Here is a 60,948-nt window from a genome sequence, read left to right on the forward strand (position 1 = left end):
GGAGGCTTTAGCATTTCGGTCAGACCATCACCTAGCCCTGCGACCTGAACATCACCTGGCTCAGCTGTTCCGGCATCAGCGCCTTTTTGAGGCAGAAAGGGCCGCTGTAGCCGCAGCAGTGGTGCCCCACCCACAGCCTTCTACCTCTAATGCCTCCTCCTCTGCTGTTCGCCCCGACTTCAGCCTCATGGCGCATCCCTTTGATCGCCATCCTCAGCTCGGACCCCCAGGAGGTGGGCTGATGGATGAGGAGCAGCGGATCCAGATCTTTAGGGAAGACTATCGTAATTTAATGCACCTGCACCTCCCTCCTGGCTCTCACCTGTCCAGCCCCTCTCATGCTGCTACTGCCCCTCACCTGGATCAGCTTCACCCTCTCGCCCACTCTCTCCCTCCGGGAGCTTCTGGTGCTCACCAGCACCACCCGGGCTTCTACTCCCGCCTCACCCCGCTCATCCCACCCCACATGGCCAACGGTATCCTGGCAAAGACCACGGCGGGCTTGGTGGGACCTCTTCAGGTGGGGGCGCCGCCTCCGCTCATTCCGTCCGTCACCAATCGGTCGGCCACACCCCCCCGCAGCTCTAGACTCGCAGGTCCAGGTGAGCTGGCACTGTACAGCGCCCACAAAGACGCAGAATCCAGATAGTACAGGGACAACACTGGAGGAGATTAAGGGAAATGTCAGGATCACTGTGCTGCTCTCAACCTGCCCCTTTTCCTCTTGCAGACTACTAAACCCCGACCTTCCAATTACACAACCAAACCACCCCCGCACCCCTCCAAACAATGTTTAAAAACAAAAAAGGAAGGAGGTGATGGCAGGAAGGGGAAAAAGCAAGGCATGGAATAAGCCCAATGGTTCTATCATTGCAATTTAAAGGTACATGGTTTCTGTGCATCCTTGGTGTATTTTTATTTTATACTGAAAGTTTTCAGAAGAGGCAGAGGACAGCTTTTTCATTTGTCAGGTGAATTATTTTCCATACTTTTTTTTTTTTTCTTAAGCAAGCCTTTTCCACGTGGATTTGGAAACGACTTCCAGAGGGGATAAATGCCCAGGGGTTTGTTTGTCCACGGCTTGGTTAATTTATGGGATACTTCAAAGCCCTCCGCTACATGTATCAACCCTGCTTTTAGGTGTTGTGGGTGAGGGTTTATTTTGGAAATACAGTGGTAAAGTGGTCCTCTCTTCTGTTTTTGTTGGTGTGTCACTGCGCAAAGACAGATTACCGATGAGACCATTTCACGAAGATCATTCAGCATCGTACCTCAGTTTCCTGCTTTACCCCCCAAAATCCAACTTCAGACCCCTCAGCTTCAATTTTGACATTGTTTTGAAAAAACTTTTTTGTTTTTCTTTGTTGGTTTTCAAAGGATGAATGGCGAAATGAACTGTGCTACACTGTGAACACAGTGTCTTTAGAGCTTCCTGTAAGTGTTTCCCAGTCTCCTCTTGAATATACGAGCAGGACCAGATTATAGTAGTCTAGAGAAATTGCCTTTGTAATTATTATTCTTAACATTAATTATCTTCTATAATAATAAATATATTCACTGTTATGTTATTTGTCATTGTTTTGGGTATCAACCAGTACTCTGTCCCCGGGTAGTAATGTTTCAAATCATCCAGAAAGGCCTGCTTCACAAAAAATTCTTCAGTGCTTGTGAACATTAAAGCCGCATCCATCGCAACCTCTGGCCTCTTCAAGAATCTCATCTGTGACTATAATGCTAAGAGAGAGAGAGGTTTGCCTGTGCGTCTCACTGGTTGTGTGTGTTATATCCATTTGGGAGTATGGGAGCCTTGTACATTGAACTGTCGAGTTGTTTCTTCAACAAAAGTAAGTTATATACACGGATAAGTGGGACGTGTGCTGAAGAACTGAAAAGGAAAAAAAACATATAAGGACTGTCAAAAGACAACTAGCAGTGGGTATCCTGAGAGGGAAAAGACTGGGTCGATTATTTTAATATGACCGTTTTATACCTTTCGAACCCCTCCCCTAGAGACCACAAAGAATAATTATTAAATGAATTGTTGTTTACACTGTTGTGTGCGTCTTTTGTCCTGAATCTTTAAATACACCTGGCTCTACACTTCGTTAGGTAGGAACCACCTCGCCCCCTTTTACCTTCAGAACTGCTTCTTTGTGGCAGAGGTTAATCAAGATAACTATCCCCCTCACCATTACACCCCCACCAGCAGGTGAACAGCGAGACAGCACGGCTCCGTGCTTTTGCTTTTATGCCAAATTCTGATCCTACCACCTGAATGTTGCAGCAGGAGTTGAGATATTTTTCTGTTGTCAGATTTTGGTGAGCCTAAATGTACTGTAACCTGTTTCCTGTTGATGTTACCGTTGCCTTTCTATCAGTTTGAAGCAGTCTGCTGTCAATAAGGCATTTTGACCCAGAGAACTGCTGCTCAGTGCAGCTCTTTATGGTTTACAGTGAATGGTCTAAAGGGATGGTTGTGTGGGGGGAAAACTTCAAGGAGATCACCGGTTTCTGAAATGCTCAGACCAGTCCATCATCACAGTCAAATAATCCTTCATTCTGATGGTTGGTTTGAACTTCAGCAGGCTGTCTCCACAATATCTACATGCCCAAATGCATCGAGCTGCTGCCATGTGATTGGTTGATTAGATATTTGCATTATCGAGCAGTCGGGACAGGTGTATGTAACAAAAAAAAGAAAAAAAAATAGCCAGTGATTGTTATTTAAAAGGATACAGGCTACATACTTTTTTCAATAGGAAAATATAATTAGTGACTTACAGTAATCACATTTAAAATATGACTATATAAAAAAAATAACCACTGTTCATCTTTATATACTTTTTGTCAAAACCACAGGGAGCCACTGGAGATGGTCCAGGTTCACACCCCCCGAACTAAACAATTCATTATTAATGGAGCAATCGTGGAAACAATCAGCATATTATCTTAATCTCTCTGAACCTCAGTTGGAGTGGCGAGCATGGACATATGTGCAAAAACGTTTAGTCCTGAATCCCTTGAGCTATGAATTTAAAGGCCCAGAAATGAAGTCATGGAGGAAAATTAAGAATTTCAGACAGAGGACAGATTTGTTTATTTTCACTACTTAAAAGTGTAGCTGGACCTTAGGAAAAAATTAAATTAAAAGGTTTTGATATTTATAATCAAAACAGGCTCTTTTTAATTTAGGTTATTTGCAGAAACACTGGTACCCATCAGTGACCAGTGTAGCATTACACTTCAAATCAGGCTTAATAGACTTTTTTTTTCTCCTTTGCTTCACAATTCTGTTGTACATTTGCAATGATAGTTTTTTGTATTTTTGTTCTATAATTTTACATATGTAACAAAAAATATAGTGTTATTGTAATTAAAATGCAAATAGTCATAAATGCTCCTCTCTGAAACACGTGGATGTAACAATAGTATTTATTTACACCTGTTGATAATATTCAAAGGATAATCTGTCCTTAAAAGGCTGTGCTATTGTTATTATAAGGATTACATTGGTTTTGTGGCTCCATCAGATTTCTTTTGTTTAAAAATGGCTCACTGTTGTTCCAACTCAAATTTGGCAAATAATAGGGCAGCATTCTTTAAACCAAAGAAAACCACCTAATATTTACATAAAGCTTTTAATAGTAACATTGAATAATTTTAGTCCATTCAACAAGTTTCAGGTACATCAAATATAACATGTTATGCATAACATCACTTACAATCATACAGATAATCATTTAAACTTAGAGTGCATTAAAAATATATGTGTATTAAAAATAGCTGCGATTATATTTTATAAATAATCCAACATTTAAATCACCAGGAAAATGGCGAAATAGCGTTTACTTAGTGTAAACAAACCCCGACAGGGAAATTAAAATAGTTTTGCTGTCACGTTGATATAATTTTCTTTAATATAATGAATAATCCCGAAAAAAAAAACGATTCAACATGCACTATTTCTTCCAAGCGCACCGCAGTAAATCAATTAAATTAACTCGTCTTTATATTAATCGCTCACCAACGCCGGTAAATAAACTATCACAAATGTCAGCATTTCAAGTGGCGCGCTTGACGACTTCTCGCGAGATTTTCGTGCGTTCTGTACTTTGTCAGCAGCGGTCCTCCACCATTTCGCTGCGTAAAGTCTCCTCCCCGCGACCGCTACATTCTGCGCCGAAACCCAGTCTCTCCCGGTCCGTAATTTAACTTCTTCCCACAGACCTAGGGGTACCTCGTTGGGTACCGGGAGACAGTTCGGATTACTGGCATTACGGATTGAGTGCGATTTTTCGCGGATGACGACTCCTTCAACGAGAATTTAGTAAAAGAAAATTGGTCGGAAATTTCAGGTAGGTGGGAACTTAAGATGGCGGCCTTGAGAGGGAGGGGGGCGAAGGAGGAAGTAAAGGGGGATTCAAGGGGGGTTTTAGACAACTGGAAGGCCACAATCAGACTGCGTTTCATTTGTTCACGCTGCTTCTGCGGCGTGCGATGAAATATGTACCTACCTACAACACTGACCTAAACCAAGATGACAAAACAGTAGACAGTGACATGGGATATCTTCGGATGTTAACTACTCTAAAAGAAAAAAGGAGTGATAAACCGTCACTTCCGTGCGGTCGTTTCTAAAGTGCGGTCCGTGGGGACGTAGTTAGCCCCCTTGAGTCCCCCGTGTAATCGTTGCAAAATTTATATGGAACTTTCTAACACTGTTTTTTTTAGACATTTCGTATATTTAACTAAAAAGTAATCACTATCTATTTTTAAAACTGAATAATTTAAACCCATTTATTTTCGCAAAAGAGGATTTGACCCCACGCAATGACGTCACGAGTGATTGTCTCCCCCCCCTCCCTCTGTAGTGCATGCAGAAGCGGCTTTTAATGCGACTTTTCGGATGTTTTGGGGGTATTTTTGGGTCCTCAGCGTACAGTAACGCATTAAAATGTATCGGCATAAACTGGCTTCTTTGAAGCCTGAGCATTACATAACTGCGGGTGGGATGAGGGGCGCCTGCGCGTCAAATGAACGCACCCTACTAACTAACTCTTCTAGCTGGCTAGTTAGCAGCAGGCTTCCTCCATTTAACTGTTATTGCTGGAGCTAACGTTAGCTAGTTAGCCAGCCTGCCAGAGAGCTAACCGGCAACGTTAGGCGTTAACCTTTGAATTGTGTTTTATGAAGCTTCTTGAGCTGCAGTTCTCATATGGGTACGGCTCATGTTTCAAGGTATCACCGCTGCCACATCACTAGTGAATACACATAATTTCTTGGTCGTCTTGAACCCCATGTGGCGACAGGTACTCACAATTTAAAAGGAAAAAAAAAGAAAAAATAGTCACGAGAGCACGGATTGAATGACTGACCGGAGGCCCGCGCGCTTGGTCGCCGGCTTTTAGCGCGAGAGAGCGCGTGCTGCAGAAATCCTAACATCTTCCTGTGGGCGACTGCAGCAAATGCAACCAGGAGCTGGCTGTTTTGTTTTTTTTTTTGTGGTTTTTTTTTTTTATTACCGCTGCACACACACCACAGTCCTAGCAGGAGTTTGCTAGCCTAGCTGTCCGCTCCTTACGTGACATGTTACTCATCATCCCACACATTCATATATCTCTGTTTACCAACTGAAGCTTCTGCCACAGCTTTTTTTTTTTTTATAGCTGTTGGAGTTGTAAGACCAGTCAGTTTCAGCAGTAGAGTTCCTAATAGTGAGTTTAAACTGCTTTTTTGATTTTAAAAATAAAGTTACCACCCGATTTCTGTTCCTCACTTCCTCAGAATATGTGGAGGGGACCCTAATTTCAGCATCCTGGAAGTAGAAAGCACTGAAGATCTGTGTCTTACACGACAGACAGGTGAGAGGCTCCTGCTTTGCACACACATCGCTTCAGAAGTGGCTGTAATATGTGTAGTAATTATTTGTGACTTGCTAGTGCAGTCAGCAGTGTTTATACATTTAAATAGACTTCTTTATGTTATTATTTTGTTAGCAAAAACTTATTGTACTTAGTCCCCATGAAAAGAAACTCATCAAACAAAATATAGTGCACAGACTGGTTTTTATTTTGATATATTTAGTCTAAAAAGTAAACACGGATGAGCTGTGCAGCTAATGTTTTTGCATTAAAATTTACCTTGCTTCTTTTAGATGGAATCTAAGGTACTATGTTATTTAGCTGGTATAAATGCTATTTAGTCTGTGGAGCATCCAGAGATCCCCGTTTTTATTTGTTTATTTTGGTTTCAGGTGTTTTATTTTCCCTTTCTTGTGTATGTATGTTAATGACCTTTTTAAAGATATACATACAATTGTGGAAATTTTTTTCCTGAGATTTTTACAAATGTGCATTGCAATTATATTGTTGTTGTTATTATATTTAGACTTAAAAGAAAAAACATGGGGGATGAAAATGTCCTGTTTAAAGAGGGACATGTGGTCGCACTTTCATTTTTACCTGTTAAGTGAGTTATACCAGAGGTGTTCATGAGCCACGTTTGGCCCATTAGCCCAGTTTGACTAGTAAAACCAGTGCTACTAAAGAACATTCACCTGGACATCCCTGGATTCAAAATGAGCCAGACACGGAGTGTTCAGATCTTGTTTTCATTTTTTCTTTTTTCTTTTTTTTTTGTCTCCTTACATCATGTGTTTGTTAAAATTGATAAATCATAGTGACAATATAAGATAAAGTTCTGCTTTACTTATCTCAAAAGTGGGGAAATCCCTTTATTGCTGCAAATACAAGCTATAAGCACATAAGATAAGTACAGTGCTATATAGTTCAATAAAATACATCACAGTAAAACAACTACATTAGTAAATACAAGAACTGAAGTAAAATCAAAATTTAAGTGAGTATAAACTTAAATAAAACGATTAAAGTACACTTATAGAGAGAGATGTATACTTCTGTGTAAAGCTAGTACCATCATACCACAAAAAATGAGTTTTATCGAAAAATTTGAGTAATTTATGACTTCACTGCAACTCTCACTCTTTACAAAATATCCAGTAGCCGATTGGACCAGTTCATGCCTGACACCCCTGTTAACAGCCTGTGTCTCTTCCCTTGCAGGTGCAGTGTGTAGCCGGGGCAGCACCGAGGAAGGACGCTCTGGGGAGGAGGCGGCGCGGCAGCACGCCTCTCCGGCTGTGGATGTGCTGGGTGGCAACCCCCAGGCTGCACAAAATGTGGCTGGGGAGTCCCCTCGGCATGCCCCGCAGCCGGTCGCAGCTGCCCCGCACCCAGTCCCTCCGCTCACCGATCCGTCCACTGTGCCCCTGCTGGAGAGCAACACCCCAACATTCGCCAGCACGGAGAACGCCCCTCCGACCACCTTGCCTGAGACTCTACCAATCAGTGGTAATATCATCTCAGAAGAGAGTGCCGTCGGAGTTGCAAGATCTTTGCCAGCGTCCCTCACTGAGGACTGCAGTTCCTCTGCTGAGATGCAAAGGCTTCCAGCTTCCCTTTGTCCTCCTGTCCCCTTACAGATTGACAAAACAGTGCAAGAGCTGCAATACGGGTCACAAACTGATAAAGAGAAAAGCCACTCAAACAGTCAGACAAACCAGCTTCCTAGAGAAGGTGCTGGACTTGTGGTTATTACGGGAACAAAGGAAAAACGGTCCATCACCTTGGAATATAAACCAGAGACTGGAACAAATATGGAACTTGGTGGAAAAGAGCACACAGGTGGGAATATTCTCCCACAACAACCCAAATCTCAGATCTGTTTCACAGCCTCATCTCTCTCTGTCCAAGACGCTACGGAGGGTGGGGCTGTGGAGCAGTCCGACAGGACTCCATCTGTCCAAACAAATCAAAGCAGCCATATACCTCCGTCAGGTGCTGCAGAGCAAGCAGGGAGTCTCCAGGACTCGGCATCGCCTGCACTCCTTCTGTCCTCAGCCGAAAATAGAGAGATTAAACAAACTAACCTGTCAAAAACTCAACCCAAAACTATCAAGGGGATCTCAGCTAATGCTAGAGACGTGCAGAAAACGGCTTTTTCGGAGTCAGTTGAACACATTGAAACGCAGCCTCATTCAGCTGAAATACTCGAAGCCGCAAAGGCAAGAGAGCTGCTCCCTGGAATATACACTTCGACTGGAAAAGGAAGCTCGGCGTCCAGCTGCGGTCCCCTTGAAGGAGCGCAGGTGGAGAGTAGCACGAGCAAAGAGCAAGCTGACTCGTCAGGCCCCACAGTGCTGCAAGAGATTTCCTCAAAACCTTCCACCGGACCTGCTCTGTTTGACACAGGCCTAGTTGTCTCACTTCAGGCGGGGGAGGTTATAAAAGCTGAAACATCTCACACCTCTGACCAAGTCGCCTCAACAGAGCTCATCGCGGAGATTGTGCATTCTGCCGACACTCAGGAAATTGTGGTTGTCGGGGAGGAGGCTCATATCACCGGGGCCTGGCCCACCGTGCACCTGAATCAGAGTTACCTTCTGCAGCGAGAGGATGGCAGCGTCTGCGAAGCCGCCATCGTCAACGAGCTGACTTCGGAGATCTCCGCTGGGGAGCCGAAGCTGTACACAGGAAGCGTTCAGACGCAGATGGAGCTGGGCTCTCAACCTGTGGAAGTGTACGAGTTTTGCAGTCTGGTGGAGGAGGTCGCAGAGGAGACGGTCTGTGCCAGCAGTGCTGCACAGATGCCTCATTCTCCTGGATATGAGGTGAACTTATTCAACGCTTTACTAGAAAACTCTGAGGACCTCGAAGCATCTATCCACACAGTTGGTGAAAACAACACCATCATAATCTCCCAGCAGCCCTTGCGTTCAACAAGTGATATAAATCAGGCTTGCTCTAGCAGTAATTTATCCATACGAAACACAAGCATGGCCGGAGTTGAACAGCATTTGGTGTTAGATGCTAACCAAGCTGTTGAAGTGGCACACTCAAGTGCGGTTTGTTTAGTTGAAGTAGCGGCCGTTACTGCTGACTCATTCACTGTTGAACAGGCGGACACCAGCGCGCAAATCGGGACACAGGTCGGTGCTGACCAGACGGAGGTGAGCGGTACTGCTGTGCTTCAGACTGTTGGCCCAAAACAGGAAGCAGAAGTAACAGTTGCTTCGTTATCTCTCTTATCCCCAGTGGTTACTATTACCAGTGGAAACTTGGGGATGCAGGCCCCTGTTGCTGTTACACTTTCTCATATAGGAAACCAACCCTCCCTAAATCAGACCCCAGGAGTCACTGTTGTAAGTGTCGCAAAGCCTGAGGTCTGTGTTTCTGCTTGTGACGGGACCAAAGATTCCCCCGCTGTCACCACAACGGCATCAGTGACTGTTCAGAATGTCGCTATGCCCTCAGTAAGCAAGCCAGTGGCTTTGCGTGCCGCTCCTGGGGCTATAAATCCAACGCTGCTCCTTCTCAAACCGGGAGAAACTCCTCTCCTGAAACACCCACCCTCCTTTTCATTGTCTAAGCAACAGAATGCAGACGGCAAGCTGGCCAATGCCCACGGCTCCTGCTCCTGGTCTGGCACGGTGTCTGAGGAGTGCCTTCCCCAAACAGTCTCCGCTCTTAGCAGCTGCAGCGATCAGACGCAGCGGGCTGTCAATGAATTGTCAGTGGTAGCAGCAGCAGGAGCTTCTGTCAAGCTAGAAAGTGGTAATATTTCTCTTGAACCCGACCCGGCTACACCTGCCACCCCCTTAACGACTACTACAAGCAAACCTGAGGCCTTAACCGTTAGCAGAACTTTATCCCAAGATGTTTCCACAGCAGCCGCTACGCTGCACAGTTCGAACATGCTCACAGCTTCAGTCTCAGCATCCACCAGCCCCGGCGACTTCCCCAGCCAACCCGATTCCATCTACGGGGAGGAAGATGGCGAGGACATTGAGCATGACGACCCTGCGGGAGAAACTGAGGTCCAGGAGAGCAACTCGGGACAGGTTAGCAGCCCAGAAGAAGGCAGTGACGAGGAAGCCGACGGCGAAAAAAGCGAGATGACCACCCCCAGCTCGCCACACAAGGTATTTGATCCATTTAAAAAAAAAAAAAAAAAAAAAAAGGAAACCAAAGAAACCATAGCTTAGACATAGCATTAAGACTCATAGTCATGAGTTATTGCTTGAATGCCAAGGTATAAGAGGCGTCCACAAAACACGAGCACAACTGAAGCAAAACAGCTGATAAATGCTAAATCTGCATCCGGACATCTTGTCGCTGTGAATAAGATGAGATGAACTGTTTATTGGATCTTTTTTGTTCTTTTTATCCGAGTGAGGAGCTTAGGAGTTTCAGAGAGGTTTGCTTCCTAACTGGGTATGACAGAATATATATATATATTTTTTTTAGTGATGTGCAACACTGTTACTGTTGCTGAAATCATTTTTCTGAGCTGTAATTCAGTCCTGAAGAGATGCGTTAATATTTTATCTTGGCTAAGAACAAAAAGCAGTTTTAGTTATCAAATGGTAATCAGATACGCTGGCATGCTTTTTATTTTATTTTAAAAGGACGTCACTCCGCATGTAGTCCATCTTTAATGCAACACGTGTGTGCGCGGTGTTCTTGTATACAGTGATTCATTTCTTTTAAGTTGGCCGCATGCTAAGCCATGTGTGTTTTCCAGCATGGACAGAGCAGGACAGACAGACAAGCACTGTTTCTTAAGGTAAGTGCTGGTTGTCAGACACCCAGACAGGCTCATTTTAACAGGGCATTCATGAGCATATCCCAGGCAGGAGAATTTTAACTCAAGCAGGCATTTCTTTGACTTCAGCTCTTTTATGATTGCATGAGAAGACGGCTGCCACAGACTCGCTCGTGGCCAGTTTGACACGCTTCCTAAACACTTAAATGCTCTAATCCATTTCATGCATGATGCTTTTGTCTTAGTGAAGCTTAGGCTTTCACCTTAGTTTGTTTCATTTTCTAAAAATTAAAAAAAAAAAAAAAATCCCCTTCATCCTTGTCCCCTTCACTCTCAGGTACGCCAGTGGATTGCAGACAGGGTCACTGGGAATTCTTCTCCTGGATCACCCTCAACCTTCTCCTACCCCGGATCCTCAACCACACCTGACTGGTCCACACCACGGCGGGAGAGGTCCTCGCCTCTCCGGGGTCCCCACGGAAAGTTTGTTTCACCTTCCTCTTTCGGTGCCTACAGTTCGTCGTCTTCGCCGCCAGACCAGGGCTCCTCTCAGCGGTCCCGCAGTGAGCGTCACACCGACATGGCAGAGCTGGCTAAACATGTGAGTGAGCATCATTCAGGATGTTCAGCATTTCGTCCACACGTCCGCGGGACAGTCAACCAGTCTGTCTCTCCGTCTGTGTTTTTTAGCAGTCTTTCTGCTTGTCTAGATACAGTTTTATCTAATTATATCTATCGATCTATTATCAATCTCTCTGACTGCTTGTCCTTCTGTTTACCTCTTTCATCTATCTTCAAATTTCCCAATTCAGTTTTTGTTTTTTTGTTTTTCAAACCGGGCTCTGATATTTTTATATAAAATATTTCATCTTTGTAACCGTCCTGCATATGAAAGGTTTTTTTTTTTTTTTGTTTTGTTTATCATGCTTTTATATTTCTTCCACGTAATCCAAGTAAAATCTTAACTTTTATTTTGCTGTAGGTTGTTTCTTGTCCCTCAGTAAGTGGTGCCAGGCAGAAATCTTATGAATTGTGTATGAATCGCTGCTTCTCAGCCTCTCACTAAATCCTCAAATTGACGAAAGCAGTTGCACATCCGAAGATTATTTGCCTCATGTCCGATGCCTTTTAACAGGCTGCTCCAGGAGTCTGAAATGTAAATAATCAAAACAAATCACTTTGAATGGCACAGCATGCATTTTTTTAACCTTCTGGATTCTTAAAGGAGAGAAAATTGGACCTTTTTTACTAAAAAGACATTTCAGTTTTGTGAATAGACGCAGCTTTTGATCCATTTCCCTATTTAGCTGTCGGGCAGTTAAGTAGTTAATTGTTATTTTATGTCTGCTTTGAGTAATTTAAGAAAAGCTCAGGAGAAATTCAGCACTTTTTAAAAACTCCCCTGACATCCTTTTGACTTTGATGGTATACTTTACATGATTATGCTGGAGCGCTCTGCTGAACAACCTTTAAAAACTGTTGTGTTCAAGTGTTAAATATAAAGAGCTCTGTCCTTTGTACTGTTTACTTGCGTTACTTTTTGGGAACATCACGGTTTTTAAGAAGAAACGTCTCAATCAGCTCCTCCTCTTTTGTGAAGCAAGTGAAGCTCTGCTGATGAAGGTCACTATATGACAAACAGGACAAGGCAACAAAGTGTGTGGATTTGAAAGCAGGAGAAGAAAGATGGAACATCTTGCAGCCTTGTGACTGTGTGAGACAAAGTGTGAGGTGTGTGGAACAGCTTCTCTGCTGCAGTTTGAGTGCTAGGGAGGGATATTGTTATCGAAAATGTTGCACAGGTGCAGCTCTTTTGAAATTAAACAAATATTTTCTCCGACCGATGAGAGCCGTTCACCAGAGTGCCACTATTTTTTTTTTTTTTTTTTTTTGTTACTGAGACAGATAATTATGAAGTAATGAATCCAGAGTGTACCTAAATAAGAGGTGCAAGGAGAACCTTTATTTTTTTAAATGCCAACCCGGAGGCTGGCACCACCATGGTTCCCTCTACACACACCAAGTGGGATTTCTTTTCTGTTTTTGTTTCAAGGTTGTTTTGGTGTTATTGCATAAAACTTTGTTAAAAAAATGTTTTGGTCAATTTGTGAAGATAATCTTCACAAATTGATGCCATTAAGTGAAATCCTATGAGATAAAAGCCACAAACAAACTGCCTTTTGTTCAGCTCTCTTTCCATATAATCTTTCTATTTTCCTTATAATGCCAATATATGGCACTAGTATCTAAAAAGACCTGAAAATGGGGTTCTCAAAGCTTTGATAGACCCATTTCTATCAAGTGAGCCTACATCAAAAGTGGGGACCGCCTCTAAGAGTCGAAAGAACTAGGAAAAGGTTCCTCCGGTTTGAAAGCACCTTTGAAGATGCAGTGTAGCAGGAGATCAGTATTTTGCATTTCTGAATCAGCTAACCCCCACCTTACTGTTTCAGAGCCAGGAGTTTACTGACTTTTTGTTCTTCACTTTGTGCTGCAGGAAGCTGACATCGAGCATCGAACACAGGCACTGAAGCGAGAGGGCTTCTGGTCAATGAAGCGACTCACCCGCCTGACGGAGCCACCGCGGCCAAAGGTTCACTGGGATTACCTGTGTGAGGAGATGCAGTGGCTCTCGGCTGACTTTGCTCAAGAGAGGCGGTGGAAGAGAGGCGTGGCCAGAAAGGTAGGACGTGCAAATCATCACAGAGGTTTGCTTGAAGTTTCACACATTCATGATGCTAAGAACAGGGGTGAAAAGTGCGCTCCTGTATTTTTGATGGTGGATGTTGTATATGTTCTAAATGTGTTCTGTTGATTTGTTGTTAGGTGGTGCGGATGGTGATGCGGCACCATGAGGAGCTGAGGCAAAAGGAAGAAAAAGCAAAGCGGGACGAGCATGCTAAAATCAGACGAGTCGCCTCTTCTATCGCAAAGGAAGTCCGGGCTTTTTGGAGCAGTGTAGAGAAGGTACAGATGATTCCCTGAAACCAAGCAAACAGAACATTCTGCTTCTCTGTTCAGCGCCCGTGTTTGTTCGGGTTTATGACAGAAATAACATCCACTTTTCACATGAAGTGCAGTCCTGCTTCCAAAAACGTGGCAGTGTAATGTTCAAGGCTGTAGCTGAATAAAAACTAAAACGAGGTGGGGATCAGGAGGCTTTGGCGCACAGATTCTGAAACTGCAGGTTTCGTCACTCTCCTACCAAAATTCACTGAACCAGCAGCAAAAGACCAAAACTACACTTTTGAAAAACATCGTAATGAATAAATTCCCTCTTAGTTTTGCTGTTTTGCTTCCACCACGATAAAATTGCACCTCTTGCACAGCTCTATCTCTCAGCGTGCTTTGACGCCAATTTACCATCAAACACCTCTATTTTCGGTATTTTTTTGTTTGCCTGCTACACACCCAGCTACCGTTGTGTACAGTGCTGTCGGCTGCCCCCCTCCAAAAAAATGGCCCCTGACAAGACAGCCTAATTTCTGTTTTTCAGTACTGAAGAAATGTAAACTTTCACACATTATACTAAATTGCAAAATGCTCATCTGTGTCTCCAATAAAACGTTGGCACTACATACAACACGACGCAACACAGTAACTTAACTTAGTAATAAAATGAAGAATAAGTGTAAATAATAAACAAAACAAAAAAAACACTGGACAGTTTGGACACACATTTTAAAAAAAAAAACAAAAAAAAAAAAACCCAAAATAATTTAAATTAAACTGAAAGTGAACCCTTTCATATGAGCAAAACTCGCTCTGAAAGCTGGCTGAAACTGAAAATAAAACTTCAGAACAAACATATACGATAGAAAATGGCACACGAAGTGATTAGTTTTTATTGGGCTCTTCTTTTAACAACACTCTGGGAACCTTTGGAGGATATCAATTACCTCAGTAGGGGAAAACCAACGGGTTTTCTAATCTATGCTCGCTATCTCATGATTTCAGCCGCTCTGCTCGTCCCGTGTCATATTTTCTTTGGTTCAGAACAAGCTTAATATTTTCACTGGTGCGCTTGGGTCAGTTCAGCACCTGGATCCTTTTTCCTGCTGAGCTATTGTCGTTGTAAAAATGCAGAATGTGTTTTGGTATTTTTTGCTAAAATAAGCAAAGCTTTAATTTATAGTAGATGCATCTTTTTGTAAAGTAAGATGTAGTTTGCAAACACTTGGAATAAACTCTTGTGAATCTTCCATCTTTTTCTGGGATGTTCAACCTTGTTAGTTGTGAACTGATCTAGTGCGTGTTTTCTTTAGTATTACATTTTTTTTTCAGTGTTGTTTTTCTAATTTAAAAACACACACACACACACACACACACACACACACACACACACACACACACACACACACACACAAAAAACTTTAATGTGTGTTGCTGACATTATTTTAATGGTCTAATTGTTTGTTTGTTGGTTTTTAAAAACCAACAAACAAACAAAAAGACCCCCACAGAGCTCATAATTGCCCTTTAAAAAAAAAAAAAAAAAAAAAAGTTTTTGTTATTTTTGAACTAAATACAGTATGTAAATCTAAGTCATCAAGAATTTCGGTTGAATTTCACCCAGAGTAATCCGACTACACGGCTCTTCTTGATGTTAAAACATGCAGCTTGAAACCTTGAATTGAACTTTTTATATTGTAAACTCAATTAAAATACGAGACCCATTTGAGATTTTATGCCGTTTTACCCAGCATCGCAACTTTTCTGCTTATGTGGGGTTTTTTTGTTTACTTTTTAAAAATCATGTGAAATTCCCAGCTGTTCTCACACGCTGTCTTATTTGTTGAACCTGAAGGTGGTACAGTACAAGCAGCAGTCCAGGCTAGAGGAGAAGCGGAAGAAGGCGTTGGACCTTCAGCTGGACTTCATTGTTGGCCAGACGGAGAAATACTCGGACCTCCTGAGCAAGTCCTTGGCACCCATCAGGCCTGCTGAGACCGTCGTGTCTCCACAGAAATCCCTGCCTAATCCTGTCGAGGAGGATGGTGAGAAGTTTTCCCTTTAAAGAAAACCTTCTTCTTATCGTTAGTGCTCACTGCCACCATGTCGCAGACAGCTTTCAGAGCTGATTCACTGGTTCAGACTGGGACGTTGTCATAGCTACACACCAGTGAGCGAATCTTCTCAAGCGTTCAGAGGTAAACTGTTTCATAGGAACAAAAGGCGTTCTTCACCGTCAAGGTCGCTACATCTTTGTAAGATTAAACCGCATTTTCTGCGAGCCCTCTCTGGCTGATGCACCTCGGCTTGGTTTAACATGATGAGAAGTCAAACATTTGTCACAGCAGTTACACATTTTTATTTTTTTTGGGGGGGTGGACCACATCCAGAGCGCTGTACCTAATGCTCTTTGGCAACCGTCAGACTTGAGACCCATCAAACCTGTCAGACTTGTCTGCCGCCAGTATTACCGTTGGCAGCTTATTCCTGAAGCACTGAGGTGAGCAGCTTAATCTGAAGCTGTGTTTCAGTCAGAGGAGGAACAGACGTAGCAGTGGTTCTGATCCCACCTTCATTTCATTACCAAATACGGGTTTGTTGGTGCTAAAGTGCGAACACAGTCTGCTTAGCTGTGAAGAAGCTCACAGCACTGAGACCAAAACTTAAATTTTCCTTCTGCCTGTAGCTGAAGCCTTGCAGTAGCTCCAGCTGTGGCTTTTGTGTGTTAAAATCAAAATAGGAGACACAAACCAATAAGTCTTTAGTTAAGAAAGAGAAAAAAAAGATAGGTAGGTAGGTAGGTAGGTAGGAATAGAGCAACAACAAAACCCCCCCACCAGACACAACAAACTGCTGCTCTTAATCAAGACATGGATTTACATCAGCCTATTCTAGAAACTAAAATAACATGTTATATTTCAAACAGTGTGTGCTTATCATACTTTTGCTGTTTCTTTTATCTGTGACAGATAATCTGAAAGATATCTAATGTATATAAAATGCTGTCAATCATTTTTATGTTTAAAAAAAAAAAAAGTTCAAATGGCTGCATATTATTTTATTTTATTTTATTTTTAAAACCATTTGACACATTTATGCCTCTGTTCAAATTTAGTCTAAATCAAACTTCTGTTTTTTGGATTTATAATACTGAAAGTATTTTCTGCAGACTTGTATTTAGATTAGTTAAACATCTGTTGTGATGTTTTGCATGACTAACAGGCTGAGAGTAGCAATATTTACTGCTGCAGAAGCTTCAAAGCAGAGGAAACTGTATAAGTGGGTATGATACACAAATAAAGCCACTGAAAACAAGTATTCCTGTATGAAATATATTTGCTTGAGGGTTTAAAAAAAAAAAAAAAAAAAAGTAAAATCCTTGTTTCAGTTTGCAAAATGCTTGGACTGCGTGGTTCCCATTCATCAACTATCCTCACAGACCATCTGTAAAATGCAAATAATCCATAAAAACTTCTTTTAAAAAGTATATTTCAGCGTATATGAGAGGAAATTCAGTCTTTTTCAGTGTGTATGTTTGAGATGGTGTTTTTTTTTCCTCTTTTTGACTTTGCAGTTTGTCTAACTGTGTTCTTCAGAATAAAGTCTTTTTCCAATACCAAACCCTTTGTTTTCATGCAGACAGAGACTTTGAACCTCCCTGTGAAGAGGAGGATGATGAAGAGACCATAGAGGTGGAGGAGCAGCAGGAGGGCAATGATGCTGAGAGCCACCGGAGGGAGATTGAACTGCTGAAGGAAGAGGGCATGCTGCCACTGGACCAGCTGCTCAGCAGCCTCAATCTGCCTCAGGTAGGTCCACAAACCAGAGGGCAGTGATTGTTTTCTGAAAAGAACAAAAGTACTGCAACCATCCAGAAACAGACCAACTTCACAGATGTCCTCAATTTAACTTGGTTATCTAAATTTGTGGTTTAAATATTTATATCTGAAAAGTTGAACAGCCTACAACTTGAGCTACTTTGTATTAGAGATGGACCGATCCGATATTACGTATCGGTATTGGTCCGATACTGACCTAAATTACTGGATCGGATATCGGAGAGAAATAAAACATGTGATCCAATCCGAAGTATCACAAAATCACCTCACAAAATGCGCTACTTGGCATAACCCAGCTCAGTGCATCGTATCAGTATGTGTCACGTGATAGAGCGGCTGTTGTCTGCGAGACCTGTCGGTGGTCTGGTGGAGCATGTGGAGCCTCGCTACATGCTTCCAAACCGCGGCATTTCATCTCAGAGAAAACTATCCCAGAGAAGTAAAGCAAGTGTGTAAGTGCATCTCTGAATGTTTGCATAGTATTTCCATGTTAAGCTTAACAACTGATATATTGAGCCATAGCTGGACTGACCATCGGAGTTCCATATTGAGGCGAAAAGGAAGCAATTTGTCCATTACTTCAGCTACAATGGGGGGAAAAAAAAAAGGGCACAAAGCTGGAGTTATTCTGTCTTTGCTGCACAGCTGCCTCTTCTCTCATTCTCTCCCCCTCCCTCCCCTGTTGCTACTTCAATCATGAAACTGATCAATGATCAGCTGGTTGGCTTTTCTGTCGCAAGTCCCGTCTCTCTTGTTTGTTTATCGCCCACCGTTTGGATATGTGGTGAGAGGGAAACATAAAAATTAATCCAGGAGATGTTCTTACTGAATCATCAGCTGAACAGTGATGGACAAACAGGATTACCTTTTATGTGAATGAGTTGAAGGGAAGTTATGAACTGTTTCTGAGAGACAAATAACACCAGGATCCTTTTCTACGTAGCTGACAGCTGGTAACTTTGCAGGGGCGGATCTAGCAAAGTTTTGCTAGGGGGCCAGGTAGGGCATTAACAGGGAAAGGGTGGGCACAAAAATACTTTTGTTTGTTATTTCATTTAAAATGACTAACTTTTAATAAATAATTATCTGAATCTTACAACCAAAGTGGTCATCTGATTAAATGTATAGAAATCCATTATTGTATATAGTAACTGTTAAGTCTAATATACAGTGGGGCAAAAAAGTATTTAGTCAGCCACCGATTGTGCAAGTTCCCCCACTTAAAATGATGACAGAGGTCAGTAATTTGCACCAGAGGTACACTTCAACTGTGAGAGACAGAATGTGAAAAAAAAATCCATGAATCCACATGGTAGGATTTGTAAAGAATTTATTCGTAAATTAGGGTGGAAAATAAGTATTTGGTCACCTCAAACAAGGAAAATCTCTGGCTCTCACAGACCTGTAACGTCTTCTGTAAGAAGCTTTTCTGTCCCCCACTCGTTACCTGTATGAATGGCACCTGTTCGAACTCATCATCTGTATCATCTGTATCTGTATAACTCCAAACTCCGCCATGGCCAAGACCAAAGAGCTTTCGAAGGACACCAGGAAAAGTATTGTAGACCTGCACCAGACTGGGAAGAGTGAATCTACAATAGACAAGCAGCTTGGTGTGAAAAAATCAACTGTGGGAGCAATCATCAGAAAATGGAAGACATACAAGACCACTGATAATCTCCCTCGATCTGGGGCTCCACGCAAGATCTCATCCCGTGGGGTCAAAATGATCATGAGAACGGTGAGCAAAGATCCCAGAACCACACGGGGGGACCTGGTGAATGACCTGCAGAGAGCTGGGACCAAAGTAACAAAGGTCACCATCAGTAACACACTACAACGGCAGGGAATCAAATCCCGCAGTGCCAGACGTGTTCCGCTGCTGAAGCCAGTGCATGTCCAGGCCCGTCTGAAGTTTGCCAGAGAGCACATGGATGATACAGCAGAGGATTGGGAGAATGTCATGTGGTCAGATGAAACCAAAGAACTTTTTGGTATAAACTCAACTCGTCGTGTTTGGAGGAAGAAGAATACTGAGTTGCATCCCAAGAACACCATACCTACTGTGAAGCATGGGGGTGGAAACATCATGCTATGGGGCTGTTTTTCTGCCAAGGGGACAGGACGACTGATCCGTGTTAAGGACAGAATGAATGGGGCCATGTATCGTGAGATTTTGAGCCAAAACCTCCTTCCATCAGTGAGAACTTTGAAGATGAAACGAGGCTGGGTCTTCCAACATGACAATGATCCAAAACACACCACCCGGGCAACAAAGGAGTGGCTCCGTAAGAAGCATTTGAAAGTCCTGGAGTGGCCTAGCCAGTCTCCAGACCTCAACCCCATAGAAAATCTGTGGCGGGAGTTGAAGGTCCGTGTTGCTCGGCGACAGCCCCAAAACATCACTGCTCTCGAGAAGATCTGCATGGAGGAATGGGCCAAAATACCAGCTACTGTGTGTGCAAACCTGGTAAAGACCTATAGTAAACGTTTGACCTCTGTTATTGCCAACAAAGGTTATGTTACAAAGTATTGAGTTGTATTTTTGTTATTGACCAAATACTTATTTTCCACCCTAATTTACGAATAAATTCTTTACAAATCCTACCATGTGGATTCATGGATTTTTTTTTCACATTCTGTCTCTCACAGTTGAAGTGTACCTCTGGTGCAAATTACTGACATCTGTCATCATTTTAGGTGGGGGAACTTGCACAATCGGTGGCTGACTAAATACTTTTTTGCCCCACTGTACACCCTAGTAAGCTATAGTACTTTTTCCTTTGGGAAGGTACCATCTGTGCAGTCTGCAATTCTGTTGAAGAAAGATGTTCAATCTATTTAATTATTGTAGAAAAATAATTGATTTCTGTGCATTTGTTTTTACACGTGCATTAAATTAAAGTTGATTAAGCATTGTGAGGTGGGGGGTGGTTCCCTAATATTTTTGCTGGGAGTTGGCAACCCTATTTGTTAGGTTGTTTAATATTTCTGCTAAGTGCTCTTTAAGATACCAGAATAGGGATGATGGTGGAGGTTTAAGTTTATTAGATTGATCAGTTTTGCTGAACTATAAATTATTTTGGGTGCAGTGTATTTTTTGCATACAAGTATAACAGAATAGCTTTAGTGTTTTGTTTTTTAAAACTTGAGTATGAACTTATACAAAATGTAGCAAGATATTTATAAAAAAAACTGTCTTATTGATTACAAAATACGCTATATCGGATTCATATCGGTATCGGCAGATATCCAAATGTATGATATCGGACATAAAGTGGTATCGTGCCATCTCTACTTTGTATATGTTTTGTTCACATTTGAGTAAAAATGAGCTATTAATAGTTCCAGTTTTTAATCTGTTAGTGGATATACAGACAACTACTAAACAACTAGACTGATTTGAAAAAGACAAACGTTTTAAGAAGTTTCCATGGTTTCCAAGCAAACTTGTGAGTAGCTAATGATGGACCGAGAATAATGATCTACTATGATGATCTTCTCTTTATGTAAAAATGACACTGAATCTTAAACATACTGTAAGTTAATTTGATTCAGTGTTGGTACAAATTCAGGCAGTTTGGAAACTTTTCCTCCACAAACAGCTGAAATTATGGACCACGTAAAAAGTGAGCTGAGTCAAAGTATAGCACCTGAGTTTCTGCTGTTGTTTAAAGACCTGCCACTTTTATTTTGAGCTGCATCCCATTGTTGGATCTAAAGAGTCATTAAATAAAAATAAAAAAAAGGTAACAGTTGAGATTCAGTGTTTCTCACGTGGGTGATTAATGCAGGTGGACAGCCTTCTCTGTTTTATTTTGAAAGTTCCTGTCCCGTTTTTCCGGACATCCTTAAACTCCACTTTCTTGGACTACAGCTGCCAGCAATAGTCTTCCTCCTGCTCCGCTGAGTACCCGCAGTAGGTGGAGAGGAGGTTCAAGGACTACGGTTACCTGCTGCAGTCTGAGACTTTGGACTTGGAATATTTGTAGGAGAGCAGCTGATCATATTGCTCTCTTACGTGTCACAAACTGCTTGGCCAGTTCAGTATTTTCAGAAAGGAAACGTGAATTAAATGATTGAATTCATTTAAGAAAGATTCGAAACAGTTGGTAAACACTGACATTATCACCCACATAAACAAGCTGGTGAGCTGTAGCTGTGCATTTGATTTAACAGTAATGTGTTGTATAATTATTCATCTTCATTTTCACTTCAAATTAATTCCAGATGCTGTCATCTCACTGAGGACTTATTGAGCTTTATTATTTGTTTTTATAACTCATACAAGTCTAATTATGGGATGATTATACCTGAGTAAACACGCTGACACCTCTGTTAAAACGAGGTTAGCTGATAATGTGCAAAAGCTGAAGAAAAGCACATGTTTTTAATACTGACCACAGATTTCATGTATCACTGAATCACGGTGTTACGCAGGACCAGGGCTCGGACGAAGAATGCTCTGATGAAACGTCTTCATCAGAGGCGGGGGAGGAAGAAGACGGGGAATTCACTGCCAACGAAGAGGATGGTGAGATTGCTCCCAATATAACCTCCATAAAAACAGAATGAGACCTTTTACTGGATTTTTTTTTTCTGCTCATTTTTTGTTTATCCAAGTTCATTTTTAATTGTCAAGAATTTGTTTTTCTTCTTCTGTGTTCACAGCTGAGGATGAGGAGGACACGATAGCAGCTCAGGAGAAGGTGGAAGGAAATGTAGATCATGCAGAGGAACTCGATGATTTAGCCAAAGAGGGTGAGGGCTTTATTTTCTACTGGAAGTGGTGCTAATTCATTGCATTGACCTGAGGTTTTATGAAGTGTTTGAAGAGCTTTCTGTCTCTTTAAAGAGGAAAGCAAGCTTGATGACACCTCTGCATTGCTGCTCTCTTTCTGCCTTTTTTAAAATTCTGTACATATGAATGAAATTTCATTCATTACTAGCTGCTCCCTGGTCTAAAATAAGAGGCTGCAGACCGGATCCTTGACGTGTCTCTACTTCCCTTCCAGGCGATATGAGCATGGAGGAGTTGCTGGAGAAGTACAAAGGAGCGTATGCCTCAGACTTTGAGGTCCCGTCTGCTTCTGGCTCTAAAGCGAGCTCTGATTCGGAGGTGTCTGGGGATGAGGAGGTGGAGACTGAAGAAGATGAGAGTGATGTGGAAAGTAACACTTCTTCCTCAGGTATTAAACTGCTCATAAAGACCCAAAATAAACTGTTTATCTCCCTCCACTCTGAGCAGAAGCTTTCAGAAAATGTTTTCCTTCTTACGTCTGTTTCAAGTTTGTTTTGCTGCTTTAATTTATTATTAATTCATTAATCATTTCAAATGTTCTCCTCTCAGATTCACCAGGCGACAGTGCTGAAGATGAGGAGAGCGAGAAGGATGAGGCAGAGAGTGAGGAGGAAGACGAAGAGGAGTGTGGAGATGAAGGGATGGAGGTTTTGCTGAAGGAGGGAGACAGCAGCCCGTCTTCCTCTGGCTCGCGGCCAAAGAAGGAGATCAGTCACATTGCTGCTACTGCAGAGAGCCTGCAGCCCAAAGGCTACACTTTAGCTACCACAAAGGTCAGTCTTTAAATATTAAAAATGTATATTTCAGTCATTTTATCAGATGGAGGAAAAGTGTAGATTAAACTCTTCTGCAGATCTGAGTCACAGTTGTTTCAACTTTCTCTACAACTTAAGGTCAAGACCCCCATTCCATTTCTGCTTCATGGCACATTACGAGAGTATCAGCACATCGGTCTCGACTGGTTGGTCACCATGTATGAGAAAAAGCTAAACGGCATTTTGGCTGATGAGATGGGCCTCGGCAAGACGATCCAGACTATTGCTCTGCTGGCTCACCTCGCCTGTGAGAAAGGTAACAGACTGCGGCTTCTTATATGTACAGAGTTACAAAACTTTGGTTGTTGGAGTGTTATTTGTGATTAATACACTGTCCTGTTTCATTTGGTATTATTAGGTAACTGGGGCCCTCACCTCATCATCGTCCCCACCAGCGTAATGTTAAACTGGGAGATGGAGCTGAAGCGCTGGTGTCCAGGGTTTAAAATCCTTACGTATTTTGGCAGTCAAAAGGAGAGAAAGTTAAAGAGACAGGTACTCAGTTTGCTGGTTCTGCAGGCGGCTCATTTTCCTTTGTTAGATGAGTGTGATGTGCTGCTTTGTCTGCTCTCATTTACTTTTAGTCTCTCCCTCCTGGCTTTACTGCTGTCATCTGTGATATACTGCAGATTGTTCTTGTCAGTCTTTAACTCCCCGTGTTACTTATCTGCTGAGTCGTCTTGTTTATCAATTGTTTGTTCTTAGTCTGCCTGCTGCTTGACTTACTCTTAATAATTTTGTTTCTCCTTACATACTGCTGTCTTAATTTTGACTGTGGCTTATTTACAGTGATGTAGATTAGTGTGTATCCCAGGAAAAACAGAGGCACTGATCCAGCTTTTATTTATTTATATATATATATATTTTTTTAACTCAAAAGTACAGTTTTTAAATTTAATGTTGCTGAAACAAAAGTAATTTAAAAAAAAAAAAAAATCTCAGGGCTCTCAAAATTTCAAAATCCCTGGTAGCTCTTCGGGCTGGGACTCTTCAGTTTTTGGTAGCCCAAAATAAATGTAAGTAGCCTGAATAAAAAAGAGAGCAATTTTTTGATTGATGTTTTGTTTCCTGTTTTGTTTCCTTTACAATATTATACATTAAAGTATAATATTGTAAAGGAAACAAAACATTAATCAAAAAATTGTTGAAACACAAATTACAACATTGTATAAAAATTACAATCATCAACTCAAATACTTGATTCTAATTGAACAGAAATTTCTATGAACTTGTAAGAACTGTGTAGGACATGAATCAGTCTGTGTCAGATCCTGAATTTGAAATTTCCACTGAAGTCACGGGTAAGAGACAAGTGGAACCAAGATTGAGGCCATTTGCTTTTTGACGTTTGCAAAGACTGCTAAATTTTGCCAGTGGTAGTTCACTCTTTGCAACATAGTACGCTGTTCTAAACAGATTTTTTTAGGTTTATTTTTAGTATGTTATTTGCAATTGGTGTTTGTTCTGGGAAAGATATTGCAGACTGAGCAATAATGCATTTCTCATGGGTTCTAATGGGGGCCTTTCTTAAAATGACTGGTCCCAGTAACAAAGGCGCTTGTCGACTCAGAAATCGAGAGAAAACCAACAACACACCCGGCAGAACATGTGCGCATTCGCTGACAAAATAAAAGACGCGCACCAGATAAGAAGTTGCAACGCGCGTTTGCGTCCATATAAAAAGCACTGTTTTTGTCCGCTAGAGTGGGATTTTCACGGCACATTCCGCACCACATCTCTGTACCACATCTCTGTGCGTTCATCATTTGTTTGAAGCCAGCTCACCTCCTGCAACCACTTTTCCGAGAATACGTGCTTCTTTTGTGGTTCGGACTCCTTCTGACATTTGTTTGGAGGTGGAGGAACACCAAAGTAATTGCTTAAAGGAGCTTCTTCGACATCTTTAAGAGTTCTAAACAGATGTCTGTCCTCCTCCAGAAAATCTTATGTATGCAAACACGCGTTGCAACTTCATATCTTGTGCGCGTTTTTTTTTTTTTTTTTTTTTTTGTTGTTTTTTTTGTGACAGCGAATGCGCACCTGCGGACCACTTATGTGCATCCCCGGTTATATAGCTCGTCATATTAAAGCCACAGAAATTCTTTTGTCCATGAAACCATAAAGCTGCACTTTCTTTTTGCCTTATAGTCTGATTTGTCATAACTTTTCCGTTTTGTGGTAAACTTTTCTTTGGCTGTCACTTCTTCACCCTGACCTGTCTTATTTGGCTCAGCAGAACTAAAATATATATCCTGCTGCTTTTACTTACACACACACACACACACACACACACACACAACGGTCAGCGATTCTCTGCGCGATCAACCTCTCATATGTTTAAGCTTGCTGCGGGAGATTTCACTTGTCATGTTTGCATAGTAAGCTAACGATTGATAATACCATGTCAGAGGAATTGGTGCGCAAATTATCATCACTCACCAATCAGTGCTGTCGCTCTCTATGCACAGTTCGCGCGATTGCAAAGTGAAAGCAAAAAACAAGCGCAATTTCAAACGCGATTTCAATATGTCACATATTGACAGTGGCTCACCGATGCCAATGACATAATTACCCAGCTACATTTCCGAAAGAATGCAAAAGCATTGACATATATTTTTCCTTCCTACAATGTCGCTAGCCCCGGGATGTCAGGCAGGCGATTTTGCGAGCCCTGTATCTGATTGAGGAATCACTCATCTTTGGAAAAGAAAGTTTATTACAGAGAAATGGCTCTTTCCAAAATAAAAGCTATACTATACGCTTCTTCTGGGCTATATTCTCAGCAGCATATTGTAGCGGGTCAGGGCTGTTCCGGGTTCTGTTTGTACAGTTATGTTTTGTTTATGTTGCCATAGTAACGGGTGACGCCCTCTCGCTACGACGGTGTGTCCTTCCAGGGTCAGAGGGCTCCCTGTGTGTTGTTGTTGTTGCTGTGTGGTTTTCGCGATGAGCAGTTAGCTAGCGGCAGTGTTCTTCTGCAGATGTCAATAAACGGCTGTGCTCCCTGGCTAGCTCACGGGAAGCAAGACCAAACGACACCTCCGTCTCCTCCTTGTCTGAGCTCGCCACATTGGTGTCAGAAGTGGGATGATGGTGGCACCCCATGTTCTGACCCGAGTGACTTTTTCCCCCGCCGGTCGTGACCGGCCGGTGCGCCAAAAGAAGGCACCTGGACATTTGCAGGACTTTGTGTGGGGTAATGGGGTCGTCGGGGACGACTGACCCCTTAGGTGGGGGCTATGTATTGGGTCAGGGCTGTTCGGGGTTCTGTTTGTACAGTTATGTTTTGTTTATGTTGCCATAGTGACGGATGACGCCCTCTCGCTGCGACGGTGTGTCCTTCCGGGGTCAGAGGGCGCCCTGTGTGTTGTTGTTGTTGCTGTGCGGTTGCCGCGATGAGCAGTTAGCTAGCGGCAGTGTTCTTCTGCAGATGTCAAACGGCTGTGCTCCCTGGCTAGCTCACGGGAAGCAAGACCAAACGACACCTCCGTCTCCTCCTTGTCTGAGCTCGCCACAATATTAAACATATCAGGTCCCCATAAGGAGAATCATGTGCTAACGGCTGTCTAAATGACTCGGGTAAAGTTTGTAGCATGCATGCTTGTTTTTTTTTGTCTGCTTCCACTTGTCTTTGCACTAGGATGATGTCAGCGTAAATGTGCAGTCATATTCGTTGTGTTCCCACTAGTGCTGTCAGCGTTAATCTCGTTGAAATGTCGTTAACACCACAACACGGCAAATCTCCGTTAACGAGCTACCCTTGATCGCCCCGTGCATGGGGCTAGACGGCCAACACGTTAACGAGCTAACTGCGCTAACACACTAGTCCCCACCCATGTAATTGAGGATTGCGTGGCACATCCAACATACTGTTTTACTTTAGGCCATGACGCGCTTACCTTCAGGGTCATACCTCACATGAAAACCAAAATAATTCCAAACGCCAGATCTGAATGAGGGAGGGGGAGGTTCAATTTGCCATGTTGCAAGGAGAGCTTAACTTCTGTCTCGCTAGCTTGCCCTGCGCTCTTCCTTCTGACGATGCTGTCTGTGTTGAACGCTCAGTGGATCTGCGCTCGACAGTGCAGCCTAGGCGGAGTAGTCGAACGCAGATTCACTGAGCGCTCCACACAGACAGCATCGTCAGAAGGAAAGTTGATAAAATAAATTACAAATTTTGTATTGTTCGATTCATATGCGTACCGAACCGAAAGCACTGTATCGAACGGTTCAATATCGATACGAGTATCGTTGCACCCCCCCCAAAAAAAAAAAATTAAAAAAAAAAAAAAAAAAATATATATATATATATATATATATATATATATATATATATATATATATATATATATATATATATATATTTTTTTTTTTTTTTTATTTTATTTTTTTTAAGTTTGGCTATCTGGGGTTTGGGGTTTCTGCTGATACGAGCACTGATCTGATACCAGTCTTAAATTAATAAGCTGGGTTTCTCTTTGTGAGAAAGAGATTCGGCAATCGCTCTTTTATGTGAAGGACAACATTATGCTTGCCTCAGTCAGGTTTCAGAGCAGCCAAAACATGAAAAACAACCTAGCACAGGGGTAGGCAACTCCAAACCTCGAGTGCTGGTGTCCTGCAGGTTTTAGATTTCACCCTGTGTCAACAGACCTGAATCAAATGATTAGTTCATTACCAGGCCTCTGGAGAACTTCAAGATATGTTGGGGAGGTCATTTAGCCATTTGAATAGGCTGTGTTGGATCAAGGACACATCTAAAACCTGCAGGACACCAGCACTCGACGCCTGGAGTTGCCTACCCCTGACCTAGCACAATAAAGTAAATCTCTAAATCAACCAAAATCTAACTAGAATCCAATAAGGAGTTTAATGAGGAAATCCAACAGAAGATTCAGGGATTCCTAACTTTAAAAACCAAAATGTAATAAATTAAAATGTCAAATAATCTAAATTTACTGGAGTGGTTTTAATTAGTAAAATAATCCAGGGTGGGACCATTAGTAACATGGTCCTCCTAAAATCCAAAGACAGACATGCTAATTGTTGATTCTAAATTGGTCGTAGATGAGGATGTAAGCATAAATGTCCTGTCATAGACTGCTGACCTGTTCAGGTTTTTCTCTACTGCAGCAGGTTTAGGCCCCCAAGTTTGATAAATGGTTAAGATGATGCGTGGAACTAAACTAAGACTGTTTATTTTATCCACCTAATTTATTTACATTCTTTAGTTCAGCTTCAACAGTTTGTCTTCATTTTTGATACAAGCCACAACACAAATGTTTCAGTGATTGTTTAAATTTCAGGAGTGCAGATACTGCAGCAGTTTGTCAATTAGTTTCTTGTTCACACTTCTTCCTTTTCCTTTTTAGCACTAAGACTGGGGTATTTATTTATATTTGCCTATATTTAGGGGTAGACTACAGCGAGGCACAAGTTAAAATGCTTACTGGTTACTGTGTTAATGCCAATACGTCACCCGTAACTGCAACACGAGCGACGTTACTGCATATTGTTGTCATTTAGAGTCTGTGCACCTCCTGCCAGAGCGACATAAAGATTGTATTAATCAAGTTTGCGACTACTGGTTATGCTAACTTAAAATAAAGAACTAAAAGCTTCCCAACAAGTGTTAAACCTGACATCATACACTGGGGTCTTCTGGTATTTTCAGTTCCATAACTTTATACAGTTATGGATTGATTTGTTTAACTTTTCCCACCGATATGATTCCTGTCTTGCATTGACGAATTCCTAATTTCCAGCAACTGTTGACATGTTTGACAGATACTGTATAAAGTGAAAAACTGAGTGCTGGAAAATAATAAGCCACTCTGTTACACTTTCTCTTCTTAGGGCTGGACAAAGCCAAATGCTTTCCACGTTTGCATCACTTCTTACAAGCTGGTGCTGCAGGATCACCAGGCCTTCAGGCGAAAGTCTTGGCGCTATCTGATCCTCGATGAGGCCCAGAACATCAAGAACTTCAAGTCCCAGCGCTGGCAGAGTCTGCTGAACTTCAACAGGTCAGTGGAGACTGTTTGTGTATATGGGCCCACATCAGAGAGTGAAACCTGAGGCTCAGTGGATGAGGCATGGCCTCTGGATTTTTTTACACTAAATTCCAAAGTAGTTTTTTGTTTAAAAAAAAAAAAAAAAAAGTAAAAATCTTTTTTTTGCATTTTAATGAAAAAAAAAAAGATTTATAGATATATTTTGGGGGTATTTAGACTCATGGACAGCAAACATGAATATTTGTATGTACAACTTCTGATTCTTATTGAAGAAAATCATCCTCCTTTCTCTATAATGCTTTCAAAGACATGGTGTCACTCAGTACCATTTGACTTTGAATGTATTTGAAATGCACTGAACTGTTAATCTACAGGCCACAGTTGTGTGTAAATATCTTCACATTTAAAAGTGTTTGTTCTTTTCAAAATGATTGTCATCATTTGGCTGGTGGCCGGGGCCAGCTGGTGGTAATTTCTCACTGTTGTGTGGCGCTCCAAAGAGCCTGGCGCTTGTGCACATGAATAGATGCACGCTCTGAGAACGCACACCTTTATACAGGCTGCAGCGATTCGCTCCGATGATAAATCAAGATTACAACATCATCAGTATGAGGATGTTTCACAGTACCGGCTGAATAGAGAAATACTTGCACAGCATATTAAAAAAAAAGATCCGTTAGAAGTTTGAGAGTGCCTCTCATGTTCAGCATCAAAATGTTGGTTTGTGAGCTTTAAAGCAAATAAAGATGTGCTGCAAGATGCACACTTCAGCGTGGATTGTGCACTAAAAGCTTTTTTAAAAATAATCTATAATCTAAATTGATACTCAGCCCCAGTGAGATGAGCGTAGCCATGCCGACGGTGTAACCGCAAAAATATTTCTACATGAACCTCAGGATTTCCCAGCAGGACGTGGTGTTATTTACTTCACCTGTCAGTGGCTTTAATGCTGTGGCATATTTGGGTTTTAAAAAGAGTTTTATGATTTAGACTATTCCAGCAGACAGAAACACGACTCCAAATAAATGGTTATGTTATTTGTTTGATGGATGTTATAAACTCTTTATGGGGTGAAGATTGCGTTCTCAGCTTGCTGCACCCATGTGGCTAAAATGAGTTAAAGCATGTTTGATATCTTTAGCAGCTGAAAACTCTTATTTTCCTCTTCGTACTCACCTGAAGCTTGAATGATACGACTTTTTTATTTACGTCTCTCCTCGTGTCTGTGCTGATCATAGCCACCGGCGACTGCTGCTGACAGGAACCCCTCTACAGAACAGCCTGATGGAGCTCTGGTCCCTCATGCATTTCCTCATGCCCCACGTCTTCCAGTCCCACCGCGAGTTCAAAGAGTGGTTCTCCAACCCGCTGACGGGAATGATCGAGGGCAGTCAGGAGTACAACGAAGGCCTGGTTAAGAGGCTTCACAAGGTGCTGAGGCCGTTCCTGCTCAGGAGGATCAAGGCTGACGTGGAGAAGCAGATGCCCAAGAAATATGAGCATGTGGTGCGCTGCCGTCTGTCCAAGAGACAGCGATTCCTCTACGATGACTTCATGGCGCAGGCATCGTAAGTTACTGACTCAGCAGGAGGAATTCAAAGTTAATGTAAATTTAGTTTGTGTTTTGAAACGTAGTCACCAAAAGAAGGTGAAACTGGAAAAAAAAAAATGTAATTGAATTTGACCCTAAACCATCTGATTTACAGGACCAGGGAAACGCTGGCCAGTGGTCACTTCATGTCTGTGATTAACATCCTCATGCAGCTTCGCAAAGTGTGCAATCATCCCAACCTTTTTGACCCTCGACCCATCCAGTCTCCCTTCATCATGCAACCCATTATTTTCCACACAGCCTCTCTGGTGCATGACGCCCTGGAGGTATCTCCTTTGAAGGTAAGCCTGAAAATAAAAAGCTTTCATTTGTTCAGAAAGTTGAGCCTGATGGCGTGATTTTTAATCTATTCTAACTTGCTTTTGCATTCTCAGCGCTGCGACGTTTCCATGTTTGACCTTGTTGGTTTGGAGAGCCGCGTGTCCCGTTACCAGGCAGATGTCTTCCTGCCACGCTACAGGGCCAGTCGCCAACTAATCCAGGAGATCATGGAGTCCCCCGAACCTCCTCCAAGGCCCAAACCAGTCCGCATGAAAGTCAACAGGTAAAGGGGGAAAAAAAGAAAGAAAAGAAAAATGCAGATTTGGATACTTGCAAATTTACATGTATTTTGGTTTTCTACGTTACCTGTGTTACCATACCTGTGACATTTATTACATGATATAATTATTGTCCTAAGTGCAGTAGTTCCCATATTTTATGTGTGTCCTCTTTCAGAATGTTTCAGCCGCCTCCTAAAGGTGATAATCGCCCAGTTCTCCTGATGAACAAACCTACCTGCTCCGTCCCCCCTGCAGCACAGACCCCCAAACCACCTCCAGTCACTGAAGTCACCTCAGCTCCTGCACCCGCTCCTGTAGTTCAGCAGGGTAAGCAAGGAATGAAACACCCTTAAAAAGGTGAAACATAAATTTTGCACGTTTTTTCTAATGCATTTTTGTTAAATTTCAGTGGTCTGTTCAGTCGCATCCACTCCTCCTCGCCCATCTCTTCATCCTACCGCTCAAACTGCAGTGAGGTCCAATGCTCCAAAAGCGATGCTGACTGTACGGCCTCCCACTGCTCCCTGCACAGCCACTATCCCAGCTCAGCCGAGTCCAAACCCCAGCAATGTCATGCCCCAGAGGGTCCTGCTTAGTCCAGATATGCAAGCTAGGTTGCCTTGTAAGTACATTTATTTCAAAGCAGATAAGCTGTGATGTTGTTGAAGTATTATCTCATTAAAACTCTGAGCCTGGGGACAGTTTCATGAGCTCCTGTTCAAAATGTAAGTCTCGTCCATTTCTCTCTTTAGATGAAGCATATTTTGAGCGTCTCGGTTTAGATTTCAATTTAATGATTGTTTACTCATTTTCATTGCTGGGTAAAAACCACACAGGAACACAGTGTGTACTCTGCCTCAGGTTGTTTCTTAAGGTGCAGGTGAAAAATAAAGATGGCAGTGCTTAGAAAATCTCAAACACACTTTGCAACTTCTAAAAATGGATCAACCATTAACATACAAGAAAGAGATTAGTCTACTTTTAGTTACAGGAGTCTGTGTGTTCTGTTATTTTCGACCATTCAGTAAGAAAACAAAAGGTATTTGGGGGATTTTTATTAACTAAATGCAGTACAGGTCTCTGTCATTCATTCATAATTAAATTAATTTGTGGTAAAGTGAATGAATTATTATTTCTTACCTACGTGTCTCTTATTTTTCTTCCTAAGCTGGGGAGGTAGTAAGTATAGCCCAGCTGGCTTCTCTGGCAGGTCGGCCTGTGTCGTCGTGTCAAGGAAGCAAACCAGTCACCTTCCAGCTTCAGGGCAACAAGTTGACTCTGTCTGGAGCACAGATCCACCAAGTTCCAGCAGCTTCCTCACGCCCAGTTCAAGGTTGGTGTCTCCCACTAACTGTGGGTTTTCTAGTTTTCACCGATCAGATTTTATGGTTAGTAAAAGGTGTAATACCTCGTTTTGTTTGAACTTCAAAGTGTCATATTGCTGTTTGGGATAGGGGGCTGCTCAAAACAAGTTGTATTATCATTTTTACCTACATTTTGATGCCAGGATTACTTCTGAGTCAAAATATTCTATGCATGTTAATTAACAAGAAAACTTGGGTGCAATCATGTAAATATACTAAATTTAGCCATACAGGCCCTGGAAGTTTGATAGCATTTATCTATTGTGGTTATAGTTTAAATGGGACCAGGATATCCTTTGACCTCATTTTTATCTGATTTGGAATCAGACTAAAGATTAAAGATATTATATGTTTTTGGATTTTTGCAGAATCCCACTGCAGCTGGACTGCTTTATATTCAGTTATGCCAAAGTCTTTTAATCCTTCAATCAGAAGATAATCCACATTGGTCTGCTTCATTTAACTGATGACTGTTATTGTCCCATAATTGTGATTGATTTCTTATTTACATAAATCCCATCCCGTCCCATAATTAGGGAATAATTAAAGTCCTTATAACAGTCTGGTTCACTGTCACTCTACAGGTAATGTGATAAACCTGGTCCCCGGTGGCGTGCAGCATCACCTCATCAGCCAACCTGCACAGGTGGCTGTCCAGAGTACAGTCAGCACACACCCTGCAAACAATCCCTCTGCTGCCCCCCCTGCTAATCGCCTGCCACACAACACCACCTCTCAAGGTGTTAAATCCTTCTCCCTCCTCCTTTTATTTTAAGTATGAGACTTCCTGCTGGATATATGTAACCCATGTTTGTATATTTAATGTTTTCCAGTGTCCTCAACCATGGTGAGCAGCCCTGGGGTCGTGAAGATCGTTGTGCGTCAGTCAACAGGCAAGGAGGGCGGGCCTGTGCCCACCCTGGCTGTGGCCCCTTCCCCTCGTGTCGCTCCCCAGCCATCCCCTTCCCTGCACCCACACGCCAACACGACCCCCGTCAGGAACACCGCTCCACTGCAAATTGCCCAGCGCACCCCTGGTCCTGCTACCGCCCACTACACCATAGCTCCTCCCAGAAACCCTAGCTCAGCCCCGAACCAGCCCCAACCCCCTCGCCCTGTCCTCAAAGTAGTGCAGCCTCCTCCTCCATCGAGCACAGAACAGCCAGGTGAGAGAACGGGCTTGAGCTGTTATTCTCACTGAGCTGAAATTCAGATTGAATTCAGATGAAATGAAGACAAACCGAGCTGGGTCCAGTTTTTAAGCTTTATTTCTTCTTTTCCCTAACAACCTGCTGCAAGTTAATAAAATTTAATGTATAATGAAACATACAGGCATGCAAAAAGGTATTTTTAAGTAATGAAAATAATTGGATTTGAAATCGAATAACACAGAGATGCAAAAGAAGAAGAAATAAAAGTGAAATTGACTTTAAAGCAAATCCGTATTGAGTTTTTTACAGGAGGCTGTTTTCTCTTCTGTCTTTCTGCAGCTCCAGCTCAGGTGAGCGCCTCTTCTTCTGCTCCAAAGACCTCAGCAACACCGCGGGAAAGTAGCAGCAGCAGTCAGACAGCAGTTAGCACAAAGTCAAAGTCCAATCTGGGTGCAAAAGCCTTCCCTCCACCCAGGAAGGTGCCTCGTCCTGCTCCCCGTTCGCCTTTCTACATGGTAAGCAGTTTGTCCCTCTTGGACTTCACCTTTTAGATATTTAAAGCATCTGCAATCATTTTTTTTGAGGTGTTACCCAATACTTCTTCACCTAGTTAAAATAAATGCCCCCCTGTACTGAGACAATCTAATGTCCTGTTATTTTGGAACCATGCATCAGCGCTATGTAGACATGAACCGGGACGTTTCTAAACTGAAAAGATGCATGAAACATCAGTTTAAAAAAACAACAACAAACAAACCAAACTTTATGTGTGCCAAATCTCAGAGCGATGGAGTTGTAAAGACAAGTTTGATCATAGCATTCAGTCAGCAGGGCTCAGCTCACTAAAATAAAACTACATAATCAAAGAGGTTTCACTGTTACGCACAGGTATGGATTTGACATGTTCCGGCTTGTGATACTGGCTCCGTGAGACTTTTAGAAAAGCTTCCACAAAGAAAATTAAAGGTTCATTATTTTGCTTTTACATCAGGATAAGTTTGTTATACTCATAGCTGCCATACCCAAACTGTTCCAACAGGTTTTTGCACTTCAGTAGCCGACTTGTAAAAGTGTTTTTGAAGTCTTTATGTGGATCACAATGTTTAGATTAAGGCGGTATGGGAACATTAAAAACCATAATCTATGATCTTTAAATTTTATTGGTTAAATTGAAGCATGTCAATAAATTATATACATCTCTGATGCCAGTTTACCAGTTTGGCAATTTTTTTTTTTTTTTTTTTTTTTAATAATTGAAATTCATTCATCACCATCGGCATACAGCAATAAATGATTTAGCCTACCTTGTTTAGTAGACAATAAACTGGTTTTATAGAATAAAATGTCAGGCTCAATAAAACTGGATTAAAAAAGCTGACAAAGTGCAGTAAAACACCAGAACAGAAAACAGATCAGCTCAGTTTATCAGGTTGAAATAAAGTGTAAGTGTCAGCGTTTTTCCTCTCCTGTGGTGCAGACGGTGGTCAAGTTTATCAATGAACAATAAGTTTGTCATGTGAACTTCAAAGTAGATTTTTTTTTTCCAGTTTATTTCCGCTGCCCCCAACTGGTAAAGGAAATCAATTACAATCATTTTTTCTCCATTGTACATTTAAACAAGACTGAGCCTGATATACGAGCATGTTTTTCTTAAATATGCTGTCAACACTGCCCTGATTTCTGTAGCCTCCATTTACTTGTATCTCTTTACCTCAACAGTCATGGCTTGCAGACTCCGAGAAACAGCAGCACGACAGCCGGCTGGACTTCATCTTTCGAGTCAACGAACTCCACTGTGGAGCAAAGCCCATGTACGGTCAGGAGGTTCTGGACTTCCTGACTTTCCTGCCCGGTCGTCGTCCATCACCTGCTGCCCTGAACCCTCAGGGAGAGTGGGGCCGCTCTGGCCAGAGCAGCTGTCTGTATGCACAGCAGCAAAACGAGCACGACTACTGGTTTCACAGTCACGCTGTAAGAGAGGCCATCCACAGCATCGAAGGACGGCTGGAGCTGCTGAGTGACATCATAGACCGGTACTTAGCTTAACAGTCGTTTGGTTATTTGATATTACAAAGCTTCAGCTAAGGAGAAGGAGCTAACTTTGCTGTTTGTTTAGGTACACATTTGCAATTCCTCCAGTGGAAGCTCCACCCATCTCCATGCACTGCTGCCATCCTCCGCCATCTCTGAACCACAAGCAGGCAGTCTTCTCCTCCATGTTATCAGCTGAAGTCACGCCGCTCACTCGCAGCCTCCACCACGTCCAGTCCTATATGAGGACACAGTTCCCTGACCTGAGGCTCATACAGTACGACTGTGGTGAGTTCTCAGTGTGGTTTTTTGTTTTGTTTTGTTTTACAGAAAACCATGGAGCACCTTGTGGCAATCCACACCTACATCAGATACTCCTAATCACAAAATCTAAGGTTTAAATAAAAACGGTGTTGACTTGCAGGGGTGACACAAAGCAGGAAAATCCAGGACTGTCTAAGTATCCATTCTCACCTATAAGCCTTTGACAGGATGTTTGATAAGACTGTCATTTACTAAGGTGGGGGTCACCCACAGCTTAGATCCCATTCATCCCTCATCACTGACTCGATCCCAGATGCACACTGGCAACAACTTTAGCAAAACTCTCGACTGTACTGCAAAATTGGCACTAAATTTTCTTGAAATAGTATTTGGTTAGTCTTTTCTTTCCACCACTGTGTTTTATGCATAAAAGGCTGCTTCAAAGAGTTTACTCCATGTGCGATTATTAAATAATTTTATGCTCCTGCAGCTTGTTTTGCTTGCTGGTGGCTCATTTTGTGTCTTGTCTCCTGTTTTCAGGTAAGCTTCAGACTCTCCACACGTTGCTGCGAAAGCTGAAGGCGGGAGGCCACAGGGTGCTGATTTTCACTCAGATGACTCGAATGCTGGATGTGCTGGAGCAGTTCCTCAACTACCACGGACACATCTACCTCCGTCTGGACGGCAGCACCCGGGTGGAGCAGAGACAGGTCAGCAGTGATGGTGTTTTGATAGCGTAATCTTCACCTGTTCCGCTTCCAGGCAAGAACGAGAAAGCTGTAGTCTGTCTGTGATGCTCATTTCCTCTGTTTGTCTTCTGCACGCCACCACCAGGCGCTCATGGAGCGCTTCAATGCAGATCGACGCATCTTCTGCTTCATTTTGTCAACCCGCAGCGGCGGCGTCGGGGTCAATCTGACCGGGGCCGACACTGTGGTGTTCTACGACAGTGACTGGAACCCCACCATGGATGCTCAGGCTCAGGACCGATGCCACCGAATCGGCCAGACCCGCGACGTCCACATCTATAGGTGACTTTCTTTTTCCCTGCTTTTACTAAAAAAAAAAAATCCTCACATAAAAACTTTCCCAAATCAAAGCTCACTCCCTTAGCTAAGATTTAAGATGCTTTGTTGTCATTATGTAGTCACATAATGAAATTCCGTGTGGTAGTTCTCAGCTTAAAGTCAGACACAATACTATAAAACAGAGACAGACATACAATAAATAAGCATACACAATAGAGGACTCACAGACAAAAGACACAAAGAGAAACAAAAAGCTGAGAGCACAGAGCCGCTGCATTGAACATAACATATGTTGTCAACATCTGTTTGACACATACGAGCGTTCATCTTGTTTGACTTAAACTGATGAGCATCTCCTACCTTCTTTGCATAATTTCAGAAGCAAAAGCAACAAAAAAAAAAAGTAGGAATAAAAATCTAAAGTTTAAAATGGAAATTGGAGCTCAGTAGTCTCTGAATTTAAAAGATCTGCAGAATCTGGTTAAACGCTTCACACCACCTGGTCAGCACCAACCCATCTGGGTGTAGGGGGAGGTTTTATACACCCGATAATCATTGGCCCAGTGAAAAATAGAAATGTGATTTTTAAAAGACTAAATCGTTTTATGTTCCTCCTCAGGTTGATCAGTGAGCGCACGGTGGAGGAGAACATTTTGAAGAAGGCAAACCAGAAGAGGATGCTGGGAGATATGGCTATCGAAGGAGGAAACTTCACCACGGCCTTCTTTAAACAGGTATCACGTTTACACGGGGCCTTCTTTGTAAAATAAATGCCCTTCAGTCAAGCCTTTTTTTTCCTTCTTTCTTCTTTTGTGTCTGGATAAGCTCAGTGATTCATCTGTGCATGATTAATAGTTGAAAGGCGCTCAAACATGTGGGTGGGTGCTTGGTGCATAATTGAATACAGTCACTGGTATCATGTGAAGGGATGTTTTTCCAGTGCTGGATGACAGGCCGAGACCTCATCCCCCTTTTAATTAAATTTGTTCAAACTGTCTTTTATATAAATACTACTTGTGCTTTTTTTTTTTCTTCTTTTTTTTTTTTTTTTTTTTGAAGTATAATGGAGTTTCTTCTAATTGGTCTTTTTGAGTTTAGTGTGTTGATGACATTAAGCAGTTCAAGTGCCTCTTGTTTTCTCTGTCTCATCAAGCACACATAACCCGTTCTGCCTTTGCTAAATGTGTCCGACTGTCACTTTGTTCCTCAGCAAACCATCAGAGAGCTGTTTGATGTGAATGAGGGGGAGAAGAGGGAGGCGGCGGTGGAGCTGTCGGTGCCCCAGGCTGAGGAGGAGGAAGCCGTCAACAAGCAGAGCACCACCATCCTGGAGCAGGTTAGAAACTTGGTGTACTGGATATTTACCTCCCACCTTTTGGTGATTACCAGGAACAAAATGTACGTTTACTGAAAGTCTTAGATGCAATATAAACTGAATCAGGTTTTTGCTCTCAGCCTATTGAAATGAAAAGCTTAAAAAAAAAAAAAAGATCTCCTGTTAAAGGTGATCTTCTTATGAACTTCTGGACTGTTTCAAGGACTTTTCAAGAATTTAGCGATTCCTTTATTGACATTACTCATCGATTCAATTCTTGCTTGATCAACACTGGGTTCTCATTGGCTCTGTTTTGACATCTAAGCAGGAGCAAAGAAATTACATTCATGCAAATCAATTGTATACTGTGGGTCAAATGTTTGTTGAGGTATTTCCCGTCTTTGTTGTGATCAGTGTTCAAACTTTGCTCAAAAAAGTAATTATTACACAGAACACTTTTCTCAAAAGTAATGCAGTACATGACTTAATTACTCCTGGGAAAAAGTACTTTGTTATACTACTTGTCACATTACTTTCACTCTGCGTTCTTGGCTAGCTTAGCGTTAGCATGCTGTCTGGGCAGATTCTTTTAAAGAACCGTTGTTGGTTTTTTTTGTGTTAGCACCATAATGCAGTTGTTTCTGTCCTGGGTATGCAAGTTTCCACTTTACCGTTCATCTCGTCCTTTTGTACAATAAAAGTAAATGTTCAAATCCATGCTCTAGACTGCTTCGCTATTTTCCTCCTCTGACACAAACTGAAATCAGCTGATTGTGCAAGAACCGTAATTGAACTGGTTTTCTTCAATAACTGGTTCTCGATTCCCATCCCTAATGGCTCCCAGTTTTGTCGCTTGATCTAACACGAGAACTCCTGTCGTGTTCCTCCTCTACTTGTGCCCTGGCTGTACTTGAACTCTTGATCTCCTCCACCGTGTCAAATCCTTGATAATGCACATTTTCAAAAATGTTCTTGCACTGTGCCGTGTGCTGGGACGCACCACAGTTTAGATAATTTCTGCTGACACCCAGGGCTTAAAAATGAAGCCATCTGAGGCTGGCTTTGAAAGCAAGCCATCCCCATATTCATGTAAACATGTATATGAGGATGGCGATGGTGTTAAAATGCCCAAATTTACAGCAGGACTAAACCCATTTATAGACCAGTACAAAAACATTTCTGGACTCTATGGATAGTTTCATCCTTTTCCAACTCTGCAGGAGACGGAATTTATAATAACTCCTCCATCTGGTCAGGGTGTTGTAGCTGCTATTTCTCCCCTCCTCCAATTCCATTCACTAACCTGGACCACTGTTTGAAAAGAATACAATAGAATAACTTCGGAGATTCGACCAATTTGACTAGGCTAAGTTATTTGATTTTTAAAACCTGAACTTTATTTCACCCCTTGTACGCAGACATAATCCAAGAGTCAGGAAAAAGTTTAACTCCTGCCACATTTATCATGCTTGTGGACATTTACCTGATTATCTCCATCTGTTTGCTTCAGGCGCTGTGTCGTGCCGAGGATGAGGAGGACATAGTGGCGGCCTCTCAGGCCAAAGCAGAGCAGGTGGCCGAACTGGCGGAGTTCAACGAAAACATACCGCTTGATGACGGCGGGGAGCAGGAGGAAGTGGAGGAGCTCTCTAAAGCCGAGCAGGAAATAGCCGCACTGGTGGAGCAGGTGAGTAAAAACACATCGGCTATAAAAATGTATAATATAATAAAATATTAATGCTCTGCTGAATCTTTGAATTACAGTTTGTTTAAACGCACCTTTTCCTCTGCTTGTCTTTAGCTCACTCCCATTGAGCGCTACGCCATGAACTTCCTGGAAGCTTCGTTAGAAGATGTGTGCAAAGAGGAGTTGAAGCAGGCTGAGGTAAAATCACAACTTTCAACTTCAGCTTAATAATTAGTGATTAATACTTGAAAGTAATTTAGACAATAAAGGGAAAAGCAGGAACGAGAACTAGAAAATATTTGATTTCGGTTTAAGTCAAACATTTTTAACTTGATAAAACTTTAAAGAAAATCTTCTCCTCTTGTGTGTTTAGGAACAGGTGGAGGCTGCCAGGAAGGGTCTGGACCAGGCAAAGGAGGAGGGCCTGAAGCTCCACACATCATCTGATGATGACGAGGACGACTTTTTGTCAACACCAACTTCTGCTGAACCCGCCCATCCAGCTCCAGCCCGTCGTGGTCGTAAACCCAAGGACAAGACTGCCACCTCTACAAGGACTAGCGGCCGACTCCGTGGGGCCTCGCCTGAAACTGAGCCTGAGCCCACGACTCCCAGAGAAGTGCCTGAAAGATCCCGCTCAGGTCTGAGAGGACGAGGAGCTGCCAAAGACACAGGTTCTGCGTCTACGATCCCATCCCGCACAGACCACCACAAAACGTCATCATCCACCCGGGTTCAAGATTCCTCCAAATCTTCGAAAGCGTCATCTCCCGCCAGAGATCACCAGAACGCCAAAACCAGGACTCAACCAAACCGCTCCCATCCCAGCCCAGTGCCTTCCCCTCCTACAGCCTCGCCCCCTGGTGGGAAACAGCAGTGTGCTGGGGAGACGGACAGTAAAATCTCCAAAACGGGGAGGGAGGAGAAGGAGGTGGAGAAGGAGAGGAGGGCGTCTGAGTCATCGCTGGAGTCCAGCTGTCCGGCGGATCATCAGACTAAGGATGATGACAGTAAAGACTGCGCCATGTCTCCTCCCTCCACCAGCTCACGGTCGCCTCGCAAGCGGCAGTCAGCTGACGGTGAAGTGCTGCGGGGACTGGTTGAAGATTCACCATCAGCCAAAGTTCTGCGGAAGCTCCCAGGCCGGCTAGTCACAGTGGTGGAAGAGAAAGAGCCACGAAAGAGGCGGCGGCGAGGAAGTGGGACGGGAGGTGGTTGCTCTTCAGAAGAGGCAACGGCGGAGGACAGCGGTGCTGGATTTGTTGACGAGCCGAACAAAGAGGACGCATCACAGAGCCCAGACGGCAAAACTAAAGAGACTGTTACCAAATCCCCTCTGGACCAAGACGCTACCCCAAGTCCGCCTGTGCACCCTCAGCCTGTCAGAGGCTATCCTCCATATTCCCCTCCTCATCTGTCTCCTGACATGCCAGTGCTGAGGAATCTTCCCGTGCGGCGCAGATTGGAAACTGAATCTCGTATGGCTGCCCAGATGGGAGAGCAGCATCTAGGGAGAGGACGGGGAGTGAACCAGTCCAAGAAAACGGACATCCCACCAGGCAGAGACGCTGCTTCCGCCTCTGCTGCGGAGTCCAGCGTGAACTCTCTCATGCCACCTTTGAAAAGAAAAAGGGGCCGGCCCCCTAAGACTCCCACAAGACTACCTGAACTTGACAACGCATCGACCACATGCCCACATCCCATCTCGGCAATTGAGGAAGGAAACCCGCCACTGTCCCCTAAACGTAAGAGGGGTCGTCCCCGCAAGGACTCAACGACCACGCTAGAGACCGTTAATGAGAGTCAGAACACTGATCTATCTAAAAGTGATTCCAGGACAGAACTGACGATCTCAGAGACCCCGCCTCCTGCTGCTATTTTTGAAATGACTCGGTCTTCACAGTCGACCAAAGCTGATCAGACAGACACTAAAATTGAGGCTTTGGCCCCGCCTCCAAATCCAGCCTCCTCAACAAAGTCAGATGAAGTTTCCACACCTGTCTCACTTCCCACTTCACCTGCACCCCAGGTGACCTCACTGATCTCTGAGACTGCCTCTCCCCAAGTGGTTGCTTCAGCCCCAGCTCCAAGTCCAGCACCAGCACCAGTCCTCTCTTCTTCCACATATACCTCCACCCCCGTCAGCAACACAGCTCCGTCTCCACCTGTCAGCGATGTCTCACCTCCTCCTCCAGGTGTTAAACCAACACTTGTGGTTTCCACAGTTTCAGATGCTGCTGTTCAACCAGCTGTGGAGGCAACCACCACCACAACCACACCAATTACACACTCCACTCCACCCACTACGTCATCTTTCAAAGCTGTTAAAGACCCCACCCCAACACTCACAACAGCTGCTACCACAGCGTCTGTAACAGTTAGTATTACACCACAAGTCACCACTGCAATGACATCACCTCCAACTACTTCTCTTGTGAAGGACTTGCCACAAGCCTCTCTAGCCTCCACACCCTCCAGTCATCCTGTATCGAGTCTGGATACAGTTTCACCCAAGCAGACCCCTCCAACTACACCTTCCCCCAAACAGACCTCCCCAGCTCCATCTTTACCCAAGCAGAGCCTTCAAGCTACAGCTTCGCCTAAACAAGCCCCTGTAGCTACACCTTCCCCCAAGCAGACCTCCCCAGCTCCACCTTCGCCCAAGCAGACCTCCCCAGCTCCACCTTCGCCTAAGCAGACCTCCCCAGCTCCACCTTCGCCCAAGCAGACCCCTCCAGCTACAGCTACGACTGTGACAGCTCCAGTAAAAACAGCACAAACCAGTATGTTAGACTCAATCCAGACAGTGTCTGACAAGACTTCTACATCACCACCAGTCAAAACAGTGGCACCATCTTCTGGTAATACAGCTCCACCTTCCCCTCCAGCCAAAGCAAAGACAATTGAGACTGCTAACAAAAGCCCGACCGAACAAGCATCACCAACTGCAGAGGTTCAGGAACATGTAGAGCCCGAAAAGCCTTCAGCATCAAGTCCAGTCTGCACGCCTCCTCCAACTACAACTTCCCCAAGTGCTGTTACACCTGCAGAGGCAAAGAAGGCTTCAGCAGCTTCATCACCCCCAGCAGAAGGAGTAACAACACCTTCAACTGCAGCGCCATCCAAAGTCCTCACTTCTTCTTCTCCTCCCAAAACTGCAGAAAAGACTGACAAGACACCTCCGGTAACAGCTACAACATCAGCATCACTGTCTGTCACCATAGCTACATCATCACCAGAAAAGTCTGCTTCCCTAGGGTCAACAACCACAACCATCACCCCTGCTTCAGTAGCTACAGTCACAGCATCCACAACCAAAACAGCTCCACCCGTGTCCACTACACAAACCTCTGCAGTCACTTCCTCTCAGCTACAAACTTCTTCATCCACAAGTGTTCCTGCACCATCTCAGACCGAGGAAGCCACACCTGCTCCCATATCCGCTCCCTCATCCACTCCCCTCGTTGCACCATCTTTAGAGCCATCAACAGAGAAAGAGTCAGCTTCTAAAAGCGACCAAGAAGAGGTGACAGAAATGGAGGCTGAAGCTGCGATGAGTAAGGAAGACGACGACAAAAACTCAGACATTAGCCAGTCTCAGCCTAAAAGAAGAAAGGTGGAGAGTTCCTCTGAGACCAAAGAGTTAGGAAGGCCCCAAGGAGTGGGACGAGAAACAAAAACCACAACCCCCATTCCGAAAGATGAAGCTAACCCTCTGGAAGAAGAGAAAACTACTGAGGATCAGAAACCTGCTATCCAGAAAAGGTCACTTAGTCGCCAGAGTAGCCAGGAGTCTGCTTGCTCTTCTTCGCCATCGTCTGGGTGCTCTACCTCCACCCTCACCCGCCATGCCCACCACAAGAGGACCTACGAGAACAGACATCCTACCAAGAAGAGGCGAGTGGATCCTACATCAGAGGCAGGGAAGGAGGACAAGGAGGAACATGGCGAGGAGGAGGAGGAGAAGATAGAAGAGGGTAGTGAGACGGACCTTCCCCCCACTGCCTCTCGAAGGAGGCGCTCCAGGTCTCCTTCCTCTTCCTCCTCCGACTCTGACAGCAGCAACAGCAGGAAGGAGCACCGGCTCACTCGCTCAGCAAAACGCAGGCTCCAAGATCAGGAGAAGGAAAAGTGCACCAAGGACAGGAAGGGAGCCAAACCAGCACGCAGCTCGGACAGAAATGCGTCAAACAACGCCAATGCGTCCACAGGAGGAGAGTCGGGCAGCGATACGTCTTCTGTTAGGATCACCAGGAAGTCTGTGGGATCACAGCCGCCACAGGACACTAAAACGCTGACCAACAGCACGCCCTCGCTACCTCCTGAGCCAGAGGTTCTAGGGAAAAGGTGCTCAGCACTCAATGCAGCAGCCAAGCTTTTAGCTATGAAAGGCAGGGTGGACACCCCAGGCCACACACCTCGGAAAGACTTCACCCCTAAAGCTCCTGCGACTTCCACCACTGCCCCTTCGGACAAAAACCAAAAGCCTAAAAGTAAAAGTGTGCCAGCCTCTCCTCAGAGCAACTCTGTGACCAATAACAAAAGCAGCAAACCTTCAACACCCAATCAGGCGAGCCGATCTACATCACGCTCCACCAGACAGTGCCCTGGCTCTCTGGTTCCACCCTTAGAGGTGGAGTACAAGAGGCCTAAACCAGAGGAGAAAGAGAGAGGGAGCAGGAAGTCCTCGAGGGGCAAGGAAGGCGAGGGAGAGACGCGATCGTCGTCAAGGGGCCACAGCGCCTGCAGCAGCATGAGCAGCGATGGCGAGGGCGACTGCGGCGGACGCAGCAGCAGAAGCCGCAGCAGCAGCAACAGCAGCCAGCGCACCCTCAGCTCCCAGAACACGGAGCACCGAGGTTCCCGCTCCCGTGCCACTTCCTCCGGCAGCGAGCGGGAGAGGGACCGCAGCCCTGAGCGGGCAAAGAGCCGTGACAAAAAGGAGAAACAACACCGAGAGAGTCGCAAGGAGAGCAGGAGGTCCCAGAAGCTCTCGCAGGATGTGACCAGCAGCTCGGGAACCGAGGGGTCAACGCCAGACAGGGTGCTACGGAGTGTTGCTGCACTCGCTGCAGTGCAGGCCCGCTCACCGGCCGCAAGCACCCGCTCCTCCTCAAGCCAACAGCGTCACAATAAGACATGATTGGAGTGCCAAAGGGGAGAATTAAAAAAAACAAAAAAAAAACAGAAGCGAGGGTGTGGCGGAGCGTGATACGAGAGCATGACGTGATCTCCAAGGTTGCTGCTTTGTCTGCACTCTGAGGAAAAACAAGAGCAAACTGAGTGCTGCACAAGCCAGGGACCTCACCGCCTCTCGGGCCCTCTCCCTTTCTAGTCGGGGCACGCCAGCTCTGCTTTTGAGCGCTGGGGGAAGGCTCAGGGACGCTGGACTGACAGTAAACAGGTGGCGCCGCTGTCGAGCGTCCAGATATGTGGACATGCCGTGGATAAAACTCACCACTTGGACTCGGAGGGGGTGGGGCGTGGGTGGGACAAAAGGTGCAAGTTGTTAGTTCACATAATGTACTGTAATCATTAAAAGACTGGAACACTCAGATGCTCTGTTAAGACAGGGTTAACGGCGCCCTCTGCTGGGGTTACCCATGAAAAGTAATTTGTGTGACATTTAAAAGTCTCGAGTGAGCGGTTGTATTGTAAGTTGAAGGTTTTAGAAAGTTTGGTTTTGAGATTTTCTGTCCTGACTATTGTTTCTATGTAGTCAGTTGATAAGTTATGCATATTTTATTATTTCTTCCAGGTTATTAGGAAGAGAACAGATCTGTCAATGTGATCTTTGCTGCACTATGCTGGAGCTCGTCTTTTTGTTTGGCCCCTCCTCTCCCCCTCTTTGTTTATTTTTAAAAAAATTTATTTTCTCCATGTCACTTTCTGTTCATCGGATTCGAAAATCCAGCCTTGCATTTCTCTTTTGCACATCTTTAATAACGTGGCCCTCAGCTTTTTTTCAGTACACCGTGGTGTTGTGATGCGTTTGTTCATCAACTGAAGTTGATGAATTGGTTCCTGGTACCTGACGATGTTTGTCTCCAGTTTGGAAAATGTATTATCTTTAGTCACACCACAAAATCCAGCTTTCATCCCCCCAAAACGTCCTAAAGGCAGTTTAAAAAATTACTTGTCACAAAAAGCCAAGTAAATGTTGAGAACTGAATTTAAGAGTGCCTCTGTGGCCAAATGGTTTTGAACCTCAGATTGCCTTGTGAAGCACCTGAAGCAGGGGTGTTAAATTTCTCTTATTCGGTTATTAAAAAAACAAATTAATCCAAAAAATGATGTGGGGAAAAATCCACCCCTTACATGAAACAAGAAAGGAAAAACACCCCGAGCATCAGTGCTACTGAATTAATGTTTCATTTTTCACCTGAACTTTGTTTTTCTCTCACATCATCGATTTTGGTTCATGTTTAAAAAAAAAAGGAAAAAAAGAAAAAAGTATACTTGGACAAAATAAAAAAAAAAATATGTGAATAAAATTACTGGTACAGTTTGAGATGACTGTAAATTGTCGATTTACTTTTGAGCAAAGATGATATCTGGTGGGGGGGCGGGGGGGTAGTTTATGGTGATGGTCTTACTTTGATTTCTGTCTCTTTTTGTTGCATTCCTTTGATCCTTGTAATTCCACATTGTTTTACTTGAAAATTATGGCAATTACAGTTGAATAAAAAGACCAAAAATTAGTTGAAATTTTTTTTTTTTTTTTACCCCAAATGAAGATTTATTTCTGTGACCAACACAAGAAAGAAGAGCTGGAGCTCTGCAACCGTCTGCTGAGCTTCACCTTCTATTAGTGCGACTCACCGAACTCCAACTCTTAATGGAGTATCTGACAAATATGGTTTGCTGCGTAGCAGAAGTCATCCAAGAGGTTATTAGTTTGTTTATAGATGTAATCTTAATGCCTTCGCTTCCAAATATCATCACTTCTAGCTCCAAAAATGCAGTTGGAGCTAGAAAAAACAGTTGAAGCCAACAGACCAACTTAGCTGAGGTTAAATCCTGAAGCATGAAAAACTGGCAGGTCTGAAACATCTTCTGTATTTGTAACAGAGAATCAACTGCTTTTATGAAGCGCTTCTGTTTTTATTGTAATACTTTTACTTGTTTTCCTAAATCTTGCCTCTGATATTTGCCCTCCATACTTTCACAGACTTAACACTAAGACCAATGAAAACTAAACTGAATTAAAACAAAGTCGAAATAGAATAAAAATTAACTAGAGAATAGAACTGCCCTCGGCTCACCTGATTCATGACCTCATCGGTAACATTTTTGCGGTGAGTTTATTGGCTCAATCACTAGTTTCAGCTCTTAAATATAAATCAGCTAAAGAGTTTCAGTGTCACAATTACTGACCTCATGTCTGGTTTCAAATCAGCTTTTTTCAATCATAAAAATGAAATGTTTGGTAAAATCCAAAATTGGTCTGTGTTAACCTGCATTTTTGTCCCTGTGGCTACAAAGGCAACAGCTGCTCTCTTAACAGAACAGGAAGGGAGGAGACCCTGACTTATTTTAATGAAAACTGCCCACTGACTTTTTTTCCTCCCACCAATCAGGATGGAAACACCCCACAGCTGAGTGTTCAGCAAGCTCGCCAACTTTAAAGCTTTCAGGGATGTTTTCCATTTTCCTGTGAGGTACAGTGTTCTTCATTATTTCAAACCACTGTACACCCTGTGCATTAAACGGATCACAAAAATGCAGGTTAGGCAGGTATTCCAGACTTTGTCCTCCCCAGCAACGTTTTCTAGTTCTTCCTGGGGATCCCGAGGTGCTTCCAGGCTCCTTTAGAGGGCCAGCTGATAGTTCAAGACTTGCTAATCTTAAAAAGATACAAGGCAGACTGAGGATAATGGAACATGGCGGTATTTTATTTTAAAAACAAATGTATAATAAAATAAATGAGCGATGCAAAATTGAAACAGCCATAACTTTACACAGTAGCAGTGTCACTCCCCTCCATCCTCTGCCAGCCTTTTTCACAGCAACTTTTCTGCTTCTGAACGAGGCGTCAGTGAGAAGCCGCCTCTCAGTTTTGGTTAATTTTTTCTTTTTTAAATGGGTTTCATTTGTCCCCTTGGTGTATTCTGACTCCAAAATATAGCAAAAAAACTGCATAATGGGACAAAAGGGTGAGAAAAAAACAGAACAAAACACGTTGAAGTCTAAAATACATCCATCCCTTTTTGTTAATGCACGACGTCACATTTGCAAAGGAGAAGGCACCATTTCTGAAGACGTGTGTGTTGTTTAAGCAGGCGCTTGCACAACGTTTTGAGTCAAAAATGCAAACTGGAAGGACACAGGAAAGGGGAAGCGTTGGACCTGTACTGTTGAGAGACCTTATGCAAATGTGAAGAGGAGGAGGAAAGGGCGGAGGGTAGGGGTTATTTCACACACACATACACACAAAAAAAACACAAAACTGTATTTACACTTGTTACATGTACGCAGTATGAAAACAAAAACTTTGAAGTTTTAAAAATCATCTGCATAAATTTTTTATCACCAGCAACATCGGTTATGTACAATTATATTAGTCTATTTCCTGTATCCGACTATAAAAGGCCTACATTATAAAATTGTTCTTTAGGTCTCCAATTCATCCAGAACCATCAACGTTACAACACAGTTTTCCTGAGTACAGTATGACGAGTGCCAGTGTTTGATCAATACTGCTCTGTGCCCCACTCAAGGTCACTTAATTCCTCTTTTTTTTCTATTTTTTTTTTTGTTTTTTGTTTTTTTAAACACAGGAGGGGAAGGATCGACTGGTGTAACAGTCCACAGTGAGTCCCGCTGTTTGTTTTTGCAGAACAGAAACTGACAGAAAACGTGCGGCGCCGGCATCGAGCGCGCAGCACAGATTGTGAGATTAAACGACAGAGCACATCTCTTCCATACAACAGAAAAAGTGGAGAGTAGGACCGTTAGGCAGACAGGAGGGTTAGAGGAATAAAAAAAAAAAAAAAAATCAAACTGAAATCCACTGACTCCGCTCAGCTGTACATCCTGTGAGCTGATGTATATGCATGAATGTGTGGATTTGGGGGTATCCATAATGTGCTTCTGCTAACTTGCACCACAGGGTGTTGCTAGGATGAGAAGGTGGTGACCAAGGCGATGATGATGATGAGGAGAAGGATGGCCAAACAGATTCCAATCCAGAGTTTTTTCTGCAGCGGGAGATAAGCACACAGGTTAGAGTCATTCCAGGAAAGAAAAATCAATCCCCCCCACCCCATCATGGTTTCAGAGTGGGGCCAATTTATAGTCTCCGACACACAGAAACAAGTACAGCGGCCCCTTTTTCTGTGGGATAGATCGCTGGTTATAATAAGTTACAGCATATGAGAGGTCTCATTTTAACCCAACATGTAATACCAGGCTTGTTTTCTAGCTAACAAAGGCGTGGTTTGTAAAGTTAACCTTGTTTTTTGTTTCCTTTTCTTTCTTTTGTGCATGAGCAACACACATCGTCTTTTTCCAATCACGTCATAAAACCAGAGCTTTCCCAACTGATCATCATGAGCCTGTGAAGCTTAGCTGGTGCCATAAAGTCTGACCAGATGGGGATTTAATTCAAAGAGTCAACACCCAAAGACAAGCTATTGTGTTTTCAGGGCCTGTAACTTGCACAACTTTTGAATGGCTTCAATAAACAAGCTAAAGTTGCTGTATATAAAAATCAGCTGATCGTGATCGGATCAGGTGGGAGATGCTCACTGATTTTATATGGGATGATGTGTTCAAGATTAAAGCAGTTTTCCTGCAAAGCGCTCAACCTCAAGCCAAGATTTAGTCACTTCTATTTAATTTTCTTTACATAGCGCCAAATCACATCGGCAGTTTCCTTAAAGTGCTTTTTACTTTAAAAATTAAAAAAAAAAAAAAATCAGTATTTAATAATAAAACCATCCCCTTTGAGCAAGCACTTTCCGACAGTGGGAATAAAATAATCCTTTTTAACAGGAAGAACCCTGCAGCAGAACCAGGCTCAGGGAGGGGTGGCCATCTGCCCCGGTGGGACAAATCTGGATCTTGTTTATCCAGAGGGTCTCATTTCTGAGCTTAAAGTTGACCTGAAGCTGTTTGATCAGTGCGATGTGTCATGTAAACACTAAAGTCGCTCCATTTCATAACCATAAGCAACATTCAGGAGTGTTAAAGCATCCCAGCATTCGAAATACAGCTAGAAGATGTGCCTGGTATCAAAAAGGAGACGTTCACATGCTGTTGCTTGTTTCGACCAGACACCTTTCCCACATGGTTATATGACCCTTCAAAGTTACCGAAAAAGCACTTTAAGTTTTGTCCAATGAATTATAAGGGGAAAAAAAGGGTCCTGGTGCTTGGCTCTCATCTCTTATTGTGTAGTTAAGAGCTATGAAGGCTTAAAAATGCACACATGAGACCCTAATGTGCAAAATTACAAACTGAGAGCAAAAACTGATCAGGAAAGTGTTTGCTCAGGTTATATATTAAAGGCTTTTTTTCCCCATACATCCTCACTTCACAGGAGTCGCCCCCTGCTGGCCAAGAAAGTAGCACTTCACTTATCACACAGTCTAGGATTTTTAATCTTTTTAACGAGAGTCTGATAGAACCAGACAGATGGGATTACCACAATATTTGAGAAGCTTAATTTATTTGCTGTTCTCCTCCATTAGAGCAGTTTCCAGTGTCAATATTTACAAACTCTCCGACTTTGGAGCGTGCTGCCGTTAAGCACACAGAGGCCGCTCCTCTGCACGTTTAGCACAGTGATCGAGTTTTAGTGGCGATCCAAACAGCATTTCTCTGCAAGGCAGCATTTTCCAAAGCAGAATAATGAGGAAACTCGTTTCAGGAAGTTTCACCTTGCGTCACTCATGTGAATACAGGGCAGAGCTATTCTCTCATAACAGCACGGAGGAGGAAGAAAAACAAAGAGGATTGGAGCCCTCTCCTCGTTTTCCCTGTAAAGTACCCATGAAACCAAAAGAGGATAGGACTCTCTGCAGCACAAAGTGTCCGTTTATTGTTATGCATCTCTGCTGTTTCTGATTTAGTTTTTAATTTAGGAGATTTTAGGACAACTGCTTACACTAGGAAAGCTGGTATATTTATAGAAAAAGGCACTAAGAGAATATTAGGAAAACAGCGAGTCGTGTTTCCATCTCTTCATCAACACATTCTGGTTTTCCAAATTTAATGATAACCATTAAATTAATTACTGTTTAATAACAAGCTTAAGGAAGTATTTTCATAGATTTTACAGTTTCACTGAGTGTAGTCTGTGTAACTCTGACCTCTAAATTGGAAAATAAGTATTTCTCATCCTTTTTTTTTCCCCAATGTATTAACATCAGGTAATGTCTGCATGGAAATAACCAACAATCATGCTTGATGACAGTTGGTTAGGCCTCTCTACACTCTCATTTCTGATCACAAGTCCCACTAAAGGACTTCAGGTCATCATGCCACCCTCACTGAGTCTGATTCTGACATGTGTACATGTAGGGCTCTGACCAGCTCCTGCTCTCTCCTCCACACTGTGGAGACCCTGGAGGAGCTGAAAGGGGTACAGGTACCATCTCATGCCAGTAGCAGCGAAACAAAACTAGAGGAGGGATAAGGAGAGAGCACGCACTGTAAAACCATTTGGCAGTTGCCTTGTTGTTGCCTTTCTACCAGTTGTTGCTTTAATTTGCACCAAAGCAGCTGAAATCATAAACGTTTCTGCTTCCTAACTGGACAGACTAATCCTCCTGAAGTTCACTCTTTGTGTTGTTATTTTAGAGAAAAGTGAGAACCTGCAGAAACGAGCACCTTAATGTGAATGTGGGAAAACAGTCTCTTAGCTAAGAGGCTTCGCATCGATTTGCATCCTTGTTTAGATTGTGTGTGTAATCGAGCTGCGAGAAAACTTGGCTTCGTCGTTGCTGTGAGTGTAATGAAAGTAAAAGTGACGCTTAGATCGACTGATTAAAAAACTGTCCTTTTCATGATGTCATTCGGGTTTCTCTGTGCGTACCTTGCGTGATCTATGCTGATACGTGACCGCTTTCTCCAGTTCGCCCTTTGCTTTCTCCACGTAGTCTGAAGACTTGTTGATATTGTTCTCAATCCTGTCCACCATCTCGCCCTGCGGTGAACAAAAACATCACAATCAAACGCCATCCGCAGCCCGAACCAGCTCCACCGACTTCATTGGCGCTGCGTTACCTGAGCCTCCACCTCCATGGCGAGGTACTGGAACATGTCGTGCAGCTCTCTGATGCTGCTCTCCAGCTTCAGGATCTCATCGTGCCGGGACTCGATCTCATTCAGAGCCTGCCTCGTAGCTTTAGTATCACTCAGGATCTGGACACCATATTTATTAGGGAAATCGTGGACAGCAGAACCAGGCACAACTTTTCAGGGGGTCATCTATGAACAGCAGCACAAAACCTGCAGGATTCTTCGCACGAGCTACTTGAGTTAGACTACAGCACAGCTAAGGGCTGCACAGGATATTCTTACCATATCTGTAGTCCTGTTTGAGCAGTTAGAGAGGTGTGTGAAAGTTACTAAACCTGCAGCCACAGAACACCTGCATCTGCTGCAGGGAAGTCTGTGTTGTGGTTTCTCATGTTGAAACACACTTTGCTTTTTGTTAACTTCGCACGTACTCACATTTTGGGTGAAAACATCCGTCTGCCCGCTCTCGAGCATCGCATCCAGCTGCTCATCTGTCACGTTGCTGCCAGCTGAAGACAGGAGAAAATCGAATCAGAGCGTTTAGAGGAACGCGCAGAACGGTGAAGATATTGTTCTGTCCTCGTCTACAGCTGATTACAGCGCTCCCATTAGCATTATTCACACTCTACTAGAGTAGCTTTGCATGATTAGCAGTTCAAAATAATCTCTTTATCTTAAACTTGAAGGCGTTTCAGCCATTCCCCTTTTAGCCAACCCTCTTCTGACTGACGGGTGGAGCAGGGTGGGTGAGCTTCGAGATAAGAGGTCCCATTTAGGTCACTGTAATATCCATACTAGAGATGGCACGATACCACTTTTTTATGTCCGATACCGATATCATAAATTTGGATATCTGCCGATACCGATATGAATCCGATATAGTGTGTTTTAATCAACAAAACTGTTTTTTAAATATCTTGCTGCATTTTGTATAAGTTCATACTCAAGTTTAAAACAACAACTACACTAAAGCTATTCTGTTATACCTGTATGCAAAAAAAAATATTTCATAGTTCAGCAATACTGATCAATCTAATAAACTTAGACCTACACCATCCTCCCTATTCTGGTATTTTAAAGAGTACTTAGCGTAAATATTAAGCAACCTAACTAATAGGGTTCCAACTCCCAGCAACAACAAAAATAAATAAATAAAAAATAGGGAACCACCCCTCACGCTCCACCTCATGATGCTTAATCGACGTAATCAACCTTAATTTGATGCAGTGTGAAAAAAAATGCACAGAAATCAATTATTTTTCAAGAAATATTAAATAGATTCAACTTCTTTCTTCAACAAAATTGCAGACTGCACAGATGGTACCTTCCCAAAGGAAAAAGTACTATAGCTTACTAGGGTATATATATTAGACTTAATAGTCACTATATACAGTAATTGACTTCTATTCATTTTACATAAGATTAAAACTTTGGGTGTAAGATTCAGATAAATATTAAATAATTAAAAGCGAGACATTTTAAATGAGAATAAGAAAGAAAAGTATGTCTTTGTGCCCCCTTTTCCCTGTTAATGCCCTATCGGCCCCCCTGGCTAAACTTTGCTAGATCCGCCCCTGCACAGTTACCAGCCGTCAGCTACGTAGAAAAAGATCCTGGAGTAGAAAGTAATATTAAATACATTCTAACAACAGCTGATCAAGCTTAAACATGCTGCTGTTGTTCAGCCGCTGGTTTCCTCTTTCTGGTGCAAAGTGGGCCAAAAGCAAACAAGAGACACGGACTCGAGACAGAAAAGCCGATCAGCTGATCATTAAGCAGTTTCATGATTGAAGTAGCAGCCGGAGAGCGAGAGGCAGTCGCTTGTTAAGCTTAACGCAGGAATGCTTTACAAACATTCAGAGATGGACTTACACACTTGCTTTACTTCTCTCGGGATAATTTTGTCGGAGATGAAATGCCGGGTTGCTAGCGAAGCTCCAAATGCTATCCAGACCACCGACAGGTCCCGCATGCCACAGCCGCTCTATCACGTGATGCATACTGCTCCGACGTGCTAACGTTCTGAGGTGAGTTACGGCGTGTTGCAAGTTTTGTGAGGTGCTTTCGTGATATTTAATGGATCGGATTACATTTTTTATTTTTCTCCGATATCCGATCCAGTAATTTAGGTCAGTATCGGACCGATACCGATACGTAATATCGGATCGGTCCATCTCTAATCCATACATCAACATTTTAGAGCAGTTCAAGGCCTGAGCTTTTTAGTTTGTACCTAAACTGACTTCATTATTTGACTGTATGGTTTCATTTAACAGGAACGACCACCACTGCAGGATATGACAGGAAATTACAGCAGTGCTTTCTAGTCATTCGTGACCACACATGAAGCTGTGCAGAGCTGCTAGCCGAGCACCTTTGACTCATCTTTGGTCAAATCAGCTTCAAGCACCAGCATGGTGTCGGAATTCTTTTAAAGTGAACTTGTGCTTTTCCTTTAATTCATCTCCAGTTTTAAAGGTCGATGATCAAATTTTAAAATAATGTGATCAGTTTATGTACACGTACTCCCTGTGAGCCAAAAGCTCAGGCTTCAGACTGTGTTCTTCTAGTCTTGGCTCAGTATGACGTTACAGAGAGGGGATATTTCTAATATGGTCACAAACCCCACCCACTGGCCACCCAACCTTTCTGTGTTTGAGGGGCAGCCAATTAGGAGAAAGTTGTCTTAAAAAGGGGGAGGAGCTAAAACTGCTTTTGGTACAGTACAAGATTAAAAAATAAAATAAAGGATTATTTTGAAATGTGAATCATGCAAAGCTACCCTAGTAGAGGCACACTGCACATTAGTGTGAAATATCCATCTCACCCCCTTTAAACATATGTTGTGTCATTTTAAAACAGAAAGTGACAGAAAGAAGAAAACGGCATGGCGTTGTCACCCGACTTTAAACCTCCTGCCGTAGTGTGGAAGTGATCGGTAAAACTGATTTCCCCAAGTGAGACCACAGACCACAAAAATCTGACAAGGTGACAGATATATCTCCTCGGTGCTGCGTGCTACTCACTGATTTTCAGCTGCCTCTGTATTCTTTCAACGTTTCTATCCCTGTACTGAGCCTGGATGGTGTTACAGTGGCCCATGAGCTCCACAAACTCCTTGGACAAGATAGTGTGCTGGCAAAAGGAGAGCGAAAGAAAAAGGAAGCAGAGTGAAAAAACAAATGTAGTCGTAATTTCCCTCAAAATTTCCCCAAAACCAGCTGTCATTTTCACAATGAGTGGCCATTACAGATAACACCTACGATTTAGCTGCTTTTAAAATGGTTATCAATAACCGCAGTCTAAACTATCAGCACAGCATTCATTTCCACTTTAAGGCTATAAAGAGCATTAAAACTGATCATATGCCAGTCACATGACCTCGATGGCATGCTGTTTACAGAGAAAATAGAAAGAGAGGGGCGTTATGTTTTTAGCTGATTACAAAAAGTCTCGGGTGCTACCTGTGTGCGCTGCATTCGAGTATTTATGGGTATGTATTTCCCATCATCCTCTCCCTTCTTGGGCTCAATACCTGTGGAAAGATGGCCATAAGTCAAGCCATGCTGAACAAAATAATAAATCTTTTCCCCCTGCAGCTCAAAGATACTCACTCTTCAGCTTTCTCTGGATTTGACCAGCCAGCGTTTTGATCTCGTCTCGAAGAGTTTGGAGCTCTTTCTTCATATCTGTGCAAAAGATCAAAAACAGTAAATTTAGCAAACAAAACCCTTGAATAGGACAACCTGATCGCCCCCTCTCCTCTGACAGTTTACTAACATGCTTCTGTCTGCAACTTTCGGTGAACCACTACACCTTATATATGACGATATATTACGCACCTTCCTTCGGTAGCGCCTCGCCCAGCACAGTTTTCTGTTTGTTCTCGAGGTCAGACACCATCCTTTTGAGCTGCTGGAGCCCCTGGTGAATTTCTTGGGTCTGACGATAACAAGGAAAGAATTTTAGGGAACAAAAGAACTATTTTGTTAGCTCAATTTATCTCATATATCAAGCAAATCTCATCCTATTCCCTCTATCAGTCCTTATAGCTAAAATGGGTGCAGCTCCCTCTGATATCTATGAAGCAATGCCAACATATGTAAGCTTTCTTTGTGTTAGCTGGCTCAACAACACCTAAAGTCCCCCATCAGAGACAATAACGGGTATCACACAGGCTTTCTGCTCCAGGCTCTGACTGCACTTACAAAAACAAGGCACTACTGGTGCAGCAAATAATTCAGAGAAGCAGTGCTGCAGAAAAGTGTTTGTTTTGTGAATTCATATATTAATATACCATCACATGAAAAAAGAAAGTTTCCACTGGACTCTCTGCAGTTCTGTAAGAAGTAGTAAGTCTGCAGCGTAACCACATCCCCTCTTAACCCTACGCCGTAACCTGACGTGCACCTCCTAAGAAATATAACTACATGCTGGGTCGATGCAGCACACAACATGTGGAAGGTTATGGCGTAGGGTTAAGAGGAGGTTCCAGTTTTGTCAGTTATGACGCAGCTTTCCTACGCATTTGATTAGGAACACCTGGCTGCTACTTGCCCTCTTATTTCCTGCCGAAGCAACAAAGGTTTTTGATGAGACAGCTGCAAGTTAAAGCTGTGAAATGTTTAACTTGATTCATCATAATATTCAATGGACCATGGCTCGATGACAAAGGTGTGGAAACCACTTCAGTCTGTGGCCAAATTAAAGTCAAAATTTTAAGATGCCGGCTACAAATTTTGACTTATGGATGGAAAAAGAAAAAAGTTCTTTAGTGAGCGAGCTTCCATGATTAAACCCTGTTTACACTGCTGCTCAGCTTTCCTCAGCATGAAAAATATAAGCATACTTACAACATATTCTCAATCAGTGAAAGCACATTTCCAGATGATTTTTAACCAAAACACTGAACATAACCTTCTGCAGACCAGGTCATGTGTTCAGTCTAAGTTGCCATAGTGATCCAGCCAAGTAAAAAGCCACCTTCATGACAGTTGAAACTGACTTCAGGCTCAGTATGGCTCACTAACCAATTAATCTGCCTTATAACTAGACTATTCACGCTGGTTGAACAACTACTGATTTTTTAAAAATAAAACACTTGCATACAGCACCGTTAACCCACTTATTTATGCAGGACAGTTTAAACTGCTCTGACTCCTCATCTATTTAACCTGACACTGGATGTCCAGCCTCTATGGCTCCCTGCCCTTACGTCCTTGTGTCCTCTCCCCAGATAACCTTGGTCCTTATCCTCCAGCTTCTCTCCTCCTGTTGGTGAATGGTGTCACAAACATAAACGTCTTTCTAAAAATTTATAGTGGCAAGAAGGTCAAGTGGATCAGGCCTCATATTTTCCATGTTTTTGCTTTGGACCAATAAAAACAAAGAACAAACCAATTTCTATCCACGGGCCATCAGGCTGGATCACTGATGAACTGTCGAACTTTAATTATTCATAATTGTACATTTGCAATTTTGTGCATTTATATTAACCTGTAAACTGTGTTTTGCTTGTAAACGTCTTGAATCTTGAAATATGAGAATATCTAAGGCATTCCTGAAATATTAGTCACACTTTTTGGACCTTTAAAATACTTTCTAGAGGGAGTTTTCCATACCAAGAATAAGACTCCAAGGACAAAAATGTGGATATGCATAAATTGATAAGTTTCTTCAAACCATTTAAAATCAAAACCAAAAGATATTCAAACACATTACTATAGAGGCCTAAGATCAGCGCAGAGAATAGTCACATTTTGTGATATTAGGTGAATAACTCTGGTTCCTTACTCGTGACAGTTCGGGTACAAGGAGACTGGGAGTTAGCAGACTACGATTTGTTGACAAAACAGGTTAAGAACGCATCAGCAGCAGTCTGTGATATTTAAGCCTCTGTAGTGCATTTTTGTCTCTCTTTTGCACAAATGTAAAATTCAGAAATGTGTGCAAACTACCAAAGTGAATGAGTAACAGGAGGACAGTGCAGATCATTTGATTTTGGGGGATTTTCCAGAGAGAAGTGCGTGATGTTTCTGCCTCACCTTTCTGAAAAAGGTTTCATTTTCCTTCTCTGAGCCTCCAGATCTGATCAGCGCTTTGCCCTCCTCGTCGTCATCCGAAGCCTCTGCGGTCTGAAGTCACATTGATTTTAAATAACATAAACAGAAGAAAAACAGTGAGTGCTTTCTCGCTGTCCGAGGATGTGAATCATGAGCCCTGCCCTGTCCCGGCCTGCCCTATCCTTTAAGGAGAAAGGACTGAAACGGAAGTTGGAAGTAAAACATCAATAAAGTCAACTTTTATAAAGAGAAATATCTGCAAAAAAATCCCACTTAACCACTTTTTGATTCCCTCTGCTCGTCTAAGTTGTCCCTGGAGACTCTTAGGTTAACTCGGGTAAAGTAGTGAACTGGGCTAACTTAGCCACGCTAGCGGAGCTAGAGCTAATGTTAGCACTTTACTTTGAAACTCACATTTCCTAATTCTTTGGTCCGGTCCCTCATTTTTCCAAAAGCGAAGGGAAGAAATCAAAAGTAAAAAACGCTGCACTGAAATAAAGCGAGCCGCTCCCAAAGCGTAATCTCCGCAAAGTTCACGCCGCCGCTGTCATTCAACTAGTAAACTCCAGCGGCAGCGCGTCTTCTTCTGCGGCCCACTCAACTCATCGACTCACTGGCGCCCCTGTCATAGCAGGAGGAACTGCTGAAAGGCTCTAATCGTAGGCTTTCTTCCCAAATACTCACTACGTAGAATAATCTAGGCATATAAAGATAAATAAAAAATATGTGCGAATATTTATATAGATAAATAAACACATATTGTGTAGATACAGTGGAGATATAAAGGTCGTGACTTTAGGATATTAAGATTAAGGAGGCACAGAAAAAGAGAATAGATAATTTAGTGGACAAGTAAAGGAAAAGAGGAAAAAAATAAACAGGAAAAGCAAACAAAGACTAACAACAATATTTTGGTCATGGGTGTTGTAATGTAATAAAATGCAATTGTAGACCTCAGACCTCAGAACTTATTACAAATTTTAAAATTATGCCAGTTTTATATGGTCAGTAATATTGCTCTTACTCTCGTACTTGCAGATGCTGTTGATATGTCGACTTAAGATCTAATGTTATTTTCATTGTTCTGTGCCACCTAGGCACCAAAAGTTACATGTGGGTCATATTGTGGCAGCATTATAAACAGTGTGACTAAATTAATTTTAAAAACATTGATTTGTTTCAGTCGGCCTGTAACTGCTGTTTAATAGTTTCTACCGACTGGAGAACAGCTGTTACCTCAGGAATCAAAATCTTTTTCTATAAAAAAAGAAACTACACACAGAGGCAGAAACAATTCAGTCCATGGTTTGCTTGTTTTAATGCCTAAAAAAAAATCAGATTTCGCTATAAGTGATGAATTTACTGGTGCAGTCCAAACAAGTTGAAAGTAAAACCCTGTAAAATCAGCTGTCTCCTGAGTTGGTGTGAAAAGTGCAGCCTCTGAATCTGAAGAGTGCTTTCATTCAGATCCAAATTATGTGGAGGTAACTGCACTAGAACAAGAAAGGTTTGCTTTACAAATCCCGAAAGACAGTTTGAAACACCTGATCCTTGCTGAAAGTGAAGAGTTCAAACATTTCAGTTTAGGTCACAGCTCTAATATCTGCTGAAAATCAAGAACTGAAATTATGGAACAGCCTGCAAGAGCATCAAAACTGAAGTCTGCTGCAGCTCCATGACCACAGTATACAGTGATCCTCCAAGAGTCTGCAGCAGTTCTTTAACTGCTGGAAATATCTACACAGCCTGTGGCACCAACACTGAAGCCCACTGCCTGCAGAAACACCACACATTCTCCAAACTGGTCCAACTCTTCACCCTGAGCTGAGTGACACCACAGTGAAAGAACCACAGGGTGCTATACAGACTAAACACGAGCAGTGAATTTTACAGGATGTTTCTGAGAACTTTGAATTCAGTCAGACATTGGGCAATGAGGCAGAACAGATAACAGCCCTAGAGGAAAAGCATGCTGCCTTAATCTTGGAGATAGAGCAGTGGAAAAGGACTGCGTAATACTCAAAGAGATGAGGCAGAAAAAGCAAGGGTATTTCTTCAAGTAGAAATTTATAAGAAAGGGGAAGTTGCACACAAATGTTTCCCAAAAATTGGATGAACTAAAAACAGGTCTCAGCATTTAAAGAGAAAAGAAAAATAATACTGAGAACTTCTTAGCGCTAAGAGGAAACTACCAAACTCCAGGCAGAGCTGGCCCAATTTTATGGAAAAATTCTAGTTTATCCTCATGTGTAGAGTTAGGTGGTTAGAACTTCACTGTATGATTTTGTATAACCTTTGCATGCTCAGATGAAGTATGTGTATATGTCAGCGTGACCTTGTGAAGACTGCTTAGCTTTGCTTAACGATGTTTCACTATGTTATCTGCTAACTGTTTTGCTCAGAAGGATGAAACTCCAGTGCCAGGAGCTTCCCATGAAAAGATAGTGGGAGTTGTCCTCTGTCCAGCCACAGCCCATGGGACAGAAACCTGTTGTAACTAAAAGACAATCAGAGTTGTGTGCGGGGGGTAGAGACATCCCAAGGGTAGAGCTGGCATGACTGTGAACTATGAAGTTTGATGTGTGTTGGCTCTCCTGCGTAC

At 42.9% G+C, this 60,948-nt stretch overlaps 3 protein-coding genes across 9 annotated transcripts in view; 2 read left to right on the plus strand and 1 right to left on the minus strand.

The window, feature by feature from the left end:
* fbrs (fibrosin) overlaps positions 1 to 1,909 on the plus strand; it is a 26,529-nt gene extending 24,620 nt beyond the window's left edge. For all 5 annotated transcript variants that reach the window (XM_085285306.1, XM_085285305.1, XM_085285301.1 and 2 more), the window contains one exon: positions 1 to 1,909. This exon is cut by the window's left edge and continues 894 nt beyond it. In XM_085285306.1, the coding sequence (XP_085141432.1) occupies positions 1 to 649 (649 nt within the window). In that variant the 3' untranslated portion in view covers positions 650 to 1,909.
* A 2,783-nt stretch (positions 1,910 to 4,692) lies between these two features.
* On the plus strand, positions 4,693 to 45,228 carry srcap (Snf2-related CREBBP activator protein). Of its 3 annotated transcripts, XM_085285298.1 has the most exons (34): positions 4,693 to 5,219; positions 5,785 to 5,861; positions 7,083 to 10,000; positions 10,603 to 10,644; positions 10,961 to 11,224; positions 13,121 to 13,306; positions 13,450 to 13,590; positions 15,431 to 15,620; positions 17,215 to 17,384; positions 21,855 to 21,948; positions 22,086 to 22,175; positions 22,430 to 22,603; positions 22,765 to 22,988; positions 23,109 to 23,286; positions 23,389 to 23,525; positions 28,887 to 29,056; positions 30,283 to 30,612; positions 30,751 to 30,937; positions 31,031 to 31,200; positions 31,374 to 31,525; positions 31,608 to 31,820; positions 32,367 to 32,531; positions 33,147 to 33,302; positions 33,396 to 33,728; positions 34,053 to 34,228; positions 35,433 to 35,746; positions 35,830 to 36,032; positions 36,549 to 36,718; positions 36,843 to 37,039; positions 37,656 to 37,770; positions 38,247 to 38,372; positions 39,862 to 40,038; positions 40,153 to 40,236; positions 40,412 to 45,228. In XM_085285298.1, exons 1-34 carry the CDS (start codon positions 5,188 to 5,190, stop codon positions 45,179 to 45,181), a joined length of 13,125 nt encoding a protein of 4,374 aa, XP_085141424.1. In that variant the 5' UTR covers positions 4,693 to 5,187; the 3' UTR covers positions 45,182 to 45,228. The 3 variants fall into 3 exon arrangements, with proteins under 3 accessions (XP_085141424.1, XP_085141426.1, XP_085141425.1); XM_085285300.1 differs by lacking the exon at positions 33,147 to 33,302; XM_085285299.1 differs by lacking the exon at positions 10,603 to 10,644 and having other exon boundaries at positions 4,694 to 5,219.
* A 2,684-nt stretch (positions 45,229 to 47,912) lies between these two features.
* stx4 (syntaxin 4) lies at positions 47,913 to 58,957 on the minus strand. Its single transcript, XM_085285307.1, has 10 exons — positions 58,761 to 58,957; positions 58,329 to 58,418; positions 56,127 to 56,226; positions 55,899 to 55,973; positions 55,749 to 55,819; positions 55,311 to 55,419; positions 52,720 to 52,793; positions 52,270 to 52,407; positions 52,079 to 52,189; positions 47,913 to 49,238 (listed from the first exon to the last, which is right to left on the minus strand). Exons 1-10 carry the CDS (start codon positions 58,788 to 58,790, stop codon positions 49,158 to 49,160), a joined length of 879 nt encoding a protein of 292 aa, XP_085141433.1. The 5' UTR covers positions 58,791 to 58,957; the 3' UTR covers positions 47,913 to 49,157.
* Between the last annotated feature and the right edge of the window lie 1,991 nt (positions 58,958 to 60,948).

The sequence above is a fragment of the Mchenga conophoros genome, linkage group LG8 (genome assembly GCF_057382185.1).
Source record: "Mchenga conophoros isolate Kocher_MC1m ecotype Shallow Benthic linkage group LG8, M_conophoros_male_GT1.1, whole genome shotgun sequence".
NCBI lineage: Eukaryota > Metazoa > Chordata > Actinopteri > Cichliformes > Cichlidae > Mchenga > Mchenga conophoros.

Excerpts from the sequence above, each read along its gene's own strand:
- srcap (XM_085285298.1), top strand. The coding sequence starts at position 5,188 with ATGAAGCTTCTTGAGCTGCAGTTCTCATATGG. Across the intron at positions 13,307-13,449 it reads AGAGAGGCGTGGCCAGAAAG|GTGGTGCGGATGGTGATGCG; the intron begins GTAGGACGTGCA and ends ATTTGTTGTTAG. Across the intron at positions 31,526-31,607 it reads CGCTCCTGTAGTTCAGCAGG|TGGTCTGTTCAGTCGCATCC; the intron begins GTAAGCAAGGAA and ends GTTAAATTTCAG.
- stx4 (XM_085285307.1), bottom strand. The coding sequence starts at position 58,790 with ATGAGGGACCGGACCAAAGAATTAGGAAAT. Across the intron at positions 52,408-52,719 it reads CGGATGTTTTCACCCAAAAT|ATCCTGAGTGATACTAAAGC; the intron begins GTGAGTACGTGC and ends TATGGTGTCCAG. Across the intron at positions 52,190-52,269 it reads CCATGGAGGTGGAGGCTCAG|GGCGAGATGGTGGACAGGAT; the intron begins GTAACGCAGCGC and ends TGTTCACCGCAG.